This window comes from Cajanus cajan, chromosome 10, assembly GCF_000230855.2.
Source record: "Cajanus cajan strain Asha chromosome 10, NIPB_CcT2T_4, whole genome shotgun sequence".
Taxonomy (NCBI): domain Eukaryota; kingdom Viridiplantae; phylum Streptophyta; class Magnoliopsida; order Fabales; family Fabaceae; genus Cajanus; species Cajanus cajan.
This window is the reverse complement of record NC_138526.1, coordinates 22,035,586-22,107,674: the sequence shown is the minus strand read 5'-3', so window position 1 is coordinate 22,107,674 and position 72,089 is coordinate 22,035,586. Positions and strand designations below refer to the sequence as shown.

Sequence of the window (72,089 nt, the reverse complement as noted above, 5' to 3'; positions counted from 1 at the left end):
ATACAAGGAATACTAAAGTATGCTAATTAGGTTAAACTAGGTTTAATTTGGAAGCCATTTAAGTTACATTTGAGTCACATGTTTTGCACCATTGGTGGCTGAACGTGTGACACTCAAATTAACCCTAAATGACTCTCAAATCAGACCTAAATGCACCTTGGTACCTAAATTTTCGGACTTACACATGTGCACCAAAGTTTGAATTCAAATTTCAAATTTGAATTCAAACTTTAGGCGCCAATTTGTGTAGCTTTGGTTTAGGTGCCTATGTACTTCATTTCCGTGCATACTTAAGTCCTCCCTTCACATTTTTGTAGGCACTTTGACATTTATGAAATTTGAGAGCCATAGTTGCCGAATTTCTTCATCAAAGTCACCTTGAGAATTCTCCTTCAAACCTTAGGAACTTACCTTCTTCCTTCTCTTTGAAGTGAGCATTCCATTGTTCCTTAAGCTTGGATGCTTCCATCCAAGGCTTAGGCCTATCTTGATCCGTGAATAGCTGTCATTCAAGAGCATCATCATTTGGTGTCATCTCCTTGAAGAAGATTCGTGCATAAGGAGAGCTAAGGAGAAGTCATCTACCACTCCTCCTAATCTTCTTCCATCATTATGGTTATGAATAGATTGGTATGAGACTTTGCAGGTCTTAAACAAAAAGGTTTTCGAGAAAAATTTGGAGGCAGGTGAACCTGAGTTGAAGGCCTCAAACCTTAATTCTTTTGGAAAAATAGTCCATAACATGTGCCTTCATCTTCTATTGCCACAGGTTGGGACTTTTTAAGAAATGACAGACCAAGACTTGTTGATCATCTACTACATGTAGAAGTAGATTTGTGTTTTCCTTCCTTATCTTATATAGTATTTAATGATTAAGGCTACCAAGCCCTCAAAGGTGACCTCATGTGTCCCTTATGGCATGATACTGATCAGATTTTTTGAGCATTTCAATGTGCCCTTGGAAGATGAACCTACAAATCATATTGTCTGTAAGTGAATGCTCAGATTTAAGCCATATAAGGTTGAAACCTCATTCAAGAATGAATAAGAAGTGTGTTTGTTCTGATGATGATTAGAAAAAAGGACAAGATTGACCATGGAAGGCTTCTACCACATCTCAAGCTCCTCCACAAGCCTCTTCTCCACTTAATTTGCCTAAGAGGATTGCCACATGGTTGAGGTTAGGAAAGAAATTTAAGGTTAAAGCAAGAGTGGATTCCATTCCATGCACTGATTCAATTATTGACTCAAAAGGTCAACCTTCTAAGCATGATTAGTTACTTCTTACTACTGTTGTTGGTTATGATGTTGCTCCCATTGTTGTTGTTGATGATGCCCCTTATTTTACTGATGCTACCAATGTTCCTGAAGACCGCATGTCTTTTTCTAAAGGGACAATTTCCAATACCTTGTTCTATCTACTCTACTCATTCCTAAGGAACCCTTAGAAACACCCTCCTTTGCACAACCTATGGATCAGGAGACACTTTCTAGACTTTTTCTTGAGTCTGAGAGTGATTCTTCGATAAAAAATGGACCAATTGAGGAGGAACTCATTTATCTCCATTCTGTCTCTCATTCACTCATTGTTGGTGTACTCACCCAATTGAAGATATGTGAGATTAACTCTAAATCTCCTTCTTCAGAAGCTGACCTTATTGATGAGCCTTATACAAAGGTTGCTGCTAATGATCACATTGAGGAATTGATGTTATCTATTTATCTTGCTCCAATTTTTGATCCTGCCACTCCTATATCTAGTAAGGATTTAGTGTTTAACATTGAAAATTTGAATTGCTGGTGTACTCACATCACATTGAGGTTTATTTTTCGAGTTTGAGATTGAGACTAAGCTTGCTCAAGCTAAACCAGGTATCTTAAAGTCTACTAAGAAGAGACTCTCAATGGAGAAACAAATTTGTTTGATTCGTAAAGAACATAAGTTAATTTTCTTTAACCAGGCCAAGCTACAACATAGTCTCAATGATTTTCTAGATGGATTCCTACTTCTTGAAGAGTGGTTGGAAACCAAGTTTGTCCTAGAGTGATTCCTAAAGTGCCTCCACCTCCTCATGCACCTCCTCCACCCTTCAGAGAAGTGGATTATCCCTCCTCTAAATCTTTTAAAAACTCATATCCTTCAAAAAACAAAGTGAAGATCCTTTTGACAATTTCAAAAAGGGAGAGAAGTTAGGGAATTTAGCTTACAAATTTAGGTTGTAGAATCTCAATTCATTTGCAAATTTTATGGATAATTATAGTGAGACAATTTAATTAGTTGTATTTTGTGTGCAATTTTTGATGTATCTCTAGTTTTGTTACCTAATTGGTGTAGGTTATACTTTGATATTTTTTTTTGTGATATTTCAATTAATGCCATTTGGTTATCACATAACTATTGTGCCATCTAATAATTTATAATATGATAAATATATGTGTTAAATATGAGAGAAATATGTTAGTAATCTAAAATGATGCAATTAAAATTTAATTGATGCATTTCTAAAATTAATGAATGCTTGTATTAAGGGGGGAGAAGTTTACTTGATAAACAATTCTTAAATTGAGGGGGAGCAAATATGAGCAACATAAATTTGTGTAAAGTGAATTTGTACATGTTAATCATAAGTAAATTTGTATTAACCCTTGATATGATGAATGAATAGAAGTGGTATAAATTCAAAATCTATGAGATAATTTGACATTATAAATCTAAATTAAATTTGAATTTATGAAAGGTATATCTCTTATTAAAATTTGCATCAAAGTTTTGTCATTATCAAAAAAGGGGAGATTATTGAATCCTGCCTAAATATATGTTTTAATAATGATAAACACTTAGTCTCAAATTTTAATATAAGAGTTCATATGTGAAGTACTAACAATTTTATTCAAGTGTGAATCTTATAATAGAAAGTGTGAATCTTCCTTAGTGGAAGGTCAACCTTAGGAGAACTTATTGTAATCTTAGTAGGGAACTAGGATACAAAACTCCACAAGTTTAGTAGTGGAAGGTCAACTGGTGGCCGAGTTGTTCTTGAATAGTATTTGACTATGATAGTAAAAATTCCACAAGTTTATGTGGGGACTAATATAGCCTAGTTGAGGTGAAACAATATAAAACTCTATGTGAAATTTCTCTAACTCTACCTTTTACTTGCTTCATTTACTTTACTATATTTTATATTTTACTATTGCAAAATCTGCTATGAAAACAAGCTTGCTCATAAACTATTTTTAAAAGAATACACTAAGTTTGAATAGTCAAAAGTTTACCTTCTGAAGAACAGATTTTCATAAAGAACTAATTTGTAAAGAATACAACAATTTAAGCCCCCTTCTTATTGCCTAATATTCACTTCATCTCAGTGTCCATGAAAATCTAAGACAAAGTTCTACAACTTCTTCTAGGAGCTACAACTAGTTCAAATGTCTAAGGGTCCAAAATTGTATCACAAGTTTTTGCCCTTGCATTTTAAGTTGAGAAGTTGTTTATGTTGATATGTTGATTTTATGTTTTCTAAGTTGATAAGTTGTGAGTGTTCTTTTATTAATCAAGTTGAAAATTGTTCAAGTTGCCATGACATTCTAATGTTGTGAAGTTGTTTCTTATTAAAGTTTTTTTTTAGGTTTGAAGTTGATCACCCTTTATATGATATGATGTTTTCTTTCACAAATTTACCTTTGTTTTTTCATGTGTTGGATTGCTATGATCATAGTTGGTATGTGAGCAAGTTAGGAGTAGGTTGAAGGGTGATCTATTTGGATGGCCATGCTAGAGATGACACCTTTTGTTGGTTGAGTTGTTTTGATGCATTATGTATATAGAGATGCTTGATTGATACTAATGTTTATTTTTTTTAATACATATGTATTAGATCCATATGTATATATGTACAAGTTTGTTGTAATCACGTAAGGGAATTTATGTTTTCATGTGAAAATTGGCAAGTAATGTTTTATGTTTTCTGCAACCTATTCATATAACTATTGCATGAATTATCTAGGTACTGCTTGCATGATAACCCTAGGCTAGTAGATGTTTATGTTTTTTGCTCCATTGTAGTTGTATCATACTAAGTGTAGAGACCTATTAGGTCGTTACACTTTTATGATAGCAGAATTGGTTGAGTCTCTTTGGGACACTCTTTGAGGCGATTCTATTATATTTTTGTTGTTAAGTTGTTTAAGTTGCATTATAATTTGTTGTTATATATGTTACCTTATGGTTCTCTTTGATCTCAGTATAGGACGATAGGTAGATCTCTTAAATATCATACTCCACTCCCGACTGATGTAGCCCAAATTGAAAGGCCAGTAGAGATGATGGCAGCTAGTGTTAATCAAATAGAATGACGCTATGACTCAGCAACAAACCACTAGTCTAAACATGGCAGACCAATGGGTTAGTGATATGAAAAAAAAATTAGGGCTATGGCATGTCCTAAAGATAGAAAGATGACTTATGCGATGTTTATATTGAGTTGTTGTAACGCCTAGTGATATTAATATTAATCTCAGTAATATACGTATATATATATGAATAATATTTCTAGCTAGAAAACACATGTATAGTAATAATATTATACGTCATACCATACCATAAATATTTACCACTACGTGCGTAGTTGCTTACTTTTACATATATATTACATATTATTGAAAACATTTACAATACGTGCCTATTTACATATCCTAGTTTCTTTTTCTACTTCTATTATAATATTTACATGGGTGGTTGAAACAAATTTACAATAGGATTCACATGATTTGCTGGAGGTAAGTAAAAAGTAACAACTATGGGCCCATCTATCACGGTTGAAATTTCTTGATTTGGAGAAAAAGTGAATGAAGACACAACTACTCCATTGAAAGTAACTGAGTTGGCTACAACATCAACACCCCATGTTGTGCCAGAGAAGACTGCAGAAATTACTGAAGGAAAAGGAGCTGGAATTGCTGGAACATCCATCTATATTTATTTAATTATTTTTATGATTATATTACATAAGAAACATAAGGAGTGAAAATAATTTTGAAATAAATATTTATAATCACATAACATGCGTAGCAATAATTAATACTAAAAAAATATATTAGTGATGATTAACATTAAAATTTGAATTATACTTGTAGTGACTAGTCAGGATAAATGAGCATCATCATAATATCAACCAACAAAAGGATATTTCACCTTAATTAACTATAGGATTTTTCACCTTCATTTCTTACTCATTTAAACTTCCAATGTCAAACCTCCAGCTACAAATAATTCAAATTTTATCTTCTATGGCCATAGAATAATATTTATCTTTAAAATGAGTCAAAGACATTTTAACAAAATTATATTATTAAAAATAATCACGCTAAATAAATTTGAGAATTTATCATTATTTAAGATTTAATTAAATAACATGTAAGTAAATAAAATATATTAAGAGCACCAATTAATTAAATGACAATAAAATAATTAAACAATATAAAATATGAACATATTAATAATTATTATGGATAACAATAATCATAGGTTAAGCAAATAAATGAGGTTAGAGACACCTCACTAAATAAATATACATAAAAAATAACATAAATAAATATACGTAATAAAATTTTAAAGAGATAAGGTTCTCCTCCCCCTTACCTTAGAATGTAGACTTATCAAGAAGTAGTTAAGTAAAAGAAATTTTTTTTACTTCGCTCTCTTTCTCTCTTTTCTCACCGAGGTTGTTACAATGTTTTTTTTTCCAATTTCCGTTGAGGTTCAATGCGCTATTTATAGGTGTGGTTTCTATTTCAATTGCGTAAGTGCTTGCGTAATTTCCTTATCTACTGCTCTACGGAGGAATATTTACCTGAAGGTAATCTACATGCATTTATGAACTTGTTATCTACTGATGCACGAAAGAATATTTGATAAATCCACATGTTTTTATGATTTTTGAAGATCATTTACCTATATTTTTATGAACTTGTTATCTACTGATGCACGAAAGAATATTTGATAAATCCATATGTTTTTATAATTTTTGAAGATCATTTACCTATATTTTTTTTACAATCCGGATATATAAGGTCATGGTAGGATTTAAACTCATGACCCAGAACTTGTAGTTCTTAAGCACAATTATTCAAACCACTGAACCATTTTATTTTATATGTCTATAGCATCATGCAAATTTATAATAAGTTATTTTTCGTAAATAATATTAAATTATTATAAATATTTATAATATAATGAGATAGCACACACACACACACACACACACACACACACACACACACACACATATATATATATATATATATATATATATATATAATTTACTGAATATAAGAAAATAAAACGCTAGTATTTATTTTAAATATATTAACTAAAGTTTAAGAGTTTAAAATAATAATAATAATAATAATAATAATAATAATAATAATAATAATAATAATAAAATTATAAATATTGGGTGATTCTATTTTATTAATTAGATCTTATAATTTTATTTCACTAAAATGTTGTAATATATATATATATATATATATATATTAAATTTCAATTACTATTTTAAGAAGAATACACTTAATAATAATATTGAGAATATTGTTATCTAAAAAAAATTAGGATATTACAATTCTCCCCTACTTACAGAAATTTCGTCCTCGAAATTTTTTATTGCTTAAAACAAATAAGGATAATTTTTCCTGATTTTTTCTTCCAATTCCCACGTAGCATCTCTAGTAACATCATTCCAGATGACCTTTAACAGTGAAATCTGTTTGCTTCTCAACTGCTTGATCCTCCTGTCTGTGATCTGTACATGCATTGTTTCAAATGTAAGGTTATCCTTTAACTATACTATGTCAGGCATTATTATATGAGATGGATCATAAATATATTTTCTTAATTGAGACACATGAAAAACATTGTGAAGATTAGAAAGAAAAGGAGGTAGAGAAATTTGGTAAGCAACATGACCTATTTTTCTGAGGATTTGATAAGGACTAATAAATCGATGTGTGAGTTTCTTTGATTTCATTACCCTACCAATACCATTCGTTGGTGTAACTTTCAAAAATACATGATCACCTTCTGAAATTCAAGAGGTCGTCTTCTTTTATCAGCATAACTTTTCTGTCTGCTTTGAGTCGTTCTCAATTTTTCCTGAATCATTTTGATTTTTTCCGTGGTTTGTTGTACCAATTCAGGGCCCAAGATTAAATTTTCTCCTGTCTTAAACCAACACAAAGGAGTTCTGCACCTTCTCCCATATAGAGCTTCATAAGGTGCCATACCTATGCTAGAATGAAAACTGTTGTTATACGTGAATTCAATCAAAGGCAGATATTGATCCCAACTACCAGAATCCTCTAGCACACAAACTCTCAATAAATCTTCTAAGGATTGAATGGTCCTTTCTGATTTTCCGCCTGTTTTGATGATGATATGCAGAGAGCTAAGGCGAAGCTTAGTTCCCAATGCTTGATGTAAACTTCCCCAAAATTTAGAAGTGAATCTAGGATCTCTATCAGATATGATGCTAGATGGTATACCATGCAGCCGTACAATCTCCCTTATGTACATTTCAGTCAATTTTTCTAGTGAATACCTAATGTTAATGGGTAAGAAGTGAGCATATTTTGTCAGCCTATCCACGATAACCCATACGGAATCAAACTTATGAATTGTTCGTGGTAAACCAACTACAAAATCCATTGCTATGCGGTCCCATTTCCATTTAGGTATATCTAAGGGTTGTAACATTCCTACTGTCTTTTGGTGTTCTATCTTGGCCTTCTGACAAATCAAACATGTAGCCACATATTGTGCTATTTCCTTTTTTCATTTTGGGCCACCAAAACATTTTCTTGAGGTCCTGATACATTTTTGTTGCCCCAGGGTGTATACTCAACTTGCTCTTATGTGCCTCACCTAGAATTGTTTTCTTAATTTCTGAATCATTGGATACACATATCCTATCATTAAATCTCAAAACTCCTCTTTGATCTATACTAAACTTTTCACCATCTTTTTGACCCAACAATCTCTTTTTCTTTTGAATGAATTTATCAACTACCTGAGCCTCACCAATTTGTCCATGTAAGTCACTAGTAATTTGAACTGCATGCAATTGTATTCTATCCTAACTTACTGTAGTTGATAAATTCATATCTCTAAATTTTTCTATCAGATTCATCTCATGAATCATTAGTGAAGAGATGTGTAAAGATTTTCTATTCAGTGCATCAGCCACAACATTGACTTTTCCTGGATGGTAATGTAATTCAAAATCACAATCTTTCAAAAATTCCATCCATCTTCTTTGTCTCATATTCAATTCCTTTTTATCAAACAAATATTTTAAACTCTTATGATCACTAAAAACATCAAACTTACCACCATACACATAATGTCTCCATATCTTGAGTGCAAAAATAATGGCAGCTAGTTCTAGATCATGGGTTGGGTAATTCTTTTCATGAGCTCTCAATTGTCTAGAAGCATATGCTACTACCCTTCTATCTTGCATAAGAACACACCCTAATCCCATTTTTGAAGCATCACAAAATACGACAAATTTCCCATTAGGATTGGGTAAGGCTAAGACTGGTGCAGTGGTTAATCTTTTCTTAAGCTCTTGAAAACTATTCTCACATGTTTCTGTCCACTCAAAAGGTTGTCTTTTCTTAGTGAGTTGAGTTAAAGGCATGACTATTTTAGAAAATCCCTCAATGAATCTCCTATAATATCCTGCCAAATCCAAAAAACTACGGATTTCTATCATCGTCTTTGGAGGTTCCCATAGTAGAACTGCTTCTACTTTAGACGGATCCATAGACACTCCATCTTTGGAAATCACATGTCCTAAAAACTTAACCTCCTCTAACCAAAATTCACACTTAGAAAGTTTTGCATACAATTGTTTATCTTTTAGGATTTGGAGAACAGTTTGATGGTGTTCTTCATGCTCTTCATGAGTTCGAGAATATATAAGGATATCATCTATAAAGACCACCAAAAAATGGTCCAAATATGGACGAAAAATCCTATTCATATAATCCATGAACACTGCAGGTGCATTGGTTACTCCAAAAGGCATCACTTGATATTCATAATGACCATACCTTATTCTAAATGCAGTTTTCTGTATGTCTTCTGCTTTCACTTTGATTTGATGGTATCCTGATCTTAAATCTATCTTAGAAAACACAGTGGCTCCTCTCAATTGATCCATCAAATCATCTATCCTAGGAAGAAGGTATTTATTCTTTATAGTAAACTTATTTAATTGACGATAGTTTACACACAACCTAAAACTTCCATCTTTCTTTTTAACTAACAAAACAGGAGCCCCCCAAGGTGATACACTAGGGCGTATAAATTGTTTTTCAAGCAACTCTTCTAATTGTTTCTTCAACTCCGCTAATTTAGAAGGTGACATCCTATAAGGTGCCATTGAAATTGGTCCAATTCCAGGTATTAAATCAATCGAAAATTCAATCTCTCTGTTAGGTGGCAAACCAGGAATATCATTAGGAAAAACTTCAGGAAAATTTTGAATAACAGCTATGTTTTTCAAGTCGACTTCCTCTTTAGCTTCCATAGAGGATAAGATTAAATATCCTTGAACTTTAACCCAAGAAAACTTGTTTATTGGTTTGGATAATGAAATTAATAGGTCCTTAGAATCAGAAAACATTACAGACCTTTCTGCACAATTGAGAAGGACATGATTAGAAGATAACCAGTCCATACCTAAAATCACATCTAATTGTGATAAAGGTAAGCAGATCAAATTTACAAGAAATTTTCTATCACTAATAAAAATAGGACAGTCTAAACAAACTTTTTTGGCAATTACAGATTTGTTTGTAGGGGTCGAAACAATTAGATTGGACTCTAAAGAAGAAACTGACAATTGAAGGTGTTGAACGCAATCATTGGAGATAAAAGAATGAGTTGCGCCTAAATCATACAGTACATTTAAAGTTTTGCCTTTAATGAAACATGTACCTTGTATTAAATCATTGTTTTGAGCAGCTTCAATTCCGGTCATGGTATAAACTCTCCCAGTTGTAGGAGGTCTCGGTTTGAGTCCAGAAGTATTCGTGTGCGCCTCTGGTTGTCCACACTCAGAAAACACATGACCCGGCTTTCCACACTTGAAACAAACAGGTCCTTTGAGATGACAATCTTTAGTATAATGACCCTGTCCACACTTAAGACACTTAGCTTGATTATTCATGGGTCCACTGGAATTTCCTGCAAATTGAGAAGATTGGGGTTTCCATTGAGGTCGATCATAAGGTTTTCCTTCATTATTCATTTTCTTGTTAAACTGAGGACCAAAAGATTTTGGTCTGTTATCCTTATTGTGTCAAAACCTTCCAGAAAATGACACTTGTGTATTAATGTGGGAAAATCAGAAATTTCTAATATTCCTACTGCCTTTCTTAATTCTGGTCTAAGTCCATCCTCAAATTTAATACACTTCATTCTCTCATCAGGGTGATAAAAGAAAGTAGAATACTTTCCCAATTCCTCAAACTTGGAAGCATACTCTCCCACGGTCATGTTCCCTTGTTTTAATTGCATAAATTCTATTTTTTTAGCCCTCCTAACATCATTAGGAAAATATTTTTCAAAAAATTTAGCTCTAAATACTTCCCATGTAATAATTATTCCTCGTCCTTCTAATATTCTTCTAGTACTATCCCACCAATATTTTGCTTCTCCTACTAACATAAATACTGCATAATTTACTTTTTGGTTATCAGGACAGTTCATGGCTCAGAATATCTTTTCTATTTCTTTAATCCATAATTTAGCCTTTTCAGGATTATATCCTCCGTCAAATTGGGAAGGTTTATTTCTCCTAAATTCCACTAATCCTTGTGACTCCCCCATTCCTTCCGGTCGTTGATTCCTTAACAAGGCGGCAGCCATGTCCCTAATAGCTTGCACAACCTCAGTCAGTTCTGTATTTCTCCTTCCTGCCATCAGAAATTTTTATACGTTAGTTTATTATACTAGAAACATGGTTAACACATTTCCCCAAGTTACACATGGAACGTTGCTCTGATACCATTAAAATGTAACGCCTAGTCATATTAATATTAATCTTAGTAATATACGTATATATATATGAATAATATTTCTAGCTAGAAAACACATGTATAGTAATAATATTATACATCATACCATACCATAAATATTTACCACTACGTGCGTAGTTGCTTACTTTTACATATATATTACATATTATTGAAAATATTTACAATACGTGCCTATTTACATATCCTAGTTTCTTTTTCTACTTCTATTATAATATTTATATGGGTGGTTGAAACAAATTTACAATAGGATTCACATGATTTTCTGGAGGTAAGTAAAAAGTAACAACTATGGGCCCATCTATCACGGTTGGAATTTCTTGATTTGGAGAAAAAGTGAATGAAGACACAGCTACTCCATTGAAAGTAATTGAGTTGGCTACAACATCAACACCCCATGTTGTGCCAGAGAAGACTGCAGAAATTACTGAAGGAAAATGAGCTGGAATTGCTGGAACATTCATCTATATTTATTTAATTATTTTTATGATTATATTACACAAGAAACATAAGGAGTGAGAACAATTTTCAAATAAATATTTATAATCACATAACATGCGTAGCAATAATTAATACTAAAAAATATATATTAATGATGATTAACATTAAAATTTGAATTATACTTGTAGTGACTAGTCAGGATAAATGAGCATCATCATAATATCAACCAACAAAAGGATATTTCACCTTAATTAACAATAGGATTTTTCACCTTCATTCCTTACTCATTTAAATTCCCAAGGTCAAACCTCCAGCTACAAATAATTCAATTTTTATCTTCTATGGCCATAAAACAATATTTATCTACTGCTGTACGGAGGAATATTTACCTGAAGGTAATCTACATGCATTTATGAACTTGTTATCTAGTGATGCACGAAAGAATATTTGATAAATCCACATGTTTTTATGATTTTTGAAGATCCCATGTGGACACTCCTCTGACCCAGTACAGGTGTAGACACCTCAACGAACCCATGTGGACACTCCTCTGACCCATTTTTCTATATTCCTCTCAATTAACTTTCCCATGTTGCACCAAGTTACTTACGTATGTATGCATGCGGGAACACTTTGGAAGAGTTAGAACTCATGACCCAGAACTTGTAGTTCTTAAGCACAATTATTCAAACCACTGAACTATTTTATTTTATATGTCTATAGCATCATGCAAATTTATAACAAGTTGTTTTTCGTAAATAATATTAAATTATTATAAATATTTATAATATAATGAGATAGCACACACACACACACACACACATATATATATATATAGTTTACTGAATATAAGAAAATAAAATGCTAGTATTTATTTTAAATATATTAACTAAAGTTTAAGAGTTTAAAATAATAATAATAATAATAATAATAATAATAATAATAATAATAAAATTATAAATATTGGGTGATTCTATTTTATTAATTAGATCTTATAATTTTATTTCACTAAAATGTTGTAATATATATATATATATATATATATATATATATTAAATTTCAATTACTATTTTAAGAAGAATACACTTAATAATAATATTGAGAATATTGTTATCTAAAAAAAATTAGGATATTACAGTTGTGAAGTTGAGTATTAGTGGAATGGTACCCTACAGATAATGAAAGCCAAAAGGGAAGTTATGAGTTGGGAAAACTTCAAAAGATTATATCTTTAGAAGTATTTTCCTAATAGTGTGAGATGCACAAATGAGGTTGAATTATTGAGATTATATCAAGGGAATATGTCAATACAAAAGTATGTTGTCAAGTTTGAACACTTGGCCAAGTGCTACTCTCAAACCACATGATTTGAAGACAATGGTGGTTCCCATGGACATCAATGAGTTTCTTGTTTTAGAAGAAAAGGCGAAGACTATTAAAAGGTGGTAGCAAGTGTGTGAAGTCTTTTGAAGGGACAATTGGGCCCAAGTAGGGTGGTTATCAGATGAAACCTTATGATAAACCTTAGCCACAATAAAAGGTTTTATGACAAGGAAGCCACCTGTCACACCTTAGGGAAAAGTTTAGAGTTTGAACTGTTATACGGATGGTGGAGCCCAAGTGATGAAAAAGTGTACATCTAGGGAGTTTTAGTGCTTCAGGTGTAGTAAGTTTGGGCACTTGGCTAGAGATTGTCCTAACAAGACTACTCATGTCAAGAATGCATCGAGGGTGGAGTAGCCTATTGTTTGTAGGTCGAGTGTTTGCTTTGATGGGAGTTGAGGTTTCCACCTTTTCAAACCTTTTATGAAGGGAAAATGGAAAGTTGTTGGTAAGGGTGCTTCTATCCTGTTTGGCTCAGGTGATACAAACTCTTTTATATTTGTTGTTCAAGTAGAAAATTTGAAGACATTTGTGAGTTCGTTGAGTGTTGATCTATTGGTGTCTACTCCTGCTTCTTCTTTTGCGGTTTCTTAGGTGTGTTTGAGATGATTGTTTGAAGCTTTTGGACGTTGTTATAATGTGAATTTGATATGCTTGCTCCTGGTTTGTTTTGATGTGATCTTAGTGATGGATTACTTTTCTACCAATCATCCTGATAGATTATGCTAAGAAGGAGTTAATCTCTACTAAGAAATTTGATGGTATGTTGAGGGAAGGAGCTCAATGCTTTGTTATTTTCTCCTCTAAGTATAGAGAGTGAGCATTTGGTTGATGTAGTTGAGGAGGTTAGAGACTTCCCTTAAGTGTCTACAAATGAAGTTTCTAGAGTGCCTCCTAAGAGAGAAGTGGAGTTTGGTCTTTATTTGGTTCCAAATGTAGAGTCCATATAGATAGGTCCATATAGGGCGACTCCAATAGAGTTTGTTTAGTTGAAGAAATAAGTTGATATAAATTAGATAAACATACACAAATTTTGATTGTCTTTTTTTTTTTTTTTTTCATATCAAGCCACACTAAGAATGTGAGAGTTTTTGGGTGTTGTTTGTTGAGTAAGGGAAAAATAAGAATACAAAAAAAAAAAAATTGGTAAAAAATGAAGGACATGTTTCTATTTGCATTTTATGTTTTCACTTTAATTTAAAAGTGTATCTCCTTGTTTTCAATCTATTTTTTTTTTTGTTTTTAAATGTGTTTAGCAAAAAGAAAAAAACATGTTTTCATTATTTTCTATACAAATATTTGAAAATAGATTGAAAACAAGATAACAATTTAAAAAAAAAACAAAAAAAGTAAACAAACCCTAGCATTTCCAAAATTCATATTTTTGAAATTTTAATACTTCTAAAATCTAAATTTTGGAAGTATCACAATTTTCATGCTACCACACTATAATTTTGATGAATCCAACCACATGTATAAAGGTAAAAGGCGGAACGAAGATTTTTTATGAAAAAAAAAAAAACTACAACATTATAAAAACAAAAGAAGGGGGAAAAAGAAGGGAAAAAACGGTGCAGAAAGAATGTGCTTGAAACTGTTTAGGTTACAAGAGTAACGATAAAACCCAACAACACCTCTGGTGTTTTGATTGCCAGACAAGCTTTCTTTCTATTGATCCACTAAACATTTATTCGTAGTATATAGTGAAATTCAATACTAAAAAGAATGAATGAAAATGTGAAAACCCATTTCCTACTGCTGCTGATTGTTGAGATATTTAAGTACAAATTCTGTTATATATTACCTCCTTAATTTTTAATTTTCCAAGATATAATATGGTTCTTTTTATTAATTGAAGGTTTTATTTACCTCGATTTACAAATTTAGTAACTGGTCTGGCTTTAAAAGCATTGACTCAAACAAATGTAACCATTAATTAGGAAAATCTTAGAAAAGTTGACAAGGCATGAGAAATTCATATAATTAATGACGGTATACTTTTCATTATTTTCTCAATGCAAGTAAAGCTCAATAACACAATGGTCAAAAAATCATATATAACGCAATTAAAGTGTCTAGAGTTGCAGAAGTTACTTATTTTGCACTGAAAAGAAATCGGAAGAAAAACTCAATGAGACAGCAAATATGTATAATACAAGGATGTTGTCTCTGATGAATAGTTTAAATAAGATTAAACAGCTTCTCCAAAAGAATGGAAGGTATGTTCAAGTATTACAAAAAAAAAAAAAAATTAACAACATTAAATAATTTGATTCTAATTTGATTTCTTCTGTATGGACCATTTAACTGCACATAACTTAAACATGATTTCTTGTGTATGGACCATTATCTGCACACAACTTAAACAAGCAAGAACAAATATCAAAAGCTGTGGACAAAAGAATTGGAAGACAAGCACAACATTCCCATAAGGCTTATGTTGTTGGTTGACACAGGTGAGTGGCAAGTTGTTGTTCAATCTGCCAGGCTTTATTTCTCTAGCAGTTGATTCCACACTGCTCAACATCAGGGCCAGTGACTCTCGTCGTAAACGGGTCGATTCGGACCCACAACAGAGAGAAAATGGATGCAAGAAGAATGGACCAGACCACCACAATGGTTGGTGTTCTGTTCTGGCGTCCCATGAGACCTTTGAGGAAGGGGTAGAGATGGATAATCACCCAAAATGCAAAGAAAAGCTTACCAAAGAGGGGACCCCATGATTGGTAGCCACTGTTGATGGCATAGGAGATACCTGCAACAACCCCCACCAGGTTTATGATGAGAAGTGTTGTGGGTGGGATGAGAAGGGTTGTCCATTTGAACATGTAGAGTTCTGCAAAGTCTCCATCCTCATCTGATGCCTTTGAGGTAACAGTGAAGTTGGTGTCAATTCCGGCAAGTACTTTGAGTAAGCCTTGGAAGACGGCGAAAAGATGGGCTGAAACACCACCGATGACCCAAAATTGTTCATTTCTCCACCACTCGTCGATTCCAACACCACTCCACCTCATCTCAAGGATACCGGTCGCGAAGATGGAAAGAAAGAGAGAGATAAACCATATACTTGCAATGTTACTAATCTGCAAACAAAATAGGAGGTACAATATTATGTAAGACAATATTACATTTTTGAGAAGTTATGTGTGCACAAGAGATGCTACAATTTACAAGGTCTAGAGTGGCTTTTTCAAAGTCTCATGTTAGTGGTGAAGGCAATTTGAGAGGACAACATAGGAGAATTACAATGCAGGTGATAGCATATCCTCAGTAATATATTTCCAATTTTAGGATGAATTAATTCAATTAACCAAAAGTATCTTAATCAAGAAAACATGCATATGTATCATTTTGAACATTGTTCATTACTCATTTGGTTAACCATCCTAAATTGAAGATAGGCTTACTATATCCTATATTGTAATGTAATTCTCCCATTAAAGAAATATGTAATTTTAGTAAACATGTTGTCAGTCCTCAACAATCAACATTTTGTTAAATCAGAACCAAGACAACATTCATAGCTCTATGGCCCTTTGTAAATCCTCCAAATATCTGCATCTCATCCTCTATTGTAAATGATTTATTGTATTCCTTTTCTTTCACTCTTCCTTTCAGCCTCTCTCCTATATTATTCTGTTTTTTTTTTTTTTTGCTTTTACTAATACATACCACCCACAAGTCATATTAACAATAAGGTAATGAGGGAATTTGCTCTTCGAGAACAGAAAAATTAAGACTACAAGGAATATGCTATATATAGTACATACTGAATTATATTAATGAAGAAATCACAAACCTGTGGGATAATGAACTTGTTAGTCAGAAGACAGACAGCAGGTAAGGTACAATACATGAGCAGGGGAATGGAAGTGACTGGATAGATTGTGGTGTTCACATATGCAAACCTCTCGAGCCACTTTAGCCTTCCACTATAACCATACCAGATGGGACAATGTCGACTTAGAAGAATTTCCACCGAACCTAAAGCCCACCGAAGCACTTGGTTCAGACGATCTGAAAGATTGATAGGAGCTGAACCTTTAAATGCTGGGAGCTTGGGCATGCAATAGATGGACCTCCAACCACGGGCATGCATCTTGAATCCAGTAAGAATATCTTCTGTGACAGACCCATAGATCCATCCTATCTGTGGAACACGAGACTAAATAGTTATTATCTATGCATCATGTTTTTTTCTACTAAAACACATTATATTGCAGGCACCATATTTACTGCAGAAACACTAATCGTAATAACTAAATAATGGGCAAACTGCAAAACAGAAAAACAAATCTGCCGTTTGAATATTAAATCAAACAACTTCTATCTGGAGTGGAGAGACCACATAGTGGCCATGAAGAGAACTCAACAAAATAAATTGGTTATGCACGTGAAGTTCCCCATAGATATGGATGGGAGACATGGATTGTGGATGAGATATTTACTGTACTCTAGAATTTAGGTGTTTCTGAAGGGTGGATTGCTAAAGCTTATAAGCTATAATCCTCATTTTATGCTCTCTTTCATTAAATAAATCAATTAAGAGAAAGGTTGGAAAAAACTACGCCTCAAGTGAAACTTCACATTACTTGAAAAGGAAAGTTTTAAAGCTCCTCTATTTTCTGTATAAAGAGGGAAAAATGTTAGGAAACTCTAAAAGGACAACACTATACTGATCCATGCTTTGGCAAGCCCCAATTCAAACTTCCTGTTTCTCATAGCATAACTCCATTTCAAGAATGACTAAAATCATAAAAGATACACTTGGACACATTCATGTAAAATATTAATATCACTAAGGCGGTAAGGCCAACCTTACCCATATTATATTTAATTTATTGGTTCTTTGGTCACAGATGCTCTAATCTGTTGCCAATAATTTCTGATAACAGGACTAGACTAGGAATAATAAACATAAAAGAGAGCATTAAACATAAGGTAACTCGTACCTCACTTCCCCATTCTGTTTTATCCTCATAACCACAACTGATAACATGAATAGCCTCCTTAAGAAGTGTTTCTGGAGTTGCAGACTGAGGAACACCACCATTTTCCATGAGTGTAGAGGCAACAAAGACAGCAGACTGACCAAACCTTTTCTCAAGGCTCATTTGTGACATAAGAAGTGACTTCTCATCATCAAATCCAGCACCTAAATAAAAAGGTTGTACAATAATGGTTAAGCAATTGAAAACAACTTAAAATAAATAGTATAGACCAAATAACTAAGAATAATGTGCAAGGTTAATAAGGCATGTGCAATTTAACAGATGGGCCAGTCAATTTAAAATATCATGGGAAGTGAAGTTGAAGCTCTCACAGAATCTTGAAACCAAGCAACCATGATCTTCTTTTTAGCAGTTGAATGGCAATAGGTATAAAAATGTTCATATAAGAATGTGGCAAAAACTAGTTTACATGGATACCACTGATGAATTCACACAGAAGGCCGAAAACTAGGAAAAATGACAGGCATACCTTCCACCCCTTCTTCTATATCCTCAAGACTGAAGATGGGCACAGTTGGGTCAACATGCTTGCTTGATTTTTTCTTGTCTGAGCCTTTCTTGCTAGATTTTGATTTCTTTTTTCGGTTACCACCACAGAGTGAAGAAAGCACCCCAAGCTTTTTATGCTTGGGTTTAATAGGAGGCTCGTAACCATATAAAGCTGTTCTATTGAAGACACATCCAGTACCCACATAAACAGGACCTTGAATTCCATCCAAGCCTCTCAAATTTATCTGTTCCAAAACAGGTTGGAAAATTATGTATGACAAAGAGGTTAAAGCCAATATAGGTGAAATACAAGCAATAATTCTTGCAACAAGAAGTTGAATATCATTTTCATAAATCTTTGGCTAAAGCTTAAGAGAAAACCAAGGAAGATGGTGCAAGATACTTACATCAAAGAAAACAGTATTACGGTTGGCATATCGATCATTTCTATCAATACCATCAAACCTCTGTGGAAACTGGACATAGCAAACATTTTTCCCAAGGTTGGGATCCATCATAAAGCACATAGCTTCCCTCAAGGCTTTGCTGTTGTTTATGTAGTGATCACAATCAAGATTCAATAAGAAAGGACCATTAGTGAGGACCGCTGACACTCGAACCTGAAATAGTTATATGAATTGCTTGCGGTGAGACAAGTACATAGGTGGAGGTTAAAGTAAATTCCACATTTTCTATAGTTACTCACAAGTGCATTCATGGCACCAGCCTTCTTGTGATGTTGGAACCCTGGACGCTTTTCACGAGAAACATAGACTAAACGTGGAAGTTCATTACCCTCAGTGTCAAGTCCTCCACTTTGGCCCAAGAAAACCTGGAGATAGAGAATGAGAACTTAATGAATGACATGCTTATAACACCCTTGAATTCCAGAGCAAAATGTAATGAAGACATGGGATGAGATTTGAGAAACGTAAAAAAACTACAGAAAGCAGGAAATATCATTTACAAGAGTAAATGATTTTTATACAGAAATTTACAAGAGCAAACATAAGAAACAATAGATAATATTAATTTCACCCCTCACATTTACACTGTCTAGGTAGACAAATCTTTCAAGAGATAAATCCAAAATTAATGAATGAAGCACAAAAGGTTGTTGTAATAATTTGCAATCAAGAGTATTCAACCAAACAAAAAAATTAAATAAAAGAAATAAGAAAACTACCTGAATCATCCCTGGATGGTCTCTAGTGTTGTTTCCAGGCCATGGTGTGCCATCTTGCATCACCCATCCTTCTTCAGGAACCTTTTGTGCCTTCGCAACAAGTCCATTGACACGAATTTTAAATTCTTCATATTCTCTCTGTGAAACAGGAAAAAGGCATTCTCCTTAAAAAGTCTCTCTAAGAAACATGAGTAGTGTAGGGCACATGCATACCGAAAGTGCAGAATAATCCATTTGTAAATCAATCTCTCACCTTCATTGCTCTACGATCTTTGACAAATGATGGCTGAACCTTATCTTTCAAGTAGTCAATCTTCTGTGCAAAATACCACTCAGGTGCTCGGGGTTCAATGTTATATTTTTTAGAGAAAGGAACCCATTTCCTTGCAAATTCTGAAGTCTCAGCTAGTGCTTCAAATGTCAACATAGCAGCACCATCATCAGAGACATAACAGGAGACCTTATCCACTGGGTAGTCAACAGAAAGAATAGATAGTACAGTGTTAGCAGTCACAAGTGGGGGCTCTTTTAATGGATCAACAGTACTGACAAAAATGTCAACAGCTGCTAGCTGTGATGGTTCCCCTTCCCGATCATATCTGCAACCCACATGGTGCTTGTATTAAAAGAATATCATAATGAAAATGAAAAAAAAAAAAAATGAAACATGTCAAATGACAGTTTGTACCAAAAGAGAAAGTTGATATCATCTAGAAAGGAAGGCTCTACCTTAGTGCAAGTCTGTCAAGATATGTTTCCCGGTTCACAGGGAGCCACTTGGGGAACTGATCCAATATCCAAGATATGGCAAACCAAATCTCACATATAACTGATATCAACCACAATGCATATGCATTGGGCACAGGATTTGTTATTCGATAATGCAGAAAAATGCATAGGATAACCAGCCGCAGAGCAATGACCATACGGTATGGATTTATCCTAGATGATGGAATAGAAACCTTCCTGGAGAGAGGTTGCCGAGCCTCATCATTTCTGCATAATAAAAACAAATTAGTCCTGTCTCACACAGAAATCTGAAGACAAGGGACAAGTATTGGGCTCATGTACAAGACTTGATTGGATGATTTTGCTTATTTAACACAACTATAAAAAAATAAAAATTAAAGACAACAGGTATAACAAAACTCTCCGAGTATCAGTCATGATATATTATTGAATGATATGAAATTTGTAACTGCCAAAAAGCAGAATACAAGTGATTATGGTGTAAATCACTTGACATTCCAAATTTGATACCAACAGACAGAGCAAGAAGTAAGAGACTCACAACAGGAATAAAGCAGCATATATTCTTATAATTAAATAAAGAAGCACTCACAACAAGGAATCATCCACAAGCACATCAGTACTGGCATCAATATCTCCAGCTCCTCTTTCAGAAGTAGCTTGGCCTGTGCTCATTGGAGCAGCATTCTTATCTTGCTTCATTTTCCAGCCATCAACTCTTTCTTTCCATGCCACATTTCCCAACCCAGGATCCCCAACCCTTATATTTGCTGCACAAATATAATAACCAAATGCCTAAAATCACTATCAGACAGCTAAACAAACAAGAAATATAACAATGACACTATATGGAAATGTGCATAGTTCAAGAGGGGGGAGGAAATACGTGATTGATTCATTTCAGATGAATATGTAAGATTGTGGACACGCTTCCCACGGCCACCTGGAGATGCCATTGACAGCCTCTCAGGTGAGGCTGCAGATAATTCTCCAGAAACCTGAAATTGAAGGTATACCAAAGAAAATCAAATTTCAAACTCCATTCAAAGATACTTGCTAAGGGGGTATGGTGGAGAAAGTGGACATATTTAAGGGTCGAATGTGGGAGTGGAGAAAAATATCACTGAGGAACCTAGTTGAACTACCTCTTGTCCACCGGAGAGAAGAGGAATGTGATTGTGAGAAACTTCCTTATCATAATTTGGAGCACCAACCTCCTCCCCTCGCCCATATGCCATTTGCCAGCCCAACATGCGCTCTGCAATCTTCTGTTTTTGGTTCTGATTTTCTGAATTGTAATTGAAATCACTTGCACCATCATCAGCACTGCCATCCTCTTCCCGATCTCCAAGAATTGCAGGACTACCTAGAATCATTAAAATAAGCAGGGTAACTGCTAATTAGATTGAAAAGGGAGAGGATCTTCATATATGGACTGAGTATAGCAAATCAAAACAGCAAACTTCATATCATGAAAATACATTATGGAAGAATAAATTTATCTTCCAGGTATACAACTCATGAGGTGGAAACAAAAGGATGTTGTGTTTGGGGGCACTGGTGTGGAAAGTAAAATTCGTGAGCACAAACATACTTATTTGATGATATTGTATTGCAGTTTGCACTATGTAGATCAACAGGCCTTGAATAAGTTAATCACTAAGAACCTGATTTCCTTTGTCACGGAATTGCAGTTACAAACATAATCAAAGCCAATAACTTAATTGGCAGGTGTCTTCTCCTAATTCTAGATTAAGAAGTTCAAATAGGTCATCAAAAATGGTATGAACTATTTATACACCCTGCAGATTTGGGATGAAAAAATGGTAACAGCCAGACTATGAATTTTCAGGGCACAGAACTGCAGTCTACAACTACAAACCCTGTCCTTTGTATATTCCAAGAGTGAAGGACTTGCTTGGATTTACAGGCTTTGTTTAGTGATTTTACTCTAAAGCTTGTCATGGAAATAGAAGTTAAAGTACTTTAGTTCATTGAGAAAATGCTCTTCAAGCAAAAGGATATATTTTCTCTAAAATAAGAACCTAGCTTCTTTCTTACTCTGTTGATATGAAAGAGGACAATTTGCTACCAAGAAAACTTCATATTTTCAGGCATATCAAAATTCAAAATCTTCCTTTGGTTTTGACTTATGAAACTTGCACTGTATTTTCTTAAAGAATATTGAAAATTACTGTGTTATACAACAGATTTTATCCTTACTCACCTTTGTGCCTCTTGTACCGGGTCTTGCACTGAGGGCAAGACTGATTTCCATCCTTCCTTTCATATTCATAGCATGGCCTGCAGACAGGGAAAGCACAAACATCGCAAGCGATGAATGGATTGCCATCCGCATTGCTCCCAATATTATCACCACAGATCTGGCAGACTTGGCCACCCAATGCTTTCATCGGCTTTGCCTGTGTATTTGAAATAGCATCAACATGTGTCATTAAGAATCATTAAATAACAATGGCACCTCAAACAACAGTTTCTCATGCCAATTGAGGGAAAATCAAACAGAAAATTCACATAACTCACCCCAGCTTCTCCTTCTGACTCCATCATAGACTCTTAATAAGCTCTATCCAGATGCCAATAACGGATCAAAAGATAGTTCAAACTCAACAAGATACACACATTACTTAAAAGCCCTATGCACTTTCAAATTGCTCAGAAGATCAGTTTGGAAGATGCCTCTCTTCTAATCCACTTCTAGTCTCACTTCAGAAGCAGCTCCTTCACTCGGTATAGAAATTAAAGCTCGGATCTGTATAAGACATGTGGACAAGACACTGAATCAGATCACCAGGTTCCAACAAGCATTATCAACAGTTTGCAACATGGGAAAAGGTTTAGATCTCAAAGACCCCAATAGATTGCTTAGAAAAGATACATGAAATGAAATGAGGGCCAAACTGATGTATAACTGAGGCAGCAATGCACTTTAACTCACAAAAGACAATAAAATAAATGTTCTTTCTCTATCATGACAAATCTACATCAAAGAAAAAAAAAACACGGTTTTCATTTTTCTCAACTCCCCCAGCAACATTTTTCTCGACATTTTGCACACTGCACCAAAGACTCACCACAAAAGAGCAATCTTTGCCACCAAAGCAGATGGATCACACAGATTGCGACCACCCCAGATGAAATTCCTGGGCAATGAAGCCAAAAACTGGATCACAGTCCCCCCCACTTGAAAGCTCACAAAGTGAGAGGAAGAGAGAGAATCAGGAGCACCCCAATTGAGCAATTCCCTTCAAGGAATAAGAGAGCACTCCACAAGATTCAGAACTGAATAAAAGAGACCCGGATCGAGAATTGACCGACAGAGAGAGAGAGTCACAATAGAGAAATGTTTCTCTCTCTGTCTCCGTCTGTTATCAATGTTTAAGCTTTCTTTTTCTACTAGCATTGCATGTGCATAGCTGTAAATATATATAAAAAATATACCAATGGCTTAAACATGACGAAAGGGACAATGTAACTACGAACTTGACTATTATGCCGACACCGACAGCTTCATAAACAGTGAGACTGAGAGGGTATGTGTGTAAGAGAGTTGATACTTGAAACCTAACTAATCTCAACATATCATACCCTTAATCATTTACATTACCAACCCAATATTTCTTCTAAGTATCTCAACATTAAAAAAAACATATCATCAACCTAACACACTTTTCTCAGTATATTCTTTACAATTATTTGAAAATAATAAAAAAAATATACTAATATTAACAGTACAATTTTTTAAATAACAATTATTAAATGAAAAGTGAATAAATAAATAAGATAAAGCTATAGTTGTAAACACAGAATTTTAAGCGTATATCTTAATATTATTATTGTAGTTTTAATGAATAAAAAATATATAAAAAAATAACTTTATCTAACTCGAATAGAATTATTTCTTGTAAAAGATATATATTTTCTTTACCAAAAAATAAACAATAAATCTTTTAAAATTTTATGATTTTTAATAAATTGTAAATAATAATAAAAAATATATATTTAGAAAAGGAATACTAATAAATAATTGATTAAATTACATTTTTTTATCAAGTATTAATTTAGTTTCATATAGACATTTAATTTTTCTATTTTTTTAAATGTAAAATTTTAATTCTCCTATTATATTAATATTTATTGATCTTTAAATTTTAATGCATATTTATACTTAAATGATATAATATTTAATGATATATTTATAAATTAAAAAAGTTTAAAATAAAAAATTAATAAAATAAATATTAATTATTTATTAAAATAATAAATTATTTACTTAAAATTTTATCATATCATGAAATATTATGTTAATTAAGTAATAACATATCATTTAGTATTAAAATTTAGTGATAATTAACATCAAAATATTCTTGAAAACACTAAAATTTCATATTTTTTAAATATAGAAAACTAAATATTTTTATTTGAAATAAAATAAAAAACTAAAATTATGAATTAAAAAATAAAAAAATAAAAAGTATTATTTATGCTAAATAATAAATTTTGTATTCATAAAGAGTGTGGTATAAGAGGATAAAAATAATCACACAACAATCCAAATAAGATAACAATTATTATATTTAATATTATACTATTTTATTTTATTTTATGTTTGGAAAGAAAGGGTTCAATTAAGAAGGATGACGGCCAATTAGACAACAGCTGGAGTTTGAAACAGTGTTAGTTATCAGAGACACGGCAACTCACTAACTAACCGTACTATGATGTTACACTTTTTACTTTTCAGTACGTGATTTGTTTAAACAAAATCTTAAATTTTAATAAACTAAATTCTTTTAATTAAATTATATTTTTTTTCCTTTATCTTATTTTTATGATTTATTTAATTTTTATATTTTAAAATATTTATTTTAATTTTTTATTTCATAAATTTGAGTCTATATAATTCTTTCAAAATAATATTTATTTAAAATTTTGAAACATAATTTTGAATTTATTTTTTTACTGATTCAAAATGTAAAATTGAACTTACTAAATGTATTTATTTGAAAATTATTGAATGTAATTAAAATTTAAATAAAAAAAGTTTCATAAATATAATACAAATCTTATAATCGTAAGTCCAAAAAAATAATTCAAAAAATTTAATTCTATATTATTTTTAAGTTATTTATAAGATATATTTTACACATAATTTTTACTATGTTTATATCTCTTTTGATTCAAACATTAATTGAATTTTCATAATTTTTATATTGGTAAATTTATTATCATAAATTTTAAGTCTTTAATTAGTTAAAAATTATTTTAAAATCATGTCACAAAATTGAAAATGATTACTTTTTTAAAAGGACTAAATTGATTTCAAGTATAACAAGTTACGAACCAAAATAAATATTTTAACATATAAAAGATAAAAATGAATCTAAAAAATAAGATAAAGGACCAAAAGTATTGTGAGGTCCGAAACCTTGTACTCTTGTTTTCTCCTCTTCACTCTCATTTTTCTAAAGCTTCTTCACTGCTGATTTCCTTCTCAAGGTTGACGTAGGTGTGTAGCTTAGGCTGTGAAGGAAGACTCCCATGTCATTTCTCTTCTTTTTCTTCTTCTTCTTCTCTCCCCCATGAGCTCGAAACCTGAATTTTTCACCCTCTAAGGTAAGGGAAGCTAGAATTTGTTGATTTTGGAACAAAATATTGTATTGTTACAACAAATTGTTAGTTGCATGTTGATTAAATTGGAGCGGGTGGAACTAAAAAGTGGGGTTTTGAGTTGCTTGAAGAATGTGATGATTTGGGGTTGATTTTGAAGTTACATGTTGTATTTCTTAGAGTTTTTGTGTTGCATGTGATTAGTAGTGATGTATTTGTGTAGTTGCGTGTGTTGGGGCTCCTTGGATTGCAGGTTTTTGATGGATTATAGGGAAAATGAAGGTGGGAAGCCATGAAAATACTATAAGCTCTACACCCAGCATCGGAGCTTTGAACTAGTTCTGCAGCTGTGTGAGAAAATAGGGAGGTCGAGATCTGGCGCTGCAACCCTGGGAGAAATTGATTTGGCAGAGACTTGAAGCTGCAGCTCCAAGTTGGGTGCTGCAACCTTGGGAGAAAACAAAACTAGTAGAAAGTCTAAGCTGGAGCTTTGAATTGAGCGCTGCAGGGGCTAGATGACCGAATTTGGTTTTAGGGTCTTCATGAAAGTTGTAGCCTTGGATGTTATCTTTCCAATGGTGAACAAAGGTCAAGCTGTCAGCATTTAGGAAAACGGTTGCGATTTTTATAATTTTTAACACGGTAGATGAGGGAATTAGAACCTGAGTTATTCATGAAAGTTGTAGAAAATATTCTTACCTTTCATGAGATAATTATGTGAGTGATTGGAGTAGTAGAACTTCCTATGGGTTGTTTTATGTAAAGGTTGTCAATGTAGGAATAAGTGATTTTGATAAATTACATGTGATACATGTTGTATGATGGGTGAAATTAGTGAACATGAATAGAATGGTTGTGTCTATTGCATGTTGTGTATTATAGGATGATGATAATGAGCATTGATATGCTATCTTTGTGTACTTGAAATGATAATAAGCATTGGAATGCTATCATTGTGTACTTGAGATGGTGATGAGCATTGGTATGCTTTATATGATTGATATGATATGTTGAATTAATTGTGGAGCCTTGATATGCTATTATTGTATGAATTGTTAAGCATTGATATGTTGTTCTTGGTTGAGACGTTAAACATTGGTATGTTATACATGATTGATGTTATTGATCTTTATATGCATTGACTGGATGTGATGTATATAATAGATGTATGGTGAGGTGTGGATCCTTAGAATGCGGTGTGGCATTATAGCATGATAACTAATTTAGGATTTGAGAAGAGAAAATTATTTTGAAAACTGAAGATCCCACATAGGGTATCTTGGAGTGGTGCTCAAGTAGGCCACTATTTGGAAAACCCTCCTTGAGTAGGTGTGTCTCTTGGAGTAGGTTTTGAGGTGTGTTGAGTCTCCTCCAAATCCTTAGTTAGTGGTTGAGTACGATAGGAGGTCGAAGGCTACAACCATTAACCAAGTACCAAGACAGGTTGCGTGGTTCCTTGAAGATAATTAATGGGCAAATTCCATATATGACTTGGTAATGCATGCCAAGGTCGTGGTAAGTCTATACCCAACTATACTACTTCTAACGGTAGAACCAGACTTTCCAAGTGTAAGTGATGAGACCCGAGAAACTAGAGGAGGGATTGATATCCCATTTTGTTGTGATCGAGCCAATGCTTTGGGCGTGAAAATGATTGGGTTGGTTCGATAGGGTGGAAATCACTTAGACTACTCATGTTGTTAGAAAATCTCCGTAGGTGAATGCGTGACGACGCATTGGTCGATGTCTTTGCATATGATGTATGTTGAGGTGTGTTCATGTGCATTTGATGTCTTTTGGGATATGATTGAGTGAGGTACATGCTTGCTTGGGATGTGATTAATTTTCATGTATGATATCTAGTGTGTTGTTGTATATTATATACTTGTTTTTATATGTATATTTTTTTGAACTCTAGCTTACCATTGTGATAATCATATATTATATGGGAGAAGATTAGGCTTGAGGAGTTGATGCGAGTAGGTGTTGTGACTTTTTAATGGCAGTACTACCGATGTACCTTGTATAAGTGTACTTCATGTTAATTATATGTATGGTATATTTCTTTCATTAATTCTGTATATTCTAGACTTAGCTTTAGTTGCTAGTGTTAGTGATTCCACAAAGTGTGACGACTATGGCAAGTCATTATAAATATTTTCTTTTTTACTTTCTTATTTGATTATTTAAATTATTTTTTTAAAAATAATTTCTTTTCTTTTTCTATGAAACAACTCTTATTTATTTTTTTAAAAGTTATAGTTTTTAGTTACTTTTCAACAAATTGACCCTAAATGATCTTTAGGTTGTTTGATGAGATTAAACAAATCCACTTGATTTTTTTTTTTAATTTTTAAGACAATGTTTCCTATATAAAAAAACATATTGTAATATTTTTTAAATAATTAAATAAAAATAATATCAAAAATAAGAAAAAGAAAAGTTTATATGCAATATCATAAAACATCATGAGACGTCATTGTAATTTATTCTATTTCTTTATGATTAATAAATTTTACTTTTTTTTTAAAACTTAAGAAAATAAGACAATACAATAGATGAAATTGACTAATACTAAAATTATTTTTATATAAAATGGTGATTGAGTGTCTTAAATACAACTAAATAAAGTAACAATGGCAAGTTGAGAATGTTAATAAAACCTCACTCATAAAATTACTATTTATTTTTTGTGCAACTCATAAAATTACTATACAGACTTGAGAAAACTACAAAGTCGTTGATTTTAAAATATAAATTTTAAGACATGCTTTAACGAAAAGTTGAAGTATTTATAACACATTATTTTGGAAGTTGTTCCACTTTTAAAAAAGTAATCATTTTACATTATATATATATATATATATATCAATAAAATAAATATATGTTAATTAATAAAGTTATATTAATTTTTAAATAATTTTTTATTTAAATTTTTATATTATTTATCTTTAACTCTTTATTTATTATTTTTTTAAATAAAAATAATAATTATTAGTTTAAAATTTTTGGATTTATCCGAAAGGTGTAATTTTAAGATCAAAGGGTGTTGTGTGACAAAATTTATAAACCTTCACAGTTGAGAAGATTGGAGCATGTAGAAGGAGATTGAAGGTGCGATTTTAAGATCAAAGGGTGTTGTATGTTAAAACCTACATTCTTCATTGCAGAAGAAGATCAGAGCATCCAGAAGGAGATTAGAAGGTGTTAGTTGTGCATTCATTCAAAAAAGATAAAAGGTGTGTATATTTTCTTGTTAAGCTTGGAAGAATGCTTATTAATGATATCATTTATCCTCCTTCAATGTTGCCTCACATACTTCTGTCGTGGGTGTTCCTCCTCAATCGTCAAAGAAAACATGTCTTTCAAATTTAATGACCTCTATAGCAACATCATTTCAGGCATAACCACCTACAAGAAATTGTCTCTCACTTCTCCTTTTGCAACTTGTCAATTGTAGCAATGATCTTGGTTTGTAAGAAGAAGTGACAACTTGATTGTATTAATTATTGTCAATGATTGGTGCGAGACTCAACAATTTGTTACCCAAGTCTTCAACAAAATTAATAGATTATTTTTCATAATAGGGTAGGGACTCTCTCTTAACATCTTATTTTAATTCCAATTTGAGAAAATTGTGAATCATATAAAGTCCTTAAAAGATATTTGGTATTATCTATTTGTGATTATCTTTAACCAAACTTTTATTTTTATTTTGAATTGTGCTTTGATCTTTGTTGTAGTCTCTGATTATGATGAAATTATCCTCGAGAAATAGATGTCGAATTCCTATAAGATCCTTCCAAGCTCTTCAAGCTTCTCCCATGGACTTAATCATCAAATAAAGATGCAAAGGTGGACGAGGAAAGAATGTGGTTGGTGCCCCACCTTCCAAGGGGAAGGATAAGCAAGAAAGGCTACACTTGCCACAAGGAAAGTTTCCTTGATGAAAGTGCTTAAGGAGAGAATTCTCCTAAGAGACTTTGAGAGAGATTTGAGAGAGAACTTAGAAATGCATTTCTCATATACTCAAAAGGTGACGCATATAGGTAGGAAATAGGCTTATATAGACCTTAGAAGCTGTTCTTACTAGGGATCCGAGGTGAAGATGATCCGCTGGGTAAGGTCGGTGAGCCTCCTTCACTGGTACGTTGATGCTCCAAGATGGGGGTGGTACCTGTAAAAGAGACTCCGATACTAAAGTTAGGGTTTGTGGGAGTATGAGTCTCGTATAAATAATGCACGTACCTTAGTATGGATTAGGGTTTTACTGGGCTTTGGGCCCGAGATTAGTTATGACCTATTTGGGTGACGAGTTGACGTCACACAGCGCGTGTCCGAGGTCGTCCTGCGCTGTGATGCTGAGCTTGGAGCTCGGCTTCGCAGTACGGATAGTACACTAGCCCCCCGAGCTCCGAAGACCGTAGGTCAAGGAGTTAAGACCGAGCTCGTCGGGGAGCAGTGACCTTTCGCTGATGCCTGCCTGTCAAGATGCCATGTGTTGCAACTGTCGCCTCGTTCTCGAAAACGTGCAGGCGACGTGTTAATGGGAGTGACAGTTATGCAATGATGACTTGTGCTCGTCATAATGGGCTTCATTTAATGTGTCGTCAGTTGTGTTTCCTGACCGACACGTGTCGTGGCCGTTTCGAATTTTCGAGGAAACCTTTTCTTTCTCTCTCTCGCGCCCCTTCCCATTCACTTTACACTTTTTCCTTTTCTTTCTTCCTGACTTCTCGCGCACGTTGCTTCTTGCGCCTCTGTTCATCTTCCGTCTCCGTTTTCTTTGCCTCCGTCGCCATTTCCGGTAACCCAGTTGTTGTTAGGGTTGTTTTCTGAGGAAGAGTACCAGGTACTTCCTTTCTGTAGTCTTCTTTCTCCTTCTTCTCAAATCTTTCCCTCTTCGTGTCTTTTTGTTTTCTTGATGGCTGGAGAGAGTGGTGTCGCGCCTGCCAAGGGCAAGGGTAAGGCGCGCGGCAAGGCGGTGGCTACCGGAACGGCTGCCGCCGAAAAGAAAAAGGCAGAGGACCCGCCTAAGAATCTCGTCCCTGACGTTCCTGGCTACGACTGGGTCAGGCGCAACTTGGGGGAGTGCCAGAGTGTGTTCAGGTCCTTTATGGAGATCAATGCGATACGAAAATTGCACAGGATCTATAATTCTTCCGTCTCCGCGTTCGTCCGGCTCGAGCCATGTCGGCCCGACGAGTGTGTCTATATGGGGAGTTCTTCTGACCCTCCCCATTTCTATGTATATCAATGTCTTTTTAGGGATTTAGGTGTTTGTCTTCCTTTCACTCAATTCGAGTGTGACTTTTTGAATTTCATCAACTCGGCTCCTTGCCAGTTGCACCCCAATAGTTGGGGTTTTTTGAGGGCTTTCCAAGTCCTGTGTTCGACCTTGGGGATAGAGGTGTCTCTGCCCGTTTTTCTTCATTTTTACTAGTTAAAAATAGGTGTTCCTCCGTATGGCATAATGTCTCTGAGTGGGAGTAAGGATGGGGGTCTATTTTCCCTTTACTCCCAATCATATAAAAATTTCAAACAAGAATTTTTCTGGGTGGCGCTTGTGGATGTCAACCCGTTGGAGGATGGGGCGTTCTACTTCGGCGGGTTGCCGAAGTTCCCCTTTTACTGGCGGCCGGTCCTGGCTAGATTTCATGGGGTGGGGGAGTTGCAATTGACGACTGCAGAGTCGGCCACCATTAAAACCTTGAAGCACTTCCTCGTCCGTTGGATTGTAAGCTCGTCCTGTCGCTTGCGAACTCGGCGTACAAGGAGAGGGGCTTAGAGAGTGAGTATTCCGTCTTTCTTAGATTGTTAGAATTTTTAAAAGCTTCTTTTGCTGATGTAATTGATTTCTTGTGTTTGCAGGCATCATGGGAAGAAACAAGTGGCGTGAGCTAAAGCACCGCTACAATGTTGCCGAAATCGAGGTCCCCGAGCCTCAAGAAGAGGAGGTTGCCCCCCTGAAGACAAACAGAAAATGAAAGAGGGGAGAGAAGGAGGTCGGGGGGACCTCTGCCCCTCTGGATGCCGAGGAGGTGACCTCCAAGGCTGCTGATGCCGAGGCGGTCGACCTTACGGGGAGTTCGCCGCCCGAGGAGTCTGCTCCGGCTACCGGGGTGGCAGCTGAGGCCGCCGAGCCAGCCGCTCAGGTTGCCGAGGTTGGTACCTTCATCACTTGTGGTTTTTCTTCTATGTTGTTTTTTTCTTGGTTTTCTGACATGTTATCATTTTCTGCAGGCGGTGAACGCTGCCGAGGACCTAGTGGCTCCGAGCTCGGGGGCGCCGGGGGTAGGCGCTCCCGTTGTTGAGCAGGGGATGCCTGCCACCGCTGCTGCTGCTGCTGAGGATCACGGCAAGGGACCGAGCTCCAAGGTTCCGACGTCCATGCCTGCGGCGTCAACGCCGCCATCTGGCTCGTCAAAGGGGCCCTCCAAGAGTCAGTACCTCACTAGCCGCTTCGGGAAAGATCGCGCTCTGACGCGGCTGGACCACGTGAGCGCGTCAGAGGACATCGACTCGTTGTGGAGCGTGGGAGTGACTTCGGAGAAGTTTTTCCCTAAAGGTTTGTCGAGCTCGGTTGATCGGGCTATGGTGGAGACGATTGGGCCAGTGGAAGGCCTTGATTCTGCTGAGGTCTTTCTACAGAGGGCGATGGCCATTGTTGACCATTGAAAGCGTAAGTGGGCCAAGCAGCAGAAGGACCTTGAGAAGATGAGGGGCCGGGTTCTGCCGCTGGAGGAGGAGAACAGGACTTTGGTGGCCGGCCTTGGCGAGGCCAAAAGGTAGAATGAGGTCGGGCTTCGAGTTGCAAGAGGAGATCTCGCAAAGGTTCAGAAGTCTTTAGAGATCACCATTGCGGTCTAATGAGGCCTATGCTTCCCAAGTGGGTACGCTGCAGGAGCTGGCCACCTCTTCCCGAAGTCGGGTGCGCTCCCTGGAAGATGAGGTGACGTCGCTGAAGGCTGATTTGGTGGCGGCGACCGAGAAGCGTCTTTGTGACAAGGTGCTTCTTGGCGGCCAAGCAGAGGAGAATGCTGCTCTGAAGGTGGACCTTGCGAAGCTGGAGGAGGCGAAGGCAGGGCTGGAGAGGAAACTCGAGGAGACTGAGCGGGCCGTCGTGTTTGAGCATAAGAAGGGATTCCTCAAGGCAGCTCGTCAGGCTAGGCTTCTCGCGCCGAGGTTCGACTTCTCCGCCATGCACGTGGAGAAGGAGGTCCGCTTTGGGAAGCTAGTGAAGGAGGATGACCTCGAGGATAGCTCTAGTGAAAACGCCTGCACCTAGGCCGTCTTTGTAATAGCTTAGTTTTATTTTTCTCTGCTTTATTTTTCTCTTTGAATTCATGTGTTGAACTCTGTAGACACCGTTGTGTATATATTTTCCTTTGCACCTTTGATGAGTTTGGTTGGTCCTCTAATTCCGCGTTTACGCTTTAGGCTTGATTTTTTCCTGTTTGCGCGATTCGATAAGCACATTCAGCGTTTGCTGTTTATTTTGGCACTTAAACTTAGTTTTAGAGCAAAGTGATTTGTTCCAAGGTTCAAATTCGACCTTGGGCGAAATCGAGATGCTTCGTAGTGAGGTTCAAACTTGACCTCGAATGGATCATACCGAGGTTCGAACTCGACCTTGAGTTGAGTATACCAAGGTTCGAATTTGACCTTGAGTTGTTTATATCAAGGTTTGAACTCGACCTTGGATTGATTGTGCCAAGGTTCGAACTCGACCTTGAATGGATGATACCGAGGTTCGAACACGACCTGGGGTTGATTATGTCAAGGTTCGATCTCGACCTTGTGTGGATAATACCGAGGTTTGAACTCGACTCGGGCTGAGGTAGAATGATTTGTATGGAGGTTCGAACTCGACCTTGAGTGTGATATGAATGATATCAAGGTTCGGACTCGACCTTAGATTTAAGCGAAACGTATTCAGGGTTCGTACTCGACCTTGACTAATAGCGAGATAAGTCGAACCAAGGTTCGAATTCGACCTCGGTCGTAGAGCAAAATATGTTGTGTCAAGGTTCGAACTCGACCTTGGCTTAGCATAAGACATTTTATGGTAAAATAATGTAAAGCTAGGAGAATATGAATGAAAAAGAATGAGTCATTTTATTAATTGTGTATATGTGCCTCGTTAAAAACCCTCTCAGCCAAAACCCATTTTTTTGTTTTTTGGGATAAAAAACTGAGGCGGGAAAAGAGTGCACAGCTCATTCGTACAGAGTTAGCTGAAGTAAAACTTGAGATGCGTGGCATTCCAAGTTCGCGGTATGGGTTTTCTGTTGAGTTATTCTAATCGGTATGCTCCGTTCTCCAAGTTCTCTACAACTCGAAATGGGCCACCCCAGGTGGGTGTGAGTTTTCCATCTGACGTGTCTTTCTGTGCTTCGCCTAATAATCGCCACACCAAGTTGCCAACTCGGAATGAGTGAGGTCGCACTCGCGTATTGTATCTTCTGGAAGCTCGGAGCTCGCAGGCTTCTTCGTGGATTTGAGCTTCATCTCTGAGCTCGTCGACTAGGTCGAGGTCAGCTGCTAACTCTTGAGTGTTCTGCTCACTGTTGAAGACTTGGCATCGGTGAGATGTCTCTCCAATTTCCACTGGAATCATTGCGTCAGCTCCGTAAGTCAGCATGTAAGGCGTTTCTTGCGTTGTTGATTGGGGGGGTGCAATGATACGCCCAGAGGATGCTGGGAAGCTTATCGGCCCATTGTCCTTTAGCATTCCCCAGTCGCTTCTTGAGTTCTCGGAGGATGACCTTGTTGGCAGCTTCGGCCTGGGCATTGGTCTGGGGGTGTTCCACCGAGGTTAGGAGGTGCTTGATACCGAGCTCACGGAGGAAGTCCTCGAAACCTTGTGCGATGAACTACCTGCCGTTGTCGGTGACGAGGGTGTGAGGGATTCCGAATCTGCAAACAATATTCCTTCAGGTGAATCTCTGTACATTTTCGTTGGTGATTTTGGCGAGTGGGCATGCCTCGACCCACTTGGTGAAGTAGTCGATCGCCACTAGGAGGAACTTGAGTTGACCTTTTGCGGGGGGGAATGGCCCGAGGATGTCCATTCCCCATTGGGAAAAAGGCCATGACGACGTCATCTGGTGAAGAGTTTCGGGTGGCTGCCGATGTGAGTTGCCGAACTGCTAGCATTCTTTGCACCTTTGTACGTAGTCCTGACAATCCGACTTCAAAGTGGGCCAGTATTATACTGCTCGGAGTACCCTGGTTGCCATTGAGCGTGCCCCGGAATGCATGCCACATATGCCTCGGTGGATCTCCTCAATAACATAGGTTGCCTGAGGCATAGTTAAGCACTTGAGCAGTGGGGTAGAGATGCCACGCTTGAACAGTTCGTCGCCGATAATTACGAATTTGGCCGACCTCATCCTCATCTTCCGAGCTTCGTCCCTATCCTCGGGTAAAACTCCTTCCTTCAAGTAGCTCCAGATGCCTGTCATCCATCCCTGGTCTTCGCTGTTGCTGGTGTTGACAACCTTGTCGTCTAGGCTGGGTGAGTGCAAGGTCTCCTGGATGATGGTCCGATGTTGTCCAGGGCGTTTGGTGCTGGCGAGCTTTGATAGAAGGTCGGCTCTAGTGTTTTGTTCTCGCGGTATGTGCTGTATAGTGAACTCGTCGAAGGACGAGATCTGCTGTGATGCCATGTGGAAATACCGCTGTAGGAGAACGTCCTTGGCCTGGTATGTTCCGCTGAGATGCTCTACCATGAGTTTCGAGTCGCTTTTGCAACTCACTCTCTAAGCCCCGAGGTCATGAGCCAACCTTAGCCCCGCAAGAAGCACCTCATACTCTGCCTGGTTGTTGGTCACCTTGAAGCTGAACTTGAGGGATTATTCCAAAGTGACCTGGTTCGGTCCTTCAAGATGATACCTGCACCACCACCCTTAGAGTTGGAGGACCCGTCAACGTGTAAAGTCCATACCTGCGGTTCTTCGGTTGAGGTAGGCGTGAGTTCGGCTACGAACGCCTACGAAGTCGGCCAAGCATTGAGCTTTCAGAGCGCCGCGACTTTCGTATTGGATGCCGAACTCGGACAATTCTACCGACCAGGCTATCATTCGTCCGGCGAGCTCCGGCTTCCTCAGTATTTGGTTGATTGGGTATTCGATTTTGACGACCACTTGGTGACTCTAGAAGTAAGGTCGGAGACATCTGGCTGCTGTGACAAGTGCCAATGTGAGCTTTTCGATGGTCTGATACCGTTTCTCCGTGTCTTGGAGGACTCGGCTGATAAAATAGATCGGTGTCTGTGCTTTTCGGTGCTCCTGCACTATAACCGCATTGATTGCATTTTCTGCCACCGCCAGGTAGAGGAGGAAGTTGGCTTTGTGATCCGGCCTCTGAAGGATTGGCGGAGTAGTGAGGAAGGTCTTGAAGCTTTTGAGAGCCTCCTCGCATTGGTCCATCCATTCGAAGTTCTTTGGCTTGCGCAGTAGGGTGAAGATTGTGACACCCTCTACCCCAACATCAATTCACAATAAATGTAAAGAAAAAATTTCTTTTTCTTTTTGAGTAAATAAAATCTTTCATAGTTTAATAACATATTTCATGTATAAAACAATTGTTTCAAATATTATAAGGTAGAAGATTCACATTCGTAACTCATCAATCATAAAAAGTCAACATATAAGTACTAAAACTCAAGGAATCATATAAAGGAAAATATAGATTAATTCCAGCAAAGGTGGCAGTGCCTCCTAGTTAGGAATTAATTTATAACTTTAAAATCATATAATAAAATAGTATAATAAAGATGTACATTTTGGTCTTTTCTCAAGAACGTTCAAAATTACATAAGAAGAGAAAATTAAAGCTTTTAAAATAATAACATCCCAAAAACAAGTCTAGCTATGCCCGATGTCACATCCTATCAGAGCATGCCCCACTGAAGCCTTAAGCCTCATTGTAGACCCCTAAAATTGTCCGGGTCGGAAATAAAGCTTGAAGACTCTCGAAGACTGAAGAAGGATCAGCCAGAAGGACTTCCAGAAGGCCCAAGGAGGGTTCTCTATAGGTCTAAGAGGTCTTAGGATAGCTAAAAATAGAAAATAGGAGGAATTGGGACCAATACGGGCTGCTTGGGGACCAGTACGGCCTGTATTGAAGTTTTGAACTTCAATGCGGCCGTACTGGACTCAATACGGCCGTATTGAAGATTTGTGAACTTCAATACGGCCGTATTGAGTTCAATACGGCCGTATTGAAGAACAAATTCTCAATACGGGCCGTATTGACCCCAGCGCCCGTATTGCTCCTATTTCCTATAAATATGGCGTCATTTGACGTCAATACACACTTTTCAACCATTTCTTGACTCTCTTATTGAGTGTTCTGGGGTTTTTGAGCAGTGCTCTGCCTTAGGAACCTCTCTAGGAGTCGATCCGACGAAGTTTTGGAATTCCGAGCATTTAGCTTGGAGATTCGAACCTAGTCGAAGGGAAATCCTCCGGATTTCCATAGTCAAAAGTTTTTAGGAAGGAGCGAGCGAGCTTGTAGAGCGAGGGAACGCCAAAAAGCTTCCCAGTCTTACTCAATACATAAAAGCACGCTTCAAGAGGTTTCTTCTTAAATCCTTCCTTTTACTGCTTTCTGTGTGCATATTTAAACTGTCATCATGTAGATAGTTAATTTATAATCGCTTATAATAAATAGGGGTAATTTAGTAATTTTACGCTATTATTTTAGAAATAATCTGTCATAGGGAACCCGAAAGGGGCGCTGTGGGGTGCTAACACCTTCCCCACGCGTAACCGACTCCCTTACCCGACTCTGGTTGTAATGGCCAAAGTTGATTTATAAAATCAATTGCCTTATCCCTTTTTCCAATGTTTTGAGTAAAACATTGGTGGCGACTCCACGAACCCTCCTTCTGCGAAAACCACTAATCCATGGAGGGTCCCGCTTGGGATTAATATGGATTGGTGAGCCTTTTAATAAAATTGCTCGTTTGACGAGGTCTCAGTTTGAGAATAAGTCATTCTAGCAATCCACATTTTCAAACAAATAAAACGAGTCCAACCATCCTTCGCGAATGCCGAAAGCCCGTTTCGGGCCGGTGGCGACAGATGGCGACTCCACTGGGGAAGCCTTGAGAGTCAGTCCCATTTAGTGACAGATTATTTTTAACAAATAATAGTTAAAATTACTTCATTACCCCTTGCTTGTATTATAATATGTTTATCTATTTGGCTTTAAATAACTGTTGTTTGTTTAAAATTCCGCAAATTGTTTGGAATAAATTGCACACAAACCTTTGCACACAACAGTTCCCTCTATACCCGGGGGCATGAGTGGTAATCCATAGGGAGTGGATGTTAGTACGGCCGGTTGATGGGTTTATAGGAGCCTATGAGACCGTTGTCGAAAAGCATCACTCAAGGTGATAACCATGAACTTGAGTCCGACGGTGCGTTGGAGCTTTCCATCGACCTACGACAAGAGGAATTGGGTCCCTATAATGGGGGCACCTTGGGGGCCTTTGACCAAGTGAGAACAGTTAGATCCTCCTTGAATATGCACTTTTCTGCAGGAGACCCCTACCTCGTAATTCGCTCGTGACTGTTCGTGGATGAGTGAATTGTTTGTACATTCGTTATGTGACATTGTTTGTGCATTAATAAATAACCTCGTGATAAGGTCTAAAAATAATCCCCATGCATAAAAAACCATGACATGAGAGGAAAGACCGTGTGTGAAAATATAATAAAAGTGAGGAGCATGTACATCATTACCAATAAGACATCATGCATCCTCATGAAAACATACATTTTAGGATCACCAATACCTCTTGACATGAGTGAAAGAGACCCATGACTATAGAGATTCTCCGTTGGGGAGAAATCATAGATAAAGAAGGGTGGTAAACTTCCGTCTTAAAAAGGCAGCGCCTTAAAGATGGAGGTTTATCAAGCTCGTGTTAAAGAGTGTATTCATTCCATAAAATAAACTAACTAAACATTCATTTTAGAAAGTGGCTGGTCATCTCTCTATCCTTACGCGCGCACGGAAAATCAAGAAAATGGAAGCATTGGAGGAGCAAAACAAGAAGCTCACAACCGAGCTTTCACAGCTTAAAGAGCAGATGGCGCAAATGATGGAACTCATGCGTCATCACAATATCCATGATTCTCATCATAGTGATCATGGGTCCCATCATGAGGGAGAGGAGGAAGAGCATGAAAGAGATCCTCCAAACGCCGTACCCCTTGGGGCAGGAATTATCATAAAAGAGCCCGAGGTCTCAAAGGAACAATTCCATGCCCTCGAGGATCGGCTAAGGGCTATGGAGGGGCATGACTTTGACATTAAGGATGCCGCCGACATGTGTTTGGTGAGGGACATTCAATTCCCTCCTAAATTTAAAGTGCCAGATTTCCCAAAGTACGTGGGATCGACTTGCCCTAAAAGTCATCTCACCATGTACTGTCGAAAGATGGCTGCATATGCCACAAATGAAAAGCTCTTGATCCACTGCTTTCAAGAGAGCTTAGCTGAAACTGCACTCAACTGGTATATGCAGCTAGATGGAAATCTAGTACACACATGGAGGCAGTTGGCCGACGCCTTCCTCAAGCGCTACAAATACAACATCGACCTAACACCCGATAGGTCTGATCTTCAAGCCTTGAGTAAAAAGAACGATGAATCCTTCAAGGCGTACGCCCAACGTTGGAGGGAGTTGGCGGCACAGATAGAGCCCCCGCTGTCGGATAAGGAGACGGTGTCCTTATTCATCAACTCGTTGACTGGTCCCTATTACGATAAAATGATAGGGAACACAACGACACTCTTCTCGGACATCATCACCATAGGAGAAAGGGTGGAACAAGGACTTAAAAGTGGGAAGCTGGCTAAGCCTTCCCAATCATATGAAGCTAAGAAGGCCTTTGGGAAGAAGAAAGAAGGAGGAGTCAACGCTGTAACCATTGCTCCGTCTTCTTCCGCTTCGAAGTCAGGCAAATCGCAAAACAACTCTGTGAAGAAGTTTGATAGACTTCCGACCACTTACAGCGATCTCCTGCCGAAGCTAGTGGAGGCGCGCCTTATAGCTTACATTCCACCAAAGAAGGTGAATCCACCCTACCCCGATTGGTACAATCCACAAGACAAATGTCTATACCATTCGGGGGCACAGGGGCACTCAACGGAGAACTGCCGAGCTCTCAAATACAAGGTCCAAGACCTTATCGACGCTGGGTGGGTCACTTTCGATTCGACGGCGCCCGACGTGAGCAAGAATCCTCTACCGCAGCAAGAGTAGAGAGAAGGGCAAGCCATGATAGGGCCCCTCCACATTTTTCTTTTAGGGACTCATGATCAGTACCCGAGATCATGAGGACCTTTTCATGTAAATAAAGGGTTTTGTACAGTTTTACACTCATATATCAATAAAAAGGCATTTTTCACACAATTATTCTCGCATTTTTGTTCTATTCTCTCTCTCTCATTTATATTAATAAACTCTAAACCTAAACAGAACCAATAAATAATTATGTCTGTGATTGCTCGCTCTGATCGGGATCCGAAAGCCGAGGGTGAATGGGTTGAGTTGGACAGTAATGAGGAGACCATCTCTCCGGACCTGCAAAGACTGCTAGATCAAGAAGCTCGTCTACTCCAACCGAATCAAGAAGAATTGGAGACCGTGAATTTGGGGCAGGGTCAAGAGTTGAAAGAGATCAATATTGGGACCCGTATCAGTGATGGAATAAAAACGCAATTAATTCAATTATTGAGGGAATACAAGGACGTATTTGCATGGTCGTACCATGATATGCCCGGGTTGAACTCCAACATTGTCGAACACAAGTTGCCCTTAAAAGAGGGGTTTCGACCTATTAAGCAAAAGCTTCGACGAATCAAGCCCGAATGGTCCTTAAAAATTAAGGAGGAGGTGGAAAAACAATTGGACGCGGGATTTTTGGTTGTATCCCAGTATCCCGAATGGCTGGCTAACATTGTGCCAGTCGTCAAAAAGAATGGGAAAGTTAGAGTGTGTGTTGATTATAGGGATTTGAATCGTGCCAGTCCAAAGGACGATTTTCCCTTGCCACATATTGATACACTCGTGGATCACACCGCCACAAACACACTCTATTCCTTCATGGATGGATACTCGGGGTATAATCAAATCAAGATGAATATAGAAGACCGCGAGAAAACTTCTTTCATTACACCCTGGGGAACTTTCTGCTACAGGGTGATGCCCTTTGGACTTAAAAATGCGGGTGCCACCTACCAACGAGCGATGGTGACTCTATTCCACGATATGATCCACAAAGAAATTGAAGTATACGTGGATGACATGATCGCAAAGTCGAAAGACGAAATGGACCACATCCAATATTTGAGAAAATTATTCAATCGGCTTCGTAAGTATCAGCTTAAGCTAAACCCAGCTAAGTGTACCTTCGGAGTTCGGTCGGGTAAGCTTCTTGGGTTCATCGTCAGTGAAAAAGGCATAGAGGTGGACCCCGATAAAGTAAAGGCAATAATGGAAATGCCTCCTCCTAAAACTGAGAAAGAAATTAGAGGATTCCTCGGCAGGGTGAACTACGTCGCAAGGTTCATCGCACAGTTGACTGACACGTGCAAACCAATATTCAAGCTGTTGCGCAAGAATCATTCCGAAACTTGGGATGAGAATTGTCAACGAGCTTTTGACAAGATCAAACAGTGCTTGGCCAATCCACCAGTATTGGTGCCGCCTGTCGAGGGAAGGCCATTAATCCTCTATCTAACAGTGCTTGATGAGTCCATGGGAGCCGTGCTAGGGCAACAGGACGAAACTGGAAAGAAAGAACAAGCCATCTACTACCTGAGCAAAAAGTTCCTTGATTATGAAACCCGCTACACGCCATTAGAAAAGACTTGCTGTGCGTTAGCGTGGGCAACACAAAGGCTCAGGCAGTACATGATAAGGCATACTACTTGGTTGGTTTCCAAAATGGACCCAATTAAGTACGTGTTCGACAAACCAATAATCACTGGGAAGATTGCCCGATGGCAAGTGCAATTATCAGAATTTGACATCATACATGTCACACAAAAGGCCATCAAGGGTAGTACCTTAGCTGATTACCTAGCACACGGGCCGACCAATGACTATCAATCCCTTCAGGATGATTTCCCCGATGAACATGTAATGAGTATACAACATGAAGATCCTAAGGACGATGCGTGGACCATGTATTTTGATGGAGCCTCCAACATGCTTGGACAGGGGATCGGGACAGTGTTAATCTCCCCACAAGGAAAGCATATCCCTCTAACAGCAAGACTCAATTTCGACTGTACAAATAATATGGCCGAATACGAGGCTTGCGCGTTAGGAATCCAAGCGGCTATCAATAATGGTATCCTCAAACTCAAAGTATTTGGAGATTCGGCTTTAGTCATCCATCAGCTACGAGGAGACTGGGAAGTCCGAAATCCTAAACTGATACCATATGTTGAGCATATCAAAGATTTGACACAATTCTTCCAAAGTGTCATCTTTGAATACGTTCCAAGGGAGGAGAATCAGTTCGCTGACGCCCTTGCTACACTATCATCGATGTTCGCCTTGGATAAGGAGCATGAAATGCCCATCATCAATATCCGGCGGCACGATAAGCAAGCGTTCTGCCTACTGATAGATGAAGCTGTCGACGATCATCCATGGTTCCATGACATCAAACAATATCTGTCAAAAGGGGAATATCCTGATATGGCCAGCGATAATGATAAAAAGCATATCCGAAGAAGGGCCATGGGATTTCTGTTGATTGGAGAAACCCTCTACAAAAAGAATTATGACTCGGTCTTGTTGAGATGTATAGACCAAGTCGAAGCTCAAAATATAATCAAAGAAATACATGAGGGGGTTTTTGGTACCCATATTCCCGGGCCTGCAATGGCTAAGAAAATCCTCAGAGCAGGATATTATTGGTCGACCATTGAAAAGGATTGTTACCAATACGTCCGGAAATGCCACAAGTGTCAAGCATATGCCGACAATATTCATGTCCCACCAACGCCACTCAATGTTCTGGCTTCACCATGGCCATTTGCAATGTGGGGCATGGATGTTATTGGACCCATCGAGCCAAAGGCATCCAATGGACATAGGTTCATCCTTGTGGCCATTGACTATTTCACCAAATGGGTAGAAGCGGCATCGTATGCTCATGTGACCCGAAAGGTGGTAATATCCTTCATCAGAAAGAATATCATATGCAGATACGGTATTCCCGATAAAATCATCACTGATAATGGATCCAATTTGAACAATAAGATGGTGGAAGAGCTGTGCAAAGAGTTCAAAATTCAGCACCATAACTCTTCCCCATATCGACCAAAGATGAATGGGGCAGTCGAGGCAGCCAATAAGAATATCAAGAAGATAGTACAAAAGATGGTTGTCTCATTCAAAGACTGGCATGAGATGCTACCCTTCGCTCTCCATGGTTATAGGACTTCAGTACGTACATCCACAGGAGCTACTCCATTCTCCCTTGTTTATGGAATGGAGGCAGTTCTGCCGGTTGAAGTCGAGATACCGTCTCTGAGAGTAATCATGGAAGCAAAACTTTCCGAGGCAGAATGGGTTCAAAGTCGATACAATCAATTGAACCTTATCGAAGAAAAACGACTGAACGCCGTATGCCATGGTCAAGCCTACCAAAGGAAGGTCAAAAAGGCTTTCGACAAAAAAGTCCATCCTCGAACCTACCATGAGGGAGAGCTGGTGATGAAGAAATTGCTACCAGCTCAAAAGGACAAAATCGGAAAGTGGGCCCCAAATTACGAAGGACCATATGTGGTGAAGCGAGCTTTCTCCGGAGGAGCATTGATTCTCACAGACATGGACGGAGAAGAACTTCGATACCCAGTCAACGCTGACGTGGTAAAGAAGTATTATGCTTGAAGACGTTGCTTGCATAGGCCTGCTAGGATGAAAACCCAAAAAAGGCGTCCTAGGCAAAAGTTAAGGCAAAATAAAAAGCCCGCCAGTACAAGGGTACTAGGCAAAATAACGGCAAAATTACCCCGTTAGGATACGTCCTAAGCAAAAGTTAGGGGCAAAAGAATAAGATATAAAAATAAAGCGAGCAACGATCACTTGAACCGAAAACCGAAAGGCGGTTCAAGTGATAATCTTCTAGAAGCAAGCGTCTTGCAGTATCTACACTCCTGGCTCAGGCATCTCACCCGAAACGATTAGGGGAACGGGAAGAGCAGCAATTACAGATATAATTGTTTAAGCCAAAAATGTATAGCCCACCTCGGCCAGCCATTCTTCAGAAATTCCCTTTGTAAATCTTTCTGTATAAACATTTGTGAATATCAATAAAATATCCATTTGTTTCTTTTCTTTCTTGACCTTGTGATTATGCCTTTAAATTGATGTTTCTAAAAATTGTACGAAACTCTTAATAATCGGTCAATAAAAGAAAATTGGAGGGGTTCCTGTAAAATCCATAATCTCCTGCATAAAGGCTCACAAAAAATACTCCCTCGCGTCAAGAGAAAGTCCTCCAAGAAGAAGAGGATAGGGAGAGCCACTCACTTTTCTAAATAAATGAACAAAAATAAAAAAAAATTGTATTGCATTTGTGCATCACACACACATTAGTTGCACATTCAAAGACCTTATCATGAGGCAACCGCATAAAATAGAAAAATAGAAAATTGCTTGTGTATGACAGCAGCAAGCAAAATACAAAGATTCAGAAAATCAACAGCATCATACAGAATAACTGAGCCTGGAGAGGCTTGCCGAAAGAATACTCTCAAAATAACTGAGCCTGGAGAGGCTTGCCGAAAAAATACTCTCAGAATAATTGAGCCTGGAGAGGCTTGCCGAAACAATACTCCCACAGAATAATTGAGCCTGGAGAGGCTCGCCGAAATAATACTCCTACAAAATAACTGAGCCTGGAGAGGCTTGCCGAAATAATACTCTCTCATAATAACTGAATTTAATTTCTTTAGCACTTTTAATTTCTGTACAGCAAAAGCCAAAAACATAAAAAAGGCAAAATACAGAAAAAGCCAAATCAGAAGAAAAGGCAAAATACAGAAAAAGCCGAAAATAAAAAAGGCAAGGATATAGAAAATCCAACAAACAATTTGTACCGAATAACTAAGCCTGGAGAGGCTTACCAAAATAATACTCCACATCCTCCACAGTATGCAGAATAACTGAGCCTGGAGAGGCTCGCAGAAATAATACTCCCCAGAGGGAACCTCAGCTCAAGCTCACGGGAAAATCCCCAGCGAGAGCTATCAAAGCAAGATCGACGCAATCCCCAATGGAAGTGCGATCATCCAAACAGTATATACAAGTCAAAGGACTTAACACTTCCTCAGTGGAAGATAGCTCTCCGACTCAAAGCGCTGAGCGAGGCTAAGCCTGTAGAGGCTTCCTAAATAATACTCTGGGATACAATAAGATCCCCAAATCCCCAATCGCCTACTCAAGAGGCATCCCTGCAAAAAGGAGAAGAAAATCAAAAATATCAATAAGTATTCCCCAAGTGGAATCCGGCTCTTAGCCAAACATCGAACGTCAAGCCGATACGCCTAACAGAAGAGGCTAATCAAAATCAACGACGAAATCCCCCAGCGGATAACAGCCTACACAGAGGCAGCAAAATCAGAAAACCAAAAGAGACACCCGAACAAGGATAACCGGGATACTCCACCAACGTCGAAAGGACGTCAGCCAATCATAAGGCACCGCTCACATCAGAAAGAGCATCTTTGTGTCTACACCCAAAGGAATCAGAAATTCCCCAGTGGGAACCAACTACGCAATGGAAAGTTGGGACACAAGAACCTATGAGTAACTGCACATCCCCTAGACGGATCCCTGCGTTATCCAGCCCTTAGTGGCACAAAGTCAAAAAACAACCGTCGAAGCAGCATCGTGGACTGTGGAGACAAAATCATCACGAATCCCTGGAAAGGAGATATTCACGCTACCCCCGTCGTCACAAACACGGAGGTATGCAGCTTCCGGCTCGGACAATGAGCGAAGCTATCTCTGAAAAAGGGTACTCACCGCCTACCGTTGTCATAAAGGTACTTAGCTTCCGGCTCGAACAAAGAGTGAAGCTAAGCCTGGAGAGACGGTACTTACAGCTTCCAGCTTGGGCAACAAGCAAAGCGAGGCCTGGAGAGGCAAAACTCATACTGCTCACCGTCGTCACAAAGGTGTTTAGCTTCCGGCTCGAACAAAGAGTGAAGTTAAGCCTGGAGAGACGGTACTTACAGCTTCCAGCTTGGGCAACAAGCAAAGCGAGGCCTGGAGAGGCAAAACTCATACTGCTCACCGTCGTCACAAAGGTGTTTAGCTTCCGGCTCGAACAAAGAGTGAAGTTAAGCCTGGAGAGACGGTACTCACAGCTTCCAGCTTGGGCAACAAGCAAAGCAAGGCCTGGAGAGGCAAAACTCACACTGCTCACCGTCGTCGTAAAGGTGCTTGGTTTCCGGCTCGAACAAAGAGTGAAGCTAAGCCTGGAAAGGCGGTACTCAACCATCAGCGTCATCAGAGGCGCGTTGATGTCCAACTTCCGGCTCGGGCGTCGAGTGAAGTTGGCCTTGGAGAAGGTAAACTCAGCTACCGAGGATGTCAGAAGCGCCGAGGTATGCACCCACCTGGAGAGGCTACTCAACATTTTCCCACCGGAAGACGCTACAAGTCAGAAGGTCGGCACAATACCCGGACAATTGGGTCAACTCCTTTACTTGCCAGACGGTATACCAAAAGGCCGTCCGACTAAGTAAAGGGGGGGCAGCTGTAGACCCCTAAAATTGTCCGGGTCGGAAATAAAGCTTGAAGACTCTCGAAGACTGAAGAAGGATCAGCCAGAAGGACTTCCAGAAGGCCCAAGGAGGGTTCTCTATAGGTCTAAGAGGTCTTAGGATAGCTAAAAATAGAAAATAGGAGGAATTGGGACCAATACGGGCTGCTTGGGGACCAGTACGGCCTGTATTGAAGTTTTGAACTTCAATGCGGCCGTACTGGACTCAATACGGCCGTATTGAAGATTTGTGAACTTCAATACGGCCGTATTGAGTTCAATACGGCCGTATTGAAGAACAAATTCTCAATACGGGCCGTATTGACCCCAGCGCCCGTATTGCTCCTATTTCCTATAAATATGGCGTCATTTGACGTCAATACACACTTTTCAACCATTTCTTGACTCTCTTATTGAGTGTTCTGGGGTTTTTGAGCAGTGCTCTGCCTTAGGAACCTCTCTAGGAGTCGATCCGACGAAGTTTTGGAATTCCGAGCATTTAGCTTGGAGATTCGAACCTAGTCGAAGGGAAATCCTCCGGATTTCCATAGTCAAAAGTTTTTAGGAAGGAGCGAGCGAGCTTGTAGAGCGAGGGAACGCCAAAAAGCTTCCCAGTCTTACTCAATACATAAAAGCACGCTTCAAGAGGTTTCTTCTTAAATCCTTCCTTTTACTGCTTTCTGTGTGCATATTTAAACTGTCATCATGTAGATAGTTAATTTATAATCGCTTATAATAAATAGGGGTAATTTAGTAATTTTACGCTATTATTTTAGAAATAATCTGTCATAGGGAACCCGAAAGGGGCGCTGTGGGGTGCTAACACCTTCCCCACGCGTAACCGACTCCCTTACCCGACTCTGGTTGTAATGGCCAAAGTTGATTTATAAAATCAATTGCCTTATCCCTTTTTCCAATGTTTTGAGTAAAACATTGGTGGCGACTCCACGAACCCTCCTTCTGCGAAAACCACTAATCCATGGAGGGTCCCGCTTGGGATTAATATGGATTGGTGAGCCTTTTAATAAAATTGCTCGTTTGACGAGGTCTCAGTTTGAGAATAAGTCATTCTAGCAATCCACATTTTCAAACAAATAAAACGAGTCCAACCATCCTTCGCGAATGCCGAAAGCCCGTTTCGGGCCGGTGGCGACACTCATCACCAACATCCTCATGATGCTGATCATCTGCAACATAATTTAAAACATATACAAAAAACAACAAGGGAGTGAGAAACATCTCACTCAGTTTCAGGTGCAGAAATAAAGGCTAGATAGCACCCACACACACACAACAAATATAAGTCACTTATAAACAATACACATACATCATCAATATCACATATATATTCATTTATCATGCAATTATGTCATGATCTTGACTTATAAATGCATGCATGTGGCGCCATAAGGAAGTTTCACATATCATCACTGGTGACCCTAAGGCACACCTGGTTACATCACTGGTGACCCAAAGGTACACCTGGTTACATCACTGGTGACCCTAAGGTACACCTGGTTACATCACTGGTGACCCTAAGGTACACCTTGTTAGCAAGTTACATCACTGGTATGCAGCCTCAGCGGCACACCTGGAATAATATATGCATATGATGCATGTCATACATTCATTATTTCATTGACTCAACATTTAACTTGTTACATAATTTCATTTAGTACATCATGTCCTCATTTGTTATAGTCTCATAATCATATTTGTCTCAATAGTCCATTCTTAGGTCTCATGTCATTTGTCCATATTTCACATGGCCATGTCATCAATACTCCTCATAAGGTCCGCACAGGTATTCATAGAGAGCATTCTTGTTAATATTAAAACTTATTTATTTATATCATTAACTTCATATTCATTTATTACTTTCCACAAAGAACAAAGTAGAATAAATAGAAAATCAGACAGAACAACGACATCTTCAACAAAAATAAAGTAGAGTAAATAGAAAATCAAACATAACAACGGCACCTTCAACAAAGAACAAAATAGAGTAAATAGAAAATCAAACAGAACAACGGCACCTTCAACAAAGAACAAAGTAGAGTAAATAGAAAATCAAACAGAACAAGGGCAAGGGATTGGGGGCCAATCCGACAAACAACTATCCAACAATTATCCCCACACCCCCGAGCGAGGTTCTCACTCCCCCCTTACCTGGATAAGCAGGAGCTGGAACTTGGGCAGGGCCTCCTCCTCTGGATTCTCTCTCTCTCTCTCTCTTTCTCTCTCTAAGATTATCACTTCTTGCTCAGTATAAAATTTTCACCCCCCTGCCCCTATTTATAGGCAATCTGACGCACCTGGAACGGCCCGTACTGATTTCGGAACGGCCCGTTCCGGATCCTTCAAACATGGGGAAATTTGTCAACTAGAACGGCCCGTTCCAAAATCGGAACGGCCTGTTCCCAAAAAGCAGAACGGCCCGTTCTGAAACTAGAACGACCCGTTCTCAATCTCAGCAGAACGGCCCGTACTGCTTCCAGAACGGCCCGTTTTCCATACCAGAACGGCCCGTTCCAGGCCCGTTCTGGGTCTTTAAAAACAACCATATTCCTTCTTTTGGAACGGCCCGTTCTGCATTTGGAACGGCCCATTCCGACACCCAGAAATACCCTTATTCCTTTATTAAAATTACGAAAATGTCATCAATAATTACGAAAATGCCATCTTTTAAAAAAAACTGGGTGTTACAAAGATGGGCCCTGCCTTGTCCGCCAATCTGGGGATAAAACGGAAAAGGGAGACCAACCTTCCTGCCAGACGCTAGACATCTTTCACGGTCTGAGGACTCTGCATCTGAATGATGGCTTTGCACTTTTCCGGGTTGGCCTCGATCCCCCTGCTAGTGATCATGAAACCTAGGAACCCTGGACGCCGAAGACGCATTTCTCTGGGTTGAGGCGCATGTTGTGCCTCCTGATCTGGCCAAACACCTCGGCGAGGTCGGCAGCTTGAGCTTCGGTTGAGGTGGTCTTGACCACCATGTCATCGACATAGACCTCCATGTTTCTCCCGATCTGCTGGTGGAAAACCTTGTCCATCAGCCGCTGGTAGGTGGCTCCTGCATTTTTGAGGCCGAAGGGCATCACCCTGTAGCAGTAATTGGCATGATCGGTGATGAACGACGTATGCACCTCGTCTGGTGGGTACATCATGATCTAGTTGTACCCAGAGTAAGCGTCGAGAAAATTGAGAAGGGCGTGCCTAGATGCTCCGTCAACCAGCCTGTCGATGCTCGGCAAAGGATATGAGTCCTTGGGACATGTTTTGTTTAGGTCGGTGTAGTCGACGCACATGCGCCACTTCCCTGAACTCTTCTTCACCAGAACCACATTTGCCAGCCATGTGGTGTATCTGACCTCCCGGATGAAGCCAGTGTTAAGTAACTTCTGCGTTTCGGTGATGATGGCCTCCTGCCTTTCGCCACTAACTTTTCTCTTCCTCTAGGCCACTGGTTTCTCCTCCTTGTGAATTGCTAGCCTGTGACAGATGAAGTTGGCATCTATACCTAGCATGTCGGCACTGGACCATGCAAAGAGGTCGGCGTTTTTGAGGATCTCAGCTTCGAGCTGTTGCCGCAACTCCGGGTTCAACTGCCTGCTGATTTTCGTGCACTGTCCAGGAAGACTCCCGATCTGGAGGTCATCGAGCTCGTCGATGGGACTTGGTCGCTCATCATGGGAGTCGGACCTCGAGTCAAGGTCAGTGATATCCACGTGGGTGATGTGAGCCACTATGAGGGGATCACTCCGACAACGCTCGTTGGATGAGGAGACCTTGAGGCTTTCGACGTAGCACTGTCGGGCTGTCTTCTGATTTGCCTTAACGGAGATAATCTTGCCTTCAATCCTAGGGAATTTCATGGTGAGGTGCGGGGTGGACACCACTGCTCCGAGTTGATTCAACGTCAGCCTCCCAATGATTATATTATAGGAGGTGTTGGCTTCCACGAGGAGGTATCGGACCATAATCCTCCTTGTATCCGGAGAAGTTCCGAAAGTCATCAGCAGATCCACGTATCCTCGAGTGTGAACTCGCTCTCCTGCAAATCCAACTAGCGGCTCTGTGTGAGGCTGGATAAGGGAGTGAGGGATATCTAACCTGAGGAATGTCGGCCAATAGAGGACGTCAGCCGAGCTCCCTTAGTCGATCAATGTCTTGTGGACCTCCTAGTTGGCGACCTCCACGGCGATGACCATTGGATCGTCCTGGTTGGGGCAGACACCAGCGTAGTCGTCGTTGGTGAAGGTGATCGGCAATGAGTTTTGGTGCAAGGCCGAGGTAGCAGAGTGGACGTTGTTGATGCTGCGCAATGTCGTTTCCGCGCCGAGCTGCTAGAGCCTCCCCTTGCGAATCCACCTACAATTGTGTTAATGACGCCCCGCAAGGGGGCTGACGCTGTTTCCTGGCTTACCTCAGCCTGTACTGCACCGCTGGTGTTTTGTTGAGGGCCAGAGGGTTGGTCCGTGTGAGCTCCCGAACCGCGACCTCTGCCTCATCCTCGTCCCCCGTAGCCTCCTCTACGACCCTGCTATCGTTGGACATATTGGCCGAGGTGACCTGCCTGGATGAGCTCTTTGATGCGGTCTCGGAGTGTGCGGCACTCTTTAGTGGTGTGACCGTGGTTTCTGTGGTATCGGTAGTGTTTGGACTTGTCTGCACTGTTAGGAGTGTGACCTAGTGGTCGCAGGGTGAGCAGGTTGCTATTACTTGCCTCCTCCAGGAAGTGAACTCGGGGCGTATTCAGGGGAGTGTAGAAGTCGTATCTCCCCCCTTGCTCGTCCCAACAGTTTTCTTGAACTGGCTGTCATTGGTGACCCTCATCTTGTCTTTGTGGCCATTGTCGGGCTTCGCTTGTGATCTTCCGCGGACCTGGTCACGGAAGGCAGAATGTTCTTCCATTTGGATGTACCCAGCAGCGCGGGCGCGGAGCTCGTCCATATCGCGAGGAGCTTCATGACATAGACTGTCGACGAACGGTCCGGGCTTGAGTGCCATGGGCATGGCGTGTAAGGCGACCTCGGGATTCAAGTTGGGAATCTTCACCGAGATGCCGACAAAACGCTCCATGAACGCCCGTAGTGGTTCATCGTCGCCCTGTCTGAGGCTGGCTAGAGCAGCCGACGTCACGTGGTGAGGTCGACTCATTGCATACTGTACTGTGAATCGTCTGACCAGAGTGCTGAAGCTGTCAATTGACTCGGCAGGTAGCTGGGTGTACCAGTTGAGTGCGGCCCCTTTGTGCGAGGTCGGAAAGACCCTACACAAAATAACATCCTCATTAGTGTAAAGGTTTACCAGTGTAGTATAGAGGTCAATGTGCTCGTCCGGATCCGTCGTGCCGTCGTAACGGTCGATGTGGAGAGGCTTCCATCCAAACGGGAGGGGCGTTTCCAAATGCCGTACACAAAAGGATGACGGCAAAAAGTCGCTTGATTCCCCGTGACGTGTGCAGGGGCATTGCTGACCTCATGGGCTGACCTGTTCGTCGGCGCGTGTGACCGATGTGTGGCAGGCTTGGGAGTTTGTGCCCTAGGTGCTATTGGCGGATGAGAAACCGAGTGCCCCTCTTCCTCGTTTAGGTTACTCGGTTGAGGGGGTTGATCAGAGGTGCGCCATGGTAGTTGAGCGCGAATACACTCATTCTCGGCGCGTAGGGCCGCTAGGTCAGCTTCGTTAGCGGTTCGCATCGCTGTTAGGCCAGTTTTGTTGCTGCTGCATCTGCTCGACCTGCTCGATCAGCCTTCTCCATGCTGCTTCGTTGTCCATGCTAGTTGCGTGATCTAGGTCGTCTGTCGCGCGTCTGCTATGGCTTCTGGTGAAAACCATAACCGTAAGTCCGCTGTCATCGTTAGGGTCACCGCATCCGAGGTATTGTCCACTTTGGCGCTCGTTGGGCCGTCACGGTTTTGTCCTTGAAAAGGCGCCTCGGTGGGTTAAGGAGGAAGGGTGTTTATAAACTACCCTTAGCCTCGACTCCTAAGTGATGTGGGACTTTACGCATATCGGAACAAGCCCCACAGTCGATGCTAAGGGGCAAGAGTGGCCTGGGCCCTCCTTCTAGCGCCAATGTTCCTACCGTAAGTCCGCTGTCATCGTTAGGGTCACCGCATCCGAGGTATTGTCCGCTTTGGCGCTCGTTGGGCCGTCACGGTTTTGTCCTTGAAAAGGAGCCTCGGTGGGTTAAGGAGGAATGGTGTTTATAAACTACCCTTAGCCTCGACTCCTAAGCGATGTGGGACTTTTAGGCATACCGGAACAGAAGCTTTTGGAGCAAGCTAGGTTAATGAAGGTTCAAGTTAAACCATGGTAGCCTAACCCTGGTTAAGCTAGGTGCCAATTTGAATTTCAAAGTCAAATTTGGTTGGTCCTAGGTATAACCCATGTGCACCCATGTGCTTCAAGATCTAGGGAAGTTAGAACTTCATTTGCATGCCATGTAAGTTGCATTTGTGTTTGATTTAGGCAAGATCATGCGCACCTCCCACATGGTCGACCACATAGCTAGCCAAATTAAATTCAAATGTGATTTATAAGCCCAAATGAAATTTGTAACTCCTAGGCCAAATTAAAATGCACAAAATAAAAATAAATGAATTTCCTATACTACTAGACCTAAAATACAAGACCCAAAACAAGTAGACAGCTAGGCCCAAAATAAAAGGCCTAAAGAAAGTATACGCAGTATGAGAGGTGTTGGGCTTAAACATTTAGTTTCCTATAACTCAAGATGAGCTAAGACCCACTAACCTCCTAACAGTCCTAATCCTCAAGTATCCTACTAGCCATTGTCCTAGTAGTACGACCCTTGGCCATTCCTCTTCCATCATTCCCTCCTACTTGAAGATGATTAATTTTCCCTCAAATCCATAGGTTTATCCTCATCCTTTATAGTAATTTCAAACGGTATAAGATCACAAGCATTAAAAGTGGTGCTTACTCCATAATCATTTGGTAGGTATAACCTATATGCATTGTTGTTTATTCTTTGGAGGACTTGAAAAAGACCATTTCCTCTAGGATTGGGATGGATTTTCTCTAAGTATGGAACCTCTTCTTCTTAAAATGAAGCCAAACCGAATCACTTTCCTCAAAGATGATATTTTTCTTACCTTTGTTATTGTATTTGCATTTTAACCTTTTTCATGTTGTTTCTTTACAAACTTTGCCCTAGATGTTCCTTTTATATGTAGAAAAGAAGCAACATCTAGCAGAGGAATTAAATCCACATGGGTGAAAGGATTAAAACCATATAAACCTTAAATGGACAAATTTAGGTAGTCTTATGGACCACCCTATTATAGGCAAACTCTATATGATGCAGATATTTATCCCATGACTTGTGATTTTCTTTTAAATTCGCCCTTAACAGACTAGATAAAGATCTATTTACTACTTATGTTTGTCCATCAGTTTTAGGATGATAAGTAGTAGAAAATACTAGCTTAGTTCCTAAACTTCCCAAAGAGTCCTCCAAAAATGGCTAAGAAAACTTAGCATCTCTATCTAAAACTATGATTTTGGCTAGCCAATGCAACCTAACCACTTCTTTAAAGAATAACCTAGCAATGTTGTTAGCATTATCCATTTTGTGGTAGGGAATAAAGTGTGTCATTTCACTAAAATGGTCCACTACCACAAATATAGAATCAATTCCTCTTTGGGTTCTTAGGACAAAGTCCATGCTAATATCAACCCAAGGAGAATTGGATATGGCTAAAGGTGTGTATGTTCCATGAGACATTATTTTAGACTTGGCCTGTAAACAAGCTATACATCTAGAGCAATGTCTCTAAACATCTTTTCTCGTATGGGCCAAAAGAATTTTTCTTTAAGCATTGAAAGAGTTTTGCCTATTCCAAAATGCTCTATGAGCCCACCTTCATGACTCTCTTTTATTAATAGTTTTCTGATAGATCCTTGGGGTATATATAATTTTCCTTTTTTAAACAAATACCCTTAAAAAATTATAGAAACCATTCTAGGCCTTATGGCCACACTCATCAAAGATGGATCCAAACTCAATCTCTTGCTCATACAATTCCTTTATGTTATCAAATCTTAAAATTTGAGAACCAAGGGTAATAAATAATGTTCACTTTCTAAATAGGGCATTAACCACAACATTAACTTTCCCTTTCTTGTATTTGATCACATAAGGGAAATGTTCTGAAAATTCTACTTACTTTGCATGGCTTTTCATTAAGCTTACCTTGAGCCCTCAAGTACTTAAGTGACTCATGATCACTAAGAATGACAAACTCCTAGCAAACAAGGTAATGTTCCCAAGTTTAAAGGGCCCTCACTAAAGCATAGAACTCTTTGTCATAGGTGGAGTAGTTGAGGGAAACACCATGAAGTTTTTCACTAAAATAAGCAATTGGGTGAACTACTTGCAACAAAATTGCTCCCACACCTAGCCTAGAAGCATCACATTCTAGCTCAAATATTTTTGAAAAATCGGGTAAAACTAAAATAGGTACATGAGTGAGCTTATCTTTTAGTGTTTGAAAAGCTTTCTCTTGTTTCTCACCCATAGAAAAGGAACATTCTTCTTCACCAACTCATTAAATGATGAAAAAAGTGTGGAGAAATCAGGTACCAATCTTCTATAAAAGCTAGTCAACCCACAAAAGCTTCTAATGTCTCCTACACTTTTAGGAGTGGATGATAAGTCACTATTTTCCCTTATTTATTTATCTTTTTGTACTTATTTTAATTATTGATTTGCGCTTAATCGCTTATTAATTGCACAATTTCACTATTTGGGCTTCATTGGGCTAGTAACTTGAATTTTGATTAATTCCAATTCACTTGGTCTAATTTTTGCTATTAATTATTTTCAGGTTAATTGTGAAGTATTTTTGGGCTTGGATATTTTGGACTTCAAAAGAAAGGTGCCACGTCAGCACCACTTCACCACATCAGGGCCACATCAACATTTTATTTTATTTTTCGTTTATTTTATTGTATTTTCAGGCCAGACTTGGATTGGGAGCCCATTTGACTTTTCTAGGGTTTTTAGGGACCTAGGGTAGGGACCATGCAGCCACCACCTGATGTGCCCACGTTTTGTTTTTGGTTGCTTCTTCTTCTTTACGTTTTTCTCTATTCTACTTCTTCTTCCTTTTCATGTTTGCTTTTTTTTTTCTTGTAATGGAGACTACATTTTCGTTTTCATTTTCGTTTTGATGGAAGGCTAAAACCCTTGGGGTTGGCTCCTTGAGCAGATTGCAATCTATGTTGAGGTTCTGTTCGTATTGTGCACCTCTCTTCCACTTGATTCTTCTACATTAAATCGTTGTATTAATGCTTTCAATATCTGTTCATGCTTAACGAATTCGGGTTGGCTGCGTTTAATGCCACAGTTTGCTTAATCCTGTGGAGAGGTTTAATGTTGTATATGTTTGCTTAATTCGTGTAGGGAAGTCTTGAGTTAATCTTCGCTTAGTTGGTTAACTTGGATGGAGCAGGGATTTTGTTGGCAGAGAACTCTTTTGAGAACCAGGGATAAGAGAGAGTTGCAATCTTAATAAGGAGTCAACCTACTTTGCTTATTTGCATTTTATAGCATTTTAACTTTGATAAATCTGAACCAAACTCCTCCCCCCCCACTTCGTGTTATAAACTTCGATAGAGAAGGGATGGTCCTTGGGAGATGACCTAGGAAAGCTTCCTAGTACTACATTTAATTGTTTTATTTGACCGGATACGGCTTCGATCAGTGGACCACTCTTGGATGGCCTTGTTTTTTTTTTCTAGATCCACATGGGCCTCTTTTTTATTAACTATAAAACCTAAAAAGACTACACTATCTACACAAAATGTGCATTTTTCTACATTAGCAAAAATATTATTACTCCTAAGAACCAACAAGACTTGCCTTAAGTGTCTTAGATGATCACTTAGGCTCCCATGAAAAATCAAAATGTCATCAAAATAAACAACTACAAACCTTCCTATACAATCCTTTAGGACACGACTCATTAATCTCATGGATGTGTTTATTGAATTAGTAAGCTCAAAAAGACATTACTAGCTTCTCATAAAGTCTGAATTGGGTCTTATAAACAATTTTTCATTCATCACCTTCTTTGATTCTAATTTGGTGATATCCACTTTTAAGGTCAATCTTGGAAAATATGGTGGAACCATGTAATTCATCCAACATGTCATCAAGCCTAGGAATTGAGTGTCTATAGTTAATGGTGATGCTACTGATTGCTCTATAGTCATAACACATCCTCCATTTCTCATTTTTCTTAGGCACCGGAAACATAGGAACTGCACAAGGACTAAGGCTCTTATGAAACCAGTTGTTATCCAACAACTCTTAAACTTTAGACTCTATCTCTTTAGTTTATTTAGGGTTTTGTCCTACAAAATGGTCTATTAGGTAGGCAAGCTCCAAGTACAATATTTATTTGGTATTCTATTCCCCTAAAAGGAGGTAATCCCTTAGGACCCTCTTTAGGAAATATATCATTAAATTCTTTTAAAAGCTCTTTTATCCCATTTGGTAGGGTTTCATGTTCAAGTGAACTGATAGTGCAAGCAAGTGTCTCTTTACATAATAGAAGGTATGGAGGTTGTTCAAGGAGAAAAGTCCTTTTTATTTCATTTTTTGTGGCCAAAATACTCTTCTTTTGAAAAATATTTAAGGAAGGGGACACTATCCTCCCTTGCCTCCTCCATTCCCTTTTACTTCTTAGGGATTTTTTTTTTCTCTTTCTCTTTCTTTCTTTTTTTTTTCTTCTTTTTTGTTTTTCATTTGTACTTGATACTCAACCACTTGAGTTGATGATAATAAATGAAGTACAAAATTCTTTTCCTTGTGGGTTATCTCATTAGTTAGACTATTGTGCATTGACATTTTATCAAATTGTCAAGGCCTGTCTAACAAGATATAACAAGCTTCCATTGACACTATATCACATAATCTATAAGCCAATGAAACCTATTAGGTTAAACTTGATCTTTATAGTCACCTATAAAAAACTTGATTTTCACTTGTTGGTCAGCCCCCATATCGCATCTTCATTAAGCCATTGAAATCTATAAGGTTTGGGATGTGGAATGGTGGTGAGGTTCAACTTAATTATCTACCAATCTTGTATTACAATAATTGCAATAAGACCAACTATCTACAATGAGACAACAAGTATTTTTATAAATTTTGCGCTTTGTATGAAATATGTTCTCTCTTTGAGTTAAGTGGTTTTCACTTGGTTGGCTTCCAAGTTGCCTCCTATCTATCAAGAGGTCATCACAAGGATAAACTCCTTCCTCATTAGAATTTACCCCATATTCTTCCTCACTTTCACTTGAAAAGGATGAAGATGTAGTTTTCTTTTGACTACTATATATATCTTTTTCCCTTAAAATGATGGTTTTATTGGTGGGACATTTAGAAACAATGTGGCCTTTCCCTAAATATTTATAACATTTAATACTACTAGTCCTAGAACTAGTGTTTGGGGTTTCTTTTTCTTGATAGGACTTTTTTTCTTTTTCTTTTGGGGGTTGAACCTTGGGATAATTTTTGGAAGAATATCCCTCCCTCTTGTGATCTTTCTTGAAGTAAGGTGTAGACTTGGAGGATTCTTTCTTGATAGAAGTGTTCGTCAAAAGTGGTTGATCTACCTTAATGCAAAGTTGGACTAAGTCATTTAAGTCCCTATAAGTTAAGAGTTCTACCTTTCCCCTTATTTCAAGACTAATACCACTTAAAAACCTAGAGATGGTGATTCTTTCTTCTTCTCTTATTCCAACTCTTATCATGTAAAGCTTCATTTTTTGTCTATAGTCTTCTACATTCATGTTTCTTTGTTGGAGCCTTTGGAGCTTATCAATAAGCTTCATTCCATAATAAGAAGGAATATGCCTTCTCCTCAATGCATTTCTTAATGTATTCAAATATTGAATAGAAGGATCATTGTGTAACCTCCTTTCTCTTTCAAGAGAAGTCCACCAATACATGGCATACCCTTGAAAGCTTAGGGTAGCCAAGGGAACGTTCTTCTCTTCACTCACTTGGTGGCAAGTGAAGAGTTTTTTCATCTTCATTTCTCAATCAAGATAAGTCTCCACATCATCTTTGATGGAAAACCATTCTTGAAGGCCATATGACCTTTGACAAGAGTAATGTCAAGAAGAATGTAAGACGAGTGAGCTCAAGGTGAAGGTAGAAGGCCTAAGCTTTTGTTAAGCTAATTTTGGGTCAAGTAATGTAGGTAATTTTGTCCTTGTATTGTTTTTACTTAAGGGTGTAATTAGTAGATTAAGGGAGGTGTAACTAGCTAAGTCTTGTTAGATGTATTTGGGCTTGGATGGCCCAAACTACTTTTGGCCCATTGGTATTGGACATCCACTTGCTTATGCAAGTGGTTTAGATGTCCAAACAAAGCCAAGCTTACCATCAAAGTTACAAATAAAGTCACATGGCTTTGATAGTGACATCTCAACAAACTTGTTAAATGTAATCATTACTTAGGTAGTTGTAAGAATTAGGTTAGGTAGTTGGAGTTAACTTAAGCTAACCTAAGTTATTCTTAAATTAAGATTAGCTTAGTTTGCTCCATAAGTTTCTAGACAACTAACTAGACTTCTAGAAATTTAATTAGAGTTGGTTAGCTTAAGTATAAGATAGCTAACCATGGTTACACTTAACCATGGTTAGTCTAACTTGCACCATAAGCCAACTAAACTCTATATATTGTAGCATTGACCCATTTTGTACTAGTTTTGAGTATTATACATGATTTGGACAAAATTTCTCTCCAAGTTCTCTCTCAAAGCTTGTTTCTCTCCTTGAAATTCTTCCTTTTTCTCTTATCCTCTCTTGAGTGTGGTGAGAAATTGAAGAGACTTATCACTCTTCAAGAGTGTTGTGTCACCTAAGAGAGATCCTACATTCTCTTGTTTATTAGAAATGGCTTCCAACATCAATTGAAGCCATTGAAGGAGCTTGAAGGAGTCCAATAAGTGAAAGATCCTTCCAAGAAGCTTGAAGGAGAAACTATATCAATCTAGTCTTTTCTAAGGTTTCCATCAGTCTTTTCCATGGAAAATAGAGAGATTTATCTTCAGATTCCCTCACCTTAAGTTTTTTCTTATACTTAATCTTTATAGCTTGTGTTTGGTAGTATTCACTCATATTTAAGTTATCTCCTTTATAACTTTGGCTCTTAGTGGAGCGACTTGAAGTCCCATTACCATGATAGTTGAGCTATGATAACCATTCTTTCAATTCTATCTTTTCTCTGGCTATTATTTCCTCTTCTCTTCATAGGTTAAGTGATTTAATTTCAAGGATGCTTTTTAAAATACTTTTTGGTTAAGTTGAATCACTTTCACTATTTGAAGAAATATGAATACTCATGATGGAAAAGGTGATGTGAACCTTGTAGGATCAATATTCCAGTATTTCAAAACATGAATTCTTTGTATAATATTTATAAGAAAATTAAAGAAATTAAAAAGAAAAAAAATAGATTGAGGTAAGAAATGGAAGAACAACACCACAATCCTTGAAGATTGATAAGTCGAGGAAGATTCGCCACTTTGAATTAGGATATTCAAGGATAAGAATCAAAAGTAATTCTTAAGAACCTAGAGAAAGAAAATCCTCTCAATCATAAAAATATCCAAATTTTAAATAATTCATTGTAGACACCTATTTTCGTCCGGGGTACCCAAACCAAGGACAAAGGTCCACTAGAGCAAGACAAACGACCTTTAAGGTCCCAACACGTTGGGAAGCATTTTTGTTATGTTAATATCTCTTGTTATAGATATAATTTTAATGATTCAACCATTGAAGTTAAAGATCAATGTATTGAGAAGATATCATAAAAATTTCAGCAAGATCCAACGGTTAATGAATTCTCTAGAGGCCTCGCACTGTAGTTGGAAAGAGCAACACGTACGGCCCCTAAGGGCCCAATAGAGCACCTAAAAGGGCCAAGATAGCTTCGGAAGGCCCATAAAACTCAAAAAAACTGATCTGGATCATGGAACGGCCGTTCCCAAATTTGAACGGGTCGTTCCCAATGTTGGAACAGCCCGTTCCCCTTTCTAGAAAATTTTGCGTTGGGCAATGTTTTTGTTTTGATAATATCTCTCGCTAAAGACCTTATTTTGACATGCTGACCGTTGAGGTTAAAGATCAATGTATTAAAAAGACATCATCGAATTTTGAATATGATCCAACGGTTAATGAATTCTCTAGAGGCCTCACTACAAACCTGATTTTAACTATCGAACCATTGAAATTGAAGATCAATATATTGTGGCAATACCATAAAAAACCTATCACGATCTGACAGTTAACGAGTTCTCTAGAGGTCTTGCATTATGCCTAGAAAAAAGATTGTATTTTTATAAAATTTAGTCCCACATCGGATAGCTCTGTTATGCTTTTGCCTCCTAGTTGGTTATATAAGAAAACCTCTAGCCAAGGGATTTGGGAATGAAAAATCTGCATAGCTTCCCCCCTCTATATAAATCTCTAAGTGATAGTGAGGTTTTTGTAGAGCGAAGGGCTGCCAAAATGCGTCCCGCACGTATTTGGGAAGATTCCCTTATAAAAGACTTGCTTTGGAGGTTCTAAATTTTTCTCTTTTATTTATTATTTTTATTTTGTTTATTCTTTTTATTTATTATTTCATTTATTTATTTATTGTTTTATTTATAATTCTTATATGCCAATAAATAATCATGTAAATAATAGATATTTTTTGTCATGTAAATAATATTAAATAATAAAATGGGGATAAGATATTTAAAATATTATTTGTTATTGTGCTAATATAATCATAGGATATCGATTTAGGGTGATGTAGGGTGTCTAACACCTTTCCTCAACGTAATCGACTCTCGAACTCAATTCTGGCTATAAAGACCTTTATTGTAATTTCAAAATCTTTTCTTTTTTTTTTTTTTTTGATATTTTGAGTAAAATATCGGTGGAGAATCCTTCAAAATTTTTCAAAAATAGTTGGTTAGGGATTAGTCTGGTGTTCGAACATTCCTTGACCAATGAGATTTTCAAAATGGAAGTTCAAACAATCTGTGGGCAAGATCGAAATTTTTTGGGTTCCGAAAGATGACGACTCCACTAGGGAATGAGGATGAGGGTCAGGCCCAAATAAATGATGAAATTAGTAAAATAAGAATAATAGTTCAAATATTTTTCCCCTTTTACTTTGTTAATTTTATTTGTTTGGCTTTGATATCTATATGTTTGTTTAAATTATGCACCTATTTGAAATAAATAATTGTACATAAACCCTTGCACACAACAGTTCTCTCTACACCTAGGGCATGAGCGTGTAAACATAGGGAGTGGTTGACGTACAATCGGCCTAAGAACGACCTTAAAGCCTGCAAGATTTATCGAAAATCACACTAAAGGTAATAACCTGTTACTCTAGCCCTAAATACTAGGTTAGACCTTAGAGTTTGCCAGGTGAAGGTGACAAAGGTACTAGGTCCCTATAATAGGGGCACCATGGGAGCCTATAAAGACTAGTGAGGAAAATTATAACCTTCCTATACAAAGCACTTTCTTTGACAGGGACCCTAGACCATGGATTTGAATGTGACCATTCATAGTGTACGTTGATTGAGCATGTGTGTGTGCATTTGTTTTTATTATTTGTTTCAATAAGAGTGGATTAGATTTTTTAAAACAAGCAAAAAGATAATGAAGAAAATAAAAAATAAAATAAAATAAGTATACCCCTTTGTACATTCTTAGGTCATTATCCCATTAACATCATATAGGTAGTTTCTTAATTTAAAGAAAATGAATAAAAGAAATTCCTATCTTTATCATGCATCATCTCCTCTTAGATAATAGAAACATGATAAAGTTTAGGGGGGAAAAGACATGTATTCTAGATTAACTCATTAATTCCTATTCATTTTACTTTATTAGTTAAGGAAGGATTAGGTAGCAACATGTATAGAAAGTTAAGAAAATTGAATGTTCTAATATACGACAATATCTGTACTCTAAAGAAATGCCCAAAACAATTTTGAAAATACTATGGTTGGGCTCTTGCTTTGATATGTATGTTGAAGCAAGCCTTCTTAGAATCTAATATGCACTTTTTGCAACAAAAAAAAAGACCACTATGACAAAAATGTTTTATTAATAAAATTTTTGGAGCAAATTATGAGTTTATTAAGACAAAATTTTTGATACAAAAAAAAGTGTAGACTTAGGCATTAATAATATGTATTTCGCATAGATAGTAGCCACTTAAAAATTTCTTTAAATTCTCACTTGATACTGTCAAAATCTATTTAAGCATTTACCGATAAACAAATCAATGAGACTAATATTTATTAATTCTCAAATTTCTCTACATTTTGCATTACATTTATTTAGAACTTATCCTTCCTTTTAAAAGAATAAATAAGAATAAAAAGGAAAATTAACCTATGTGCGTTAGTCAGAAGTAATGGAAAGTAAGCCGCTGGTAATTAAAACTCGCACTCTAGAGCGGGGCACATTTAATGGTTAAACCAGTTACGATCCGAGTGGGTAAAGGGAAAAGAATGCCACAATTGTTAATTATCAAGACACCAACTTTTTCCCCAAATGATAAGATAAAGTTGTGTCGTGGGACCGTGAAATCCAAGCTGGATAAGATTAATGACTAGAAATAGATGGACCCATACTCCTAACGAGTTACAAGCTAATAAAGAGAACCTGAAAATGAGGACGAATCCCTTCAACATGTAAGGTAAAGTGAATAAAGATTTCTTGCAAAGATAATTTCAATAGAAAGAGGAAGCATTATACTTAAAAGCATTGCTTGTTAAGAACCTGCTAGAACGAAAACCCGTAAAAGGCATTCTAGGCAAAAATTAAGGTAAAAAAAAAAAACTCACCAAGACAAGGGTCTAAGGCAAAAAAAAAAAACAAAAAAAGGCTAAAGAAAAAGTAATGTTTGTTCGACCTGAAAATCGAAAGCCAACTCGGATGTTCCTCTTGTGAAGCAAGACTCCATGGAAGTTCTACTCAAAACTCTATTATCGCTTCTACCTATAGCTACTTCCTTGGAAAGGCTCAAGATATGGGTCGACAACACCTTCATAGGGGAAGAAGCCAAAGGACCTCCCCTACACGAGATCTTTTGAAGCGCCGACATCCAAGCAAGTGGAGGACTAGCTCTAGTAGTTAGACCACCTAGGCTTCTCTAAGGGGCACCCTCCTTCTACTTCTTTATGTATGAATCGTGAACTCAGGACATGCTCGAGCCCTCGAGCTACATTAAAAGGGCACATGTAAATTGAAATATTATTTTAATGTCATACATTTTATCTATCTCGTTTCTTTTCTTTCTCTTTACTTTAAGCCTCATTAAATAACCCACAATGAACAAAGCATGTCTGGAATAAGGACATCATTCGATTGATAGCTTTACAATAAAATTTGAAAGCATAACTTAAACATAATCGGAGTTAATAAAACGAAAAAGGAATCCCATATCTCAAACGAATGCTGCAAAAACATAAGCTTAGCAGGAAACCCATTAAAGGGGATTGTGCAAAAACTAGGGCAAGGTTCGCTAGGGGACCTACAAGCAAAAAGAGTAACCCAAGCAAAAGTAAGGATCAAAAGAAAAATGTCAGTTAGGGAACACATCTTAAGTGACCTAGGCAAAAGTTAAGACGCTAAAGCAGCAACCTAAGTTGAAAACTAAAAGGCGGCTTAAGGGGATCATTCAATCAAAGCACGACCCCAAGTCATCACTCGATTCAAAAAAAAGGAAAAGGCTAAGTACAAAAAACAAATTCCCTACAACGGATACGCCTTGTTCATTAACCTAAACACTAGCCTACCTCGGTCAGCCATTCTTCTAAAAATCATTTTTGAAAAAATCCCTTCTAACGAGACTTTTTGTAAATATCCCTTTCCTTTCTTTCCTCTTGACCTATAATTAAGCCACATCAGCAAATACCACATCACCATAAAAGCTTACTTGTCCTCTAGCAATTACTCCTCAATACTCCGAAAACTCCAACACGAAAATCAAGACATCCAAACCTACCTCCTGGTGGTCAAGACATCACTTCAACGAGCACCACTCCAAACAACACTCCCACAGTACATCCACAAGGATTCACCTCAGCAATCACACATCAAGAGGAAAATCTTTCACCCACCAACACAAGGTTACATCAAACATCTTTTGCCCTTCGTCCTTAAGGCAGTCTCCATTAAGTCAAGCAAACAAACGAAGGCATCATCGAATTCCTCAAACTACATCATCACAGTAGGCGACCTGGAGAGGCCGACACAATAATACTCACCATCACAACAGGTGACCTGGAGAGGCTGGCACAATAATATTCATCCTCATAGCAGGCGACCTGGAGAGACCTGCACAATAATACTCATCATCATAGCATGTGGCCTAGAGAGGTCGGCACAATAATACTCACCATCACAAAGCAGGTGGCTTGGAGAGGCCAACACAATGATACTCAACATCAAAGCAAGATGCCTGGAGAGGCATCACAATACTCGCGCAGTAGGAACAACACAAGAATCCCTACCAAACATCTCATTTAAATTTTGTAGGCCTGGAGAGGCTGTGTAGAAATACTCAACCTCGTAGGCTTGGAAAGGCCACGTAGAAATACTCAACCCTGTAGGCCTAAAGAGGCTGTATAGAAATACTTAATTCTGTAGGCCTGGAGATACCGCGTAGAAATACTCAACTTTGTAGGCTTGGAGAGGTCGTGCAAAAATACTCAAAATGTTAGTTGGAGCCTAATACCAGTCCAACTTGGAGAGGCTAGATCAAGGAACACTCACCCCTTATCTCAATTTGAAGACATCGCCTACAGAGAGCGACATCTCAAATTAGATAGCGACATCGAGGACGTCGCCGAGCTCCTCAAGTCAAAACCAGGATCACCGTCGAGTATCCGCCAAAGGTTCTTATGTCCACCTTCGTAAAGGGCATTAATATTTATTCATCTCGATTTGAAGACACCACTGAGTTCCTCAAATCAAAACCAGGATCCCGTCGAGTATCCGCCCAAGGTTCCTACGCCCACCTTCGGAAAGGGCATTAACATCTATTCATCTCAATTTTAAGACACGGTCAAGTTCCTCAAATCGGTGAACAACATCGAGGAAACCTTCGAGTTCCTCAAGTCAAAACTAGTATCACCACCGAGTATCCACCAAAGGCCGGCTGAAGCCTTTAATATTAGTCCAACCGAAGAGGCTGAGCTTAGATAATACTCACTCTATAACAAGCGTAACAAGATCTTCACCTCACTACCACAAAGAAGCAACTAGAGGAAACGACATGGACATGAAGACAAAAGATCAAGTGGTACAGTTTGTCATCCTTGTTACCCAATGGAGTACGCAACCCAACACTTAACTACTCCAAAGAGCAAGGATACGGGAAAACCCATCTATCTGAAGGAAGCAATGTGGAAGCACCTGCATAAAGAAGCAAAGAAAAGACCTAGACGAAACGTCTACGTATTTACTTGCCTTTAGAAAAGCAACATCTAGCCATCTAAAGGACAAGTAAAGAGGGGTAGTTATACACACCTAATTTCATCTTGGGTACCCAAACCAAGGACAAAGGTCTACTAGAGCGAGACAAACGACCCTTGAGGTCCCAACGCCTTGGGCAAAATTTTTTGTTATGATAATATCTTTTGCTATAGACCCATTTTTAACGATCCAACCGTTAAAGTTAAAGGTTAATATATTGAGAAGATATCATCAAAATTTCAGCATGATCCAACGGTTAACGAATGCTCTAGAGGCCTTTCACTGCAGCTAGAAAGAGTAGCACGTATGGCTCTTAAGGGCCCAATAGAGCATCTAAACGAGTCAAGATAGCTTCGAAAGGCTCATAAAACTCAAAAAAACTGATATGGAGCATGGAACAGGCCATTCCCAATGTTGGAATGACCCATTTCGAAACCAGAACGACGCATTCCCCTTTCTAGAAAATTTTACGTTAGACAGTGTTTTTGTTCTGATAATATCTCTTGCTTAAGACCTCATTTTGACGATACAGCCGTTGAAGTTAAAGATAAATGTATTAAGAAGATATCATCAAATTTTCAACATGATCCAACGGTTAATGAATTCTTTAGAGGCCTCGCATTGCAGCTGGAAAATAGGAGTCTTATTCTAGACGACGTTTTTGTTATGATAGTATCTCTCACAAAGATTGTATTTTTATAAAATATAGTCCCATATCAGATAGCTCTCTTATGAATCTGCCTCCTAGTTTGCTATATAAGAAACCCTCTGACCAAGGAATTTGGGAATGAAAAAGCTACATAGCTACCTGCCCTCTCTATATAAATCTCTAAGTGATAGTGAGGTTTTTGTAAAGCGAAAGGTTGTCAAAACGCTTCTCGCATGCAGTTGGAAATATTCCCTTATAAAAGGCTTGCTTCTGAGGTTCTAAATTCTTATTTATTATTTTTATTTTATTTATTTATTATTTTGTTTTATTTATAATTCTTATATGCTAATAAATAATCATGTAGATAATAGGTATTTTATCATCATGTAAATAATATTAAATAATAAAATGGAGATAAGATATTTAAAATATTATTTATCATTATGCTAATATCATCATAGGATACCGATTTAGGGTGGTGTAGGGTGCCTAACACTTTCCCTATACGTAATCGACTCCCGAACCTAATTTTGGTTGTGAAGACCTTTATTGTAATTTCAAAATATTTTATTTTTATGATATTTTAAGTAAAATATCAGTGATGACTCCTTAGAATTTTTTCAAAAACCGTTGGTTAGGGATTAGTCTAATGTCTAGGCATTCCTCAACCGATGAAATTTTCAAAACGAATGCCCAAACCATCTGTGGGCAAGATCAAAATTTTTTGGGTTCCGACAATCATTCTCTACTAAAATCTTTACAAAAGGTTCCTATTTATAAGCTTAGATGGACAACAAGACATAAATTCTCATTAAGACTCCACTTTCAAATAAATTCCCACTAACACTTAACTTCCACTAGAATTAACTCCCTGCTATCCCACTAATTATCATTATGATATAGGAAGCCTAAAAACATTAAAAACTGACCTAATATAAAAAGACATCTGAATTATTTGAATTTAAAGAAATACGAAAATTACATTATTAATTAACAAAATGGGCTTAAACAACTATTTAGCCAAAAAAAACTAATTAAACTTTGGCCCATCAATGCTTCTTCTTGAACTTGTCATGATATTTTCAAATTGGCTTAAGTCTTCATCAAAATTTAGAAAATAACACTAGCTGATATATCTTCATGGGCCTTGCAAGCAAATCAATTCACATTACTAGAAAAATATTATTTAGCATTGCTATATCTATATTGGTTCCAATAGAAACGATGTAAATAAAAAATGTAGTGGCAATTTTATAAATAAATAGAAAATGTAAGCATATTTACATTAGTTCTTCAAAAAAATGATGTAAATATGAATAATTCTCCATCTATTTTATTAGTGATCGATGTAGAAATGAAATCACTAAAGTATTCTACATAGGAATTTCTATTAACCGATGTAGAAGTGAAGGCCAAATTCTTTCAGCCCTCGCGGGAACACACACTAGCTAGGAAGCAAACCCTCTCGATCGACTGATATCGTGTACTCTTTCAACACTCTCGGGTGTGCACTTTTCTCGGCCAATAGGAGCTCTCACTAATCTTGAACTAACAACGGTCCAAGCTCATTGATCTCCAACTAATGATGGTCCAGGGAAGCGTTGAAGTCCTCTTCGACGAACGACATGTTAGGTAAACTTAGTGAAGCCCTTTTTTTTGCTTATCTTAGTTTTCTCTTTTCTTTGTTGTTGACTTTCTCATCTTGTGCAAATGGGTGCTGGTTTAGGGTTTGGAGACACTCTCAGAGGAGCTCTCCCAAAACATGGTGGTCCTATCGTGCGAGTCCGTTGCCAAAGGTATTTGTTTGATTTATGATGCATTGCACTCTATTCGGTTTCAAATAATGGAGAAGTGTGGGCACAATAATGGCTAGAATTGCAGCTTTTTTTTTTATATAACCTTCTAAAATCCATTTTTATCCATAAAATACCATTGTTTGGGTTTTTTTGTGTGGAATATTCCAAGAGTTCCCTCTGTTTTGTCATTTGTTTCTTCACACTATATAAGGTTGTTCTTTTCATGTGCTTTGTTCTTTGTTATTCCTTTATTAGATTTTGCATTTTACGTTTTATATAGGCTTTGGAGCTTCTCTTTTCGGTTTGATTGTTGTCATTACTGATAGGTATGCACTCTTCTTAAAGTTTGCAATATTAGTACACTTATTTGAAAATCTAATACCATGCCCTATTGTACTTTATTTTTAGTTTCGTATTTCTGATTGAGAAATTTTGTTATCAGTACTTTCTGATGGCAGCCACCCCCTGCATTGTGTAATTAGAGGAAGTAACAAATAAGAAATTGACAAGGTAACCTTTTATTGTCCTCTTGATTAAATTTTTGTCTCCTTACCCCTAATTGACATAAAGATTCCATGCTAATTAAGTAATTAACATAGGCATAGAGCTAAGTAGAATACTAAAAGGCAAAGCACTAGTATTAAATCAGCCCTAACAGCCCCTAATCATGCACTTTAAATGATCCAAACTTGCATTGAAATTGAAGGATTCGCTATGCTAGCTAGTCTTACACCCTCCAACAACACCAATATGTTGCTATAAAGATACCTCCGATGAGTTTAATTTGCTGAGTTGTATGAATTGGATTTCCTTTTTCCTACGTGGTTGGCACCACACCTCCTTGGACTAGGTCATGCTCACACCCTAAGAATAAATCTACACACTTCCCTCGTGCCTTGCTTGTGCCAAAACGAGTTCCACATTTACCCTTCCCCTTATATAAACATTCACACTTCCCTACCCAAATTCAACTCACTTTTTCCACTAGTCTCTTAATAACTATACCTTCCATTTCTTCTCTGCTACTTCAAACTTCTCGTATACTACCTAGTCTTAAAAGTATGTCATTAATTTCCTAGCTCATTGCCCCAAAGAAACATGGGAATGATGATGGTGTCGGTGTCCATGTTCCAGCAACTTGCATCCAAGGAAATGTTTGCAATAAGCATGTCCCAGTTACCATGGAAGGGGATGACGATGATGATGCTGGTTATGACTATGCTCCAGCAGCATAATCTATGTGCTTGTTACTATAGTACTACCCAACATGTAGTCACTGACAAACTAGAATGTACGTTTTGGTTCTTAATTATTAGTTTGGTGCCAATTGAAAGTGATTTAAGTCACAAAATTATGTGTTAGGTAACTCTATGTTGATGCGGGCATGCACCATCGATTACTTTAGATGCTAGCTTATTTATGCAGAATGAGATGTCCACTATTAAATATGCATATTTGCTGATGAGAAATGTAGTTGATTAAATCTTTTTTCTTTAAAAAAGTGAAATACAAATATCAGTTTAATTGTAATTCATTGTCAATGTATTTTTACAATAATTAACAAGGCTCAATTTTCCTTTCCAATTTTGGCCAATGTCGATATATATTTAGTTATATGTGAATTTTGCTTATTGTAAAACATGGTAAGAAAGGTTACGTAGAAGGATGAAATGATGGACAAATATCACCATTAATTAGAAATCGAGAAACTTTTTTTTTTTTTTTCATTCTGTTATATATTGATTTGGTTCTTGTTAGAGTTTAATTATAATTATTTATCTTTGATTGATTATCAGGTGCTAATTCAATTTAAGGAAGAGGTTTTGGATACCAAATTGGTGCCTCCTTGTTTTGAATCTAACCTTCAACCGGTGCATTTTGGAAGACTTAATAGTGATGAGCATGAGATGTGTTTCGTTAAATATGTATTGGAAAAAGCTCTAGTGTTGGAGACAGTGAAATACTCCGTTATGTGTGAATTACGTTAGTCTAATTTTGAACATGTTAAGGAAAAGATATTTTCATTTAAGAGGATTGAAAAATTGGCATTAATGGAATTTATGTTGTTTTGGGTCTCATTAGAACTTTTGGAGGGTGATGCTTCAATGTCATTTCGTGCTTATAATAGTATCAGTGATTTTGATTTTGATTTAGGGAGTTGTGGAGTTGTGTACCATAAACATCTTATCTACGTGTCTTAAATGGAATTTATGTTATTTTTTTTATTAGATCTAAGTGTCATAAATATATAAAATTTGTGAGGAAGAAGTAGAAAGTAATATCTCACTCATTGTAATTAAATAGCTCTTGTCACTACTTTCTAGCTGCTCCATATTCCATTTCATTTTTATGGTTTTGTTTGTGCTAGGTTTCATCAATATTTATTTATTTCATCAAAATGGCTATAAGCATGTATATTATAATTTGATTGTGTGATTTTTGTTATTGTAATTTGGTGGATAAGTTAATCTTGATATACAATATTTGCTCATTATAGATGAAAAATATATCTAAGATTTATATATATATTCATTATAGGTTAAATCAGAAAGAATCTAAAAACAAACATAATTGTTTTTAAAAAAATACAATCTATATCGATTTTATGTATAATTGATGTAGATTTATGCATATTCTACATCGGTTTTAGACAGAATCGATGTAAATTTATGCATATTTTACATCGATTTTCTATAGAACAGATGTAGATTTATGTATAAATATATATCGATTATGAAAAAAAAATCGATGTAGAATATGCATAAATCTATATCGATTATACAAAAACTTAACCCACACTTAACCCTTTAGTAAAAATACTTTAATTATAGTTATCATTTTCTTTCCCTCAAATATTAAAACTTATAAATAAATAATATCAAATAAACATATTTGTTCCAACCCCAACAATTATAAAAAAAAAATACAATAATTATTTATTAACAAATATATAATATATAAAATAAATCTATTTCTTCCAACATAATTATAATTAAAATAAAATATATAAATAATTACAATAAAAGCACATATTTTCTCCAAATAATAATTATAACAAAATATCATAAAAATACATATTTCTCTAATAAGTATTATACAAAATAATTTTCATAAATATTTATTATTTAATTAAAATACTCATAATTATTAAAAGCCTCTTAAATATTTTATAAAATTATTTAATTAATTAAGACAATTATTAAAAATAATTTAAATAATTAAACTATTATATTAGTAGAAAAATTAGGTGTTACAATAATGAGTGAAAAAATTCAAGTTCA

General features: G+C 37.8%; 3 protein-coding genes and 1 long non-coding RNA gene across 4 annotated transcripts; 1 reads left to right on the top strand and 3 right to left on the bottom strand.

The window, feature by feature from the left end:
• Positions 1–15,090: 15,090 nt before the first annotated feature.
• On the bottom strand, positions 15,091–23,813 carry LOC109797015 (cellulose synthase A catalytic subunit 3 [UDP-forming]). Its single transcript, XM_020356896.3, has 15 exons — positions 23,460–23,813; positions 22,909–23,137; positions 22,592–22,787; positions 21,510–21,730; positions 21,251–21,362; positions 20,957–21,134; positions 20,344–20,610; positions 19,868–20,213; positions 19,615–19,752; positions 19,135–19,260; positions 18,836–19,048; positions 18,409–18,673; positions 17,880–18,082; positions 16,727–17,077; positions 15,091–16,010 (listed from the first exon to the last, which is right to left on the bottom strand). Exons 2-15 carry the CDS (start codon positions 22,933–22,935, stop codon positions 15,426–15,428), a joined length of 3,228 nt encoding a protein of 1,075 aa, XP_020212485.1. The 5' UTR covers positions 22,936–23,137; positions 23,460–23,813; the 3' UTR covers positions 15,091–15,425.
• A 10,478-nt stretch (positions 23,814–34,291) lies between these two features.
• On the bottom strand, positions 34,292–34,789 carry LOC145952371 (uncharacterized). Its single transcript, XM_083064724.1, has one exon. It carries the CDS (start codon positions 34,787–34,789, stop codon positions 34,292–34,294), a length of 498 nt encoding a protein of 165 aa, XP_082920850.1.
• Positions 34,790–35,207: 418 nt separating this feature from the next.
• On the bottom strand, positions 35,208–35,729 carry LOC145952370 (uncharacterized). The gene has a single exon (XM_083064723.1). It carries the CDS (start codon positions 35,727–35,729, stop codon positions 35,208–35,210), a length of 522 nt encoding a protein of 173 aa, XP_082920849.1.
• Positions 35,730–68,373: 32,644 nt separating this feature from the next.
• Positions 68,374–71,169, top strand: LOC145952760 (uncharacterized). Its single transcript, XR_014430248.1, has 4 exons — positions 68,374–68,644; positions 68,739–68,808; positions 69,251–69,318; positions 70,605–71,169. It is a non-coding gene; the product is annotated as an uncharacterized LOC145952760 (long non-coding RNA).
• Positions 71,170–72,089: the final 920 nt, after the last annotated feature.

Excerpts from the sequence above, each read along its gene's own strand:
- LOC145952371 (XM_083064724.1), bottom strand. The coding sequence starts at position 34,789 with ATGCCCAGGCCGAAGCTGCCAACAAGGTCATCCTCCGAGAACTCAAGA.
- LOC109797015 (XM_020356896.3), bottom strand. The coding sequence starts at position 22,935 with ATGATGGAGTCAGAAGGAGAAGCTGGG. Across the intron at positions 22,788-22,908 it reads AGTCAGAAGGAGAAGCTGGG|GCAAAGCCGATGAAAGCATT; the intron begins GTGAGTTATGTG and ends TCAAATACACAG. Across the intron at positions 18,674-18,835 it reads GTAATACTGTTTTCTTTGAT|ATAAATTTGAGAGGCTTGGA; the intron begins GTAAGTATCTTG and ends GTTTTGGAACAG.
- LOC145952370 (XM_083064723.1), bottom strand. The coding sequence starts at position 35,729 with ATGGTAGAGCATCTCAGCGGAACATACCAGGCCAAGGACGTTCTCCTA.